The sequence below is a fragment of the Chiloscyllium plagiosum genome, chromosome 12 (genome assembly GCF_004010195.1).
Source record: "Chiloscyllium plagiosum isolate BGI_BamShark_2017 chromosome 12, ASM401019v2, whole genome shotgun sequence".
Taxonomy (NCBI): domain Eukaryota; kingdom Metazoa; phylum Chordata; class Chondrichthyes; order Orectolobiformes; family Hemiscylliidae; genus Chiloscyllium; species Chiloscyllium plagiosum.
The window spans coordinates 63,532,281-63,593,228 of NC_057721.1; the positions used below are offsets into that span (position 1 = coordinate 63,532,281).

General features: G+C 40.5%; 1 protein-coding gene across 1 annotated transcript; it reads right to left on the reverse strand.

The window, feature by feature from the left end:
- Nucleotides 1–21,591: 21,591 nt before the first annotated feature.
- On the reverse strand, nt 21,592–44,660 carry atp5po (ATP synthase peripheral stalk subunit OSCP). The gene is made up of 7 exons (XM_043701284.1): nt 44,556–44,660; nt 34,566–34,616; nt 32,238–32,348; nt 29,044–29,173; nt 27,740–27,852; nt 25,657–25,743; nt 21,592–21,841 (listed from the first exon to the last, which is right to left on the reverse strand). The coding sequence occupies exons 1-7, from the start codon at nt 44,583–44,585 to the stop codon at nt 21,728–21,730; spliced, it is 636 nt and encodes a 211-aa protein (XP_043557219.1). The 5' UTR covers nt 44,586–44,660; the 3' UTR covers nt 21,592–21,727.
- Nucleotides 44,661–60,948: the final 16,288 nt, after the last annotated feature.

The following is a 60,948-nucleotide window of genomic DNA, read 5'->3' on the forward strand; positions in this document are numbered from 1 at the left end:
GGAGAATCCAAAGGGTTTTTACAATTACATGAAGGACAAAAGGGTAACTAGGGAGAGAATAGGACCCCTCAAAGATCAACAAGGCGGCCTTTGTGTGGAGCCGCAGAAAATGGGGGAGATACTAAACAAGTATTTTGCATCAGTATTTACTGTGGAAAAGGACATGGAAGATATATTCTGCAGGGAAATAGACAGTGACGCATTGCATAGTGTCCAAATTACAGAGGAGGAAGTGCTGGATGTCTTTAAACACATAAAGGTGGGTAAATCCCCAGGACCTAATCAGGTGTATCCTCGAACTCTGTGGGAAGCTAGAGAAGTGATTGCTGGGCCTCTTGCTGAGATATTTGTATCAGTGATAGTCACAGGTGAGGTGCCGGAAGACTGGAGGTTGGCAAACATGGTGCCACTGTTTAAGAAGGGTGGTAAGGACAAGCTAGGGAACTATAGACCAGTGAGCCTGACATCGGTGGTGGGCAAGTTGTTGGACAGAATCCTGAGGGATTTGGAAAGGCAAAGACTTATTAGGGATAGTCAACATGGCTTTGTGCGCAGAAAATCATGTCTAATAAACTTGATTGAGTTTTTTGAAGAAGTAACAAAGAGGGTTAATGAGGGCAGAGCGGTAGATGTGATCTATATAGACTTCAGTAAGGCGTTCGACAAGGTTCCCAATGGGTGACTGGTTAGCAAGGTGAGATCTCACGGAATACAGGGAAAACTAGCCATTTGGATACAGAACTGGCTCAAAGATAGAAGACAGAGGGTGGTGGTAGAAGGTTGTTTTTCAGCATGGAGGCCTGTGACCAGTGGAGTGCCACAAGGATCGGTGCTGGGTCCACTACTTTTTGTCATTTACATCAAAGATTTGGATGCGAGCATAAATGGTACAGTCAGTAAGTTTGCAGATGACACCAAAATTGGAGGTGTAATGGACAGCGAAGAGGGTTACCTCAGATTACATCAGGATCTTGACCAGATGGGCCAATGGGCTGAGAAGTGGCAGATGGAGTTTAATTCAGATAAATGCGAGGTGCTGCATTTTGGGAAAGCAAATCTTAGCAGGACTTATACACTTAATGGTAAGGTCCTCGGGAGTGTTGCTGAATAAAGAGGCCATCGAGTGCAGGTTCATAGCTCCTTGAAAGTGGAGTCACAAGAAGATAGAATAGTGAAGAAGGTGTTTGGAATGCTTTCTTTTTTCAGAGTATTGAGTACTGGAGTTGGGAGGTCATGTTGCGGCTGTACAGGATATTGGTTAGGCCACTGTTGGAATATTGCGTGCAGTTCTGGTCTCCTTCCTATCGGAAAGATGTTGTGAAACTTGAAAGGGTTCAGAAAAGATTTACAAGGATGTTGCCAGGGTTGGAGGATTTGAACTATGGGGAGAGGCTGAAAAGGCTGGGGCTATTTTCCCTGGAGTGTCAGAGGCTGAGGGTTGACCTTATGAGGGGCATGGATAGGATAAATAGACAAGGTCTTTTCCCTGGGGTGGGGAAGTCCAAAACTAGAGGGCATAGGTTTAGGGTGAGAAGGAAAAGATACAAAGGAGACCTAAAAGGAAACCTTTTCATGCAGAGGGTTGTACATGTATGGAATGAGCTACCAGAGGAAGTGGTGGAGGCATGTACAATTGTAACATTTAAAAGGCATCTGGATGGGTATATGAATAGGAAGGGTTTGGAGGGATATGGGCTGGGTGCTGTCAGGTGGGACTAGATTGGGTTGAGATATCTGGTCGGCATGGACGGGTTGGACCGAATGGTCTGTTTTCGTGCTGTACATCTCTATGACTCTGTGACTCTACTTGTATGACACTGTAATCTTTTGCTATAAATTCTGTGTTTTATGGTCCTACTTCACAATCACCTGAAAAAGGAGCAGTGCTCTGAAAGTTAGCATTTCCAAATAAACCTGTTGGAATATAACCTGGTGTTGTGTGATTTCTAACTTTGTAGCAGGTAAGGTAGATGAACTTAGGGGTTGGATTAGTACCTGGGAGTATGTTGTTATTGCTATTACTGAGACTTGGCTGAGGAAACAGTATGATTGGCAGCTAAATATCCCAGGATATCAATGCTTCAGACAGGATAGAGAGGGAGGTAAAAGAGATGGAGGAGTTGCATTACTGGTCAGAGAAGATATCACAGCTGTGCTGAAGGATGGCAGTGTGGAGGACTCAAGTATTGAGGCAATGATGGGCAGAGCTCAGAAGTAGGAAGGGTGCGGTAACACAGTGGGCGGCACGGTGGCACAGTGGTTAGCACTGCTGCCTCACAGCACCGGAGACCCGGGTTCAATTCCCACCTCAGGCGACTGACTGTGTGGAGTTTGCACGTTCTCCCCGTGTCTGCGTGGGTTTCCTCCGGGTGCTCCGGTTTCCTCCCACAGTCCAAAGATGTGCAGGTCAGGTGAATTGGCCGCAGTGTTAGGTAAGGGGTAAATGTGGGGGTATGGGTGGGTTGCGCGTCGGCAGGTTGGTGTGGACTTGTTGGGCCGAAGGCCTGTTTCCACACTGTAATGTAATCTAAAAACAATGTTGGAGCTGTACTACAGGCCTTCCAACAGCAAGCGTGAGATAGAGGTACAGATATGTAAACAGATTATGGAAGATGACAGAACAATAGGGTGGTGGTGATAGGAGATTTTAATTTTAACTTAACATTGACTGGGATTCACTTAGTGTTAGAGGTCTTGATGGAGCAGAATTTGTAAAGAGCATCCAGGAGGGTTTTCTCGAGCAGTATGTAAATAGTCAGAATTGGGAAGGGACAATACTGGACCAGGTGTTGGGGAATGAACCTGGCCATGTGGTTGAAGTTTCAGTAAGGGATTACTTTGGGAATAGTGATCACAGTTCCATAAGTTTTAGAATACTCATGGACAAAGGCGAGAGTGGTCCTAAAGGAAGAGTGCTAAATTGGGGGAAGGCCAACTATACCAAAATTTGGCAGGAGCTGGGGAATGCAGATTGGGAGCAACTGTTTAATTGGGAGCAAATCCACATTTGATATGTGGGAGACTTTTAAAGAGAGGTTGATTAGAATGCAGGACAGACATGTCCCTGTGAAAATGAGGGATAGAAATGGCAAGATTATGGAACCATGGATGATATATGAAATCGTGAGACTAGCTAAGAGGAAAAAGGAAGCATATATTAAGGTCTAAGCGATTGAAGCCAGACGAAGCTTTGGAAGAATATCAGGAATGTAGGACCAATCTGAAATGAGGAATTAAGAGGGCTAAAAGGGGTCATCAAATATCTTTAGCAAACAGGGTTAGGGAAAATCTCAAAGCCTTCTAGTCATTTACAGAGGAACCTCCGAACTTGATGGGTGAGCAGTCTTTCGTTTGGATAATTGATTATTTGGATAACTGATTCAATGCCTCTCCTCTGGGACTCAAAGTTTACTGGTTTCCCATTTCCTTGCTCTGACTGCCTTGCTCCCTCTCTCCGTCTCAGGGTTTGTTTATGAGTGCACACACACTTGTGTGTAACGGACCTGCAGCATTGCTGAAGCTTCTTCGCACCGCTGCTTCACTTCAATAGGATTGACAGAGTCAGCACTTGCTATGTCTGCTCCCCGTTCAGGAGACAAGGCAGCAAAACACAGCGCAACACCATCACTTCCCACACCCTGCCCCCATCATGCCCCACCATGTGCCCCCGCTCACCCCAGTCCCCGCCTCCGCAATGGAGATGGAAGCTAGACAGAACACCAACAGCAAGACTGCTGTTGCATTTCGGCAGGGTGAGTCTCAAAATAGCACAGACTTGCAAGCAGCCACACACAGAACTGTTTGTCAAGTTCCCACTCTGTCCTGTACAGGACAATGTTGGAGAGATTATCTGGGGAAGGGGGGTTTAGGGTATACCCCTGTGTAGAACTCCAGGGAAAGTAGGGGGGGTGGGGAGGTGAGATAGAGGGCGGGAGGTCAGTCGTTTGGAGACGGTGCCTGGGCTCCCATCCATGTCCAGGACTGTTCTTGGCAGCATTTCAGTAAGCGAAATTCACTTTTAATCATTGTAAACAAAAGACGCAATCAGTGTTGGTAACATGTCTTTGATGTAATGTTTCTATCGGGACCTTGAGATCTTTTTCGATAATCCGAAATTCGGATAATTGATATTCGGATAATCGAGGTTCCTCTGTATAAGGAACAAGAGGTAACTCAAGAAAGGGTTACTCAAGGACAAAGGAGGAAAGTGTTGCGTGGAGTCAGAGAAAATGGGTGAGATTCTTAATGAGTATTTTGCATCAGTATTCACCAAAAAGAGGGACATGATGGTTGTTAAAGTTAAGTTGACATAAGGAGGTCAAGTTGACATAAGGAGAGAGGAAGTGTTGGGTATTCTAAAAGGCATTAAGGTGACAAGTCCCTAGGTCTGGATGGGATCTATTCCAGGTTACTGAGGGAAGTGAGAGGAAATAACAGGGGCCTTAACAGATATCTTTGTAGCATCCTTGAACATGGGTGAGGTCCTGGAGCACTGGAGAATTGCTAATGTTGTCCCCCGATTTAAGAAGGGTAGCAGGGATAATCCAGATAATTATAGACCAGTGAGCCTGATGTCAATGGTAGGGGAGCTGCTGCAGAAGATACTGAGGGATAGAATCTATTGGAAGAAAATAGGCTTGTCAGTAATAGGCAACATAATTTTGTGCAGGGAAGGTCATGTCTTACCAACTTAATAGAATTCTTTGAGGAAGTGACAACATTGATTGATGAGGAAAAGGACTTCAGTAAGGCATTTGATAAGGTTCCCCATGGTAGGCTGATGTAGAAGGTGAAATCGCATGGGGTCCAGGGTATACTAACTAGATGGATAAAGCATTGACTGGGCAACAAGAGACAGATAGTAGTTATGGAATGGAATTTCTCAAAATGGAGAACTGTGACCAATGGTGTTCCACAGGGATCCATGCTAGGACCACTGGTGTTTGTGATATATGTAAATGATCTGGAGGAAGGTATAGGTGGTCTGATTAGCAAGTTTGCAGGTGACACTAAGATTGGTGGAGTAGCAGATAGCGAAGGGGACTGTCAGAGAATGCAGCAGAATATAGATAGATTGGAGAGTTGGGTGGAGAAATGGCAGATGTAGTTCAATCCAAGCAAATGCAAAGTGATTCATTTTGGAAGATCCAATTCAAAAGCAAACTATACGGTAAATGGAAAAGCCCTGGGGAAAATTGATGTACAGAGAGATCTGTGTGTTCAGGGCCAATATAACGTGAAAGTGGCATATTCGATAGAGTGGTCAAGAAGGCATACAGCATACTTTCCTTCATCAGACGGGGTATTGAGTACAAGAGTTGGCAGGTCATGTTACAATTGTATAGGATTTTGGTTCAGCCACATTTGGAATACTGCATACAGTTCTGGTTACCACATTACCAAAAGGATGTGGATGCTTTGGAGAGGGTGCAGTGGAGGTTCACCAGGATGTTGCCTGGCATGGAGGGTGCTAGCTATGAAGAGAGGTTGAGTAGATTAGGATTATTATTATTAGAAAGATGGAGGTTGGGGGGGGGGGCTGATTGAGGTCTACAAAATCATGAGAGGTATAGACAGGGTGCATAGCAAGAAGTTTTTTCCCAGAGTGGGGGATTCAATTAGTAGGGGGTCACGAGTTCAAGGTGAGAGGGAAAAAGTTTAAGGGAGATATGCATGGAAAGTTCTTTACACAGAGGGTGGTAGGTGGCTGGAACACGTTGTCAGCAGAGGTGGTAGTGGCAGGCACGATTGGGTCGTTTAAGACGTGTCTAGACAGATACATGAATGGGCATGGAGGAGAGGGATACAGATCCTTAAAAAAGAGGTTTTATTGGAGGATCTGGATCAGCACAGGCTTGGAGGGGCGAAAGGGCCTATTCCTGTGCTGTAAGTTTCTTTGTTCCTTTTGTTTTTAGTTCTTTGAGCTCGCTTTGACATACAATATGTTCATAGAGTCATAGAATTGTACAGCATGGAAATAGACCCTTCATTCCAACTCATCCTTGCCAAGCAGTTGTCCTCAATTAATCTCATCCAATTTGCCAGCATTTGGCCCATTTCCCTCTAAGCCCTTTCTATCCATCCAGATGCCTTTTAAATGTTATAATTCTACCAGCCTCCAGCACTTCCTCTGGCAGCTCATTTCATACATGAACCACCTTCTGCGTGAAAAAGTTGCCCCTAAGGTCCCTTTTGTATATTTCCCCTCTCACCTTAAACCTATGCCCTCTAGTTTTGGACTCCCCCACCCCAGGAAAAATACCTTGCCTATTAACCCTACTCATGCCCCTCATGATTTTATAAACCTCTATGACATCATCCTTGAGCCTCTGACGCCCATGATTCCCTCAGAGTTCTAAGATCATAGAAATAATTACAACACAGAGGAAGGCATTCAGCTTAGCAAGCCCATGCCAGTTTGATGCAAAAACAAATCAGCTTGTTCCTCTTGATTTTGAATTTACTTAATGACTGAACTTCCATGATTCAAAGATTCATACCGTGAATAAAAACACTTCTCATAATCACGATCGTAAATGTTTGCTCATTCGTTCTGACACTTCCTGGCTATAGATTGTTTTACCTGGGAAAATATGGACCTGCTCAGGCCCCTCATAAAAAATGGATCAGTTATACAGGAACATACAGAGCATACTGGAGATCCATTTTGAAGTATACTAAATTAGTACAATTAGAATGTGTCATTTGCAGGATTACTGCTTTTCCTTCTAGGTTGTCAAACACCCAGATAATCATATTCCATAAGATATCGGAGCAGAAGTAGTCTGTTTGGCCCATTTAGTCTGCTATGCTATTCAATGAGATCATGTCTGATCTGATAATCCTCAACTCCACTTTTTCTGCCTATTCCCCCAACCCTTGATTCCATTACTGATTAAAAATCTATTCATCTCAATCTTGAATGATTCAACCTCTATAACTCTCTGATGTAAAAAATTCCACAGATTTGCTACCCTCTGAGGGAAGAAATTCCACCTCATCCATCATGAATGGGCAACCCCTTACTCTGACATTATGTTGTCTGATTACAAACACTCCCAGAAGGGAAAACAACAATTGCAATTACCCTGTCAATTTCCCCAAAGATCTTATATGTTTCAATACATTTGCCTCTCATTCTTGTAAACTCCATTGAATAAAGGTCCAACCTTCTCAGTCTCTCAAAAAAACAGAGAACCTGTTAGAGAACCTCAGCAGGTCAGGCAACATCTGTGGAGAAAGCAGTCAATGGTTCAGGTCCACTGACCCTTCTTCAGAACTGATTTTAGCCAGAAAAAAATGATACATATGCTGAAGACAGGGAATTTGCAGCGCTGAGGGAAGGAGTAAGTGATAGGTGGAGACAGAGCCTAGAGAGAGGAAGCAGCAGTAGGGCACACAAAGGAATGGATAATGGCTAACTGCAAAGAAAGAAAAGCTGCTAGTGGTGAAATTGGCTTGACTGTGATGAAAGCAATCCGTGTAGTGGGAGTAGACGAGGAGTGGACCAAGGCGTTCCTGCTGGAACAGTCCTATGGAAGCAGAGAGAAATATATGTCAGGTCATGACATCCCGCTGGAAGTGGCAAAATGACAGCTTATGATATTTGGATGCTGGGTAGAGAATGAGGACAGAGGTGAAATAAGTCTTCAGAGGCTGATATCCTGTCATCAAGTCTCCCTCTGAGTCCTTGACACTGATTCAGCTCCCTCAGAGCCGGCTCTTAGAATGAATAAATGTCTGACATTTCTGTTCTTAACTGTGAGCCAGGGTTCCCCGATTTAACCAGATTAACAGCTCTAATCAGGGAAACTCATATTCTATGAGGTCCACCTTAGTGACCTCATTACAATCACTACATTCCTCCCCCTCTGAATCTGAGGACATAGGCAGGTCCTATTTCTTGTAGGGCCTCCTGGGGTGTTTTTGCACTGGGTCAGTTTCCTCCAACTCTGTGTTGGATATGGATGCCATGTAATGCACAGGAGCTCGCCTCTTGTACCTGGAACATCTTGAGAGAAATTCACTCTCTTCTTCTGGTGGCAAAGGCATTGAGGTGACAAAATCCACCATATCTATCTCAGAATTAGAGGTCTGTTCAATGCTTGATAGAGCGGGACAACCCATGGGTTCTGAAACAGTGGGATAGGCTTTCACGAGCCGGCACAGTTCCTGCACCATTTGTGAGTTAGCAGCTTTGATCCATGTGCTTGTTCAGAACTGTCACACCTACCCAAAAACTTTGTACGTTATTCGACCTGACCCTGGGTCGACTGTGCCTCTTATCCATGCAGGACCATTCCCATAGTTCCTACACAGACTTCATCCCCTGTCTTTCTCGCTTAGCTGAGTCTTGTGTTCGGTACTGCCACGTCATCCTCTCCCCTCAGGTTCAGGTGGATCAGATTTAACCTGGTGCAGAGCCTTCTCCCCATCAGTAACTCTACTGGAGCTACTCTTGTAGTTGCATGAGGGGTGTTCTATAATCAAATAGGAACCAGGAAAGTTTGGTATCGAGTGAAGCTGTAGGCTGTTTATTCAACTTTAGGAAATACTCAAATTCCCTATGGTAAACGATGGCCTATCATCTGTGACCAACACTTCCAGGAGCCCATGTATTGCAAAAGATATTTGCAACTTTTCTATCATCGTCGCTGTCTTTGGCAAATGAACTCTATGCATGTCCAATACCTTGATTGTGTGTCCACAATGACTAAGGATGTTCAGCTCATGGAAGGGCCATCATAGTCAATGTGTAACCAAGTCTAGGGTTTGCCCAATCATTCCCACCAATGTAGGAGAGCTGCTGGCAGTAATTTCTGTCCTTGTTGGCACTTGGGACACTACCACACCAACACTATGATGTCTGCATCCAAGCTTGGCTGGCAGACATAACTTCTCACCAAGATCTTCACTTTGGAAACCCTGGATGACCCGGTGAAACTCAGTCAGTATGTGACAGTGATTTTTGCTCTGGACAATCACTCTTGTGCTCCATAATAATGTGCCATCTTCTACTGTGATCTGGTCTCTCCGAGTCCAAAAAGGTTTCAATTCTGGTTATGACGGCTCTTTTGTTACCCCCATCACCACCAGCTGTTTCAGTTTTGTCAGGACTAAGTCTTTCTGCATCCAAAGTCTGATATTGTCAGCTGTGACTGGAAGTATATCCAGAAATTTTTAAACAATAATGGACTCTTCTGGTGGTAGTACCACTAGTAGTATATCTGCCAGGGGGAGGGGCTTGGCTTTCTCAACAATATTCCAATTTGTAATTATATGCAGTTAGTATTAGAGGCCACCGCTGAATTCACTCTGAAGCTATGGGCAGTATTGCCCTGTCCTAGCAGGGGTTTGTGATCCATTATTATTATAAATTTATGTTTGTAAAGGAAGGGTTGGAACATATGTTATGAACCAGGCCAGACCCCTCAAAACATTTCAGGAAAGTAGCCTAGACCCTAACTTTGCTAGTTGTTTTAAGCAGGTATAACATGGATATTCCAGGAGGGCTGTAGTTGGTCAAACAACTTTGTTTTAAATAAAACAATTTATTTACAAGATTACCGAATGAAACAAACAAAAGAGAACAGAATACAGAATAACTTAACCTATCCAAAAACTCAACAGATTATACCAACTTAATGATGCTGTTCCAAATACTTGCCACAATACTTGTAACATTTGGTTGTGATAACCACCTGATGAAAGAGCAGCGCTCCAGTAGTTAGTGCTTCCACATAAACTTGTTGGACTATAACCTGGTATTGTGTGATTTTTAACCATATAATTGCAGCAAGACATATTTGTTCCTGTACTCAAATCCTTTTGCTATGAAGGCCAATATACAATTGCCTTCTTTACTACTTGCTGCACCTGTGTCCTTACTCTCAGTGACTGATGCACGAGGACACTCCAATCTTGTTCAACATTCCCCCCTCTCAAATTACAGCCATTCAAATATTTATCTGCCTTCCTATTTTGTCTACCAAAATGGATAACCTCACCATTCTGGATAATACTGCATCTGCATTTGCCCACTTACTCTGCTTGTCTAAATCAACTGCAACATCTCGTCATCCTCCTCACAGCTCATCCTGTTACCCAGCTTTGTGTCGTCTGCAAATTTGTAGATATTACATTTAGTTTCCTTATCTAAATCATTAACATACATTGTGAATAGCTGTGGTGCTAGTAATGATCCCTGTAGTATCCCACTAATCAAGGCCTGCCATTTAGAAAAGACCAATTTATTCCTATTCTATGTTTCCTGCCTGCTAACCAATTTTCTGTCCATCTTAATACACGGCCCTCAATACCATGCATTTTAGTTTTACATGAATATCACTTATGTGGTACATTATCAAAAGTCTTCTGAAAGTCCAAATAAGCAACACCCTGAATCCCCTGCTCAATTCTATGAGTTATATGTTTGAAGAAATCCAATGCAATTGTCAAGCATGATATCCCTTTTGTAAACATATTGTGTCTGATTCTGCCATTGTTTTCGAAGTGCTCTGCTGCAAAATTCTGAACAATGGACTCAAGCATCTTCCCTTTGACCAACATCAGACTTGCTGGTCTATAATTCCCTGTTTTCTCCTGATCTCCCTTTTTAAATAGTTATGTTACATTAGCTACCCTCCAATCTGTAGAACTGTTCTAGAATCTAAAGAATCTTGGAAGATGAGCGGTAATGAATCAACGATACCTAAGGCCACTTCCTTAAGTATTCTGGGATGTACATTGTCAGATCCTGGGATATATCAGCCTTCAATACAGACTCGAGCAATTTCCCAACTAACGATATTAGGCTAACTGGCTTTAATTCCCAGTTTTCTCTCAATCTTCTTTCTAATCAGTGGGGTTATATTACGATTGGGTGGCACAGTGACATATTGGTTAGCACTACAGCCTTATCGAGCCAAGAACCTGGCTTTAACTCCAGCCTTGTGACAGTCTGTGTGGAATTTTATATTATCCTTGTGTCTGCGTGAGTTTCCTCTAGGTGCTTGGGTTTCCTTCCACAGTCCAAGGATGTGCAGGTTAGGTGGATTGGCCATGCTAAATGGCCTCTAGTTAGTTATGGTAAATGAAGGGTTATGGGGATAGGGTAAGGTTCTTCGGAAGGTTGGTGTGGACTCAATGGGCCAAATGGCCTTTTTCCATACTGCAGGGATTCTATTTGCCACTCTTTAATCTGCTAGAACTTTCTAGAATCTATAGAACTTTGGAAGATGACAACCATCCACTATCTCGAAGACCATCTCCTTTATTCCCGTGGCATATAGATTATCAGAACTTAAAAATGTGTTGCTGGAAAAGTGCAGCAGGTCAGGCAGCATCAAAGGAGAAGGAGAATCGACGTTTTAGGCATAAGCCCTTCTTCAGGAATGAAGAAGGGCTTATGCCCGAAACGTTGATTCTCCTTCTCCTTTGATGCTGCGTGACCTGCTGCGCTTTTCCAGCAACACATTTTTAAGCTCTGATCCCCAGCATCTGCAGTCCTCACATTCTCCATATAGATTATCAGGCCTGAAGATTTATCAGCTTTCAGTCACATTAATTTTCCAGCACTATTTTTTGTACTAACACAAATTTACTTCAATTCCTCCTTCCCAAAAGATCTTTGTTTCCTTAGCAATTTTGGAATGGTTTTTGTGTTTTCTTCTGTGATAAATAAAACAAAAATAATTTTTTAATGGTTGTGCCATTTCCATGTTCTCCATTATTAATTTTCCTATTTTAGACTGTCAGGGACATACATTTGCCTTCACTATTTTTAAAAATTAAACATATTTATAGAAGTTCTTAGACTCTGCTTTTATGGTCCTTGCAGATTTACTCTCTGACTCAATTTTCCTCCTCTTAATCAGCCACTTTGTCCTCCTTAGCTGAATTCTATACTGCTTGTAGTCCACAGGCTGGCAACTTTCTATGAACTCTATTTTGGATCTAATATTATTTTAAAATTTATTATTTTAGGCAGGATTGGCTGACTTTTCCTGTTGTGATCTTTCAGCCAAATGGAATGTTAACTGCTACAGTAAATGCATTTATTCCTTAAATATCAACTATTGCCTATCCACTGTCATACCTTTTAATAAAGTTGTCCGGTCTATCACAACCAACTTACCGCTCATATTTTGTAGTTTTCTTTGTTTGGATTTAGGACTGCAGTCTTAGGTTAGACTGCTTCACTTTCTATCCCAATGAAGAATTCGATCATGTTGTGGTCACATTTTCCCAAAGAACCTCTCACAAGATTGGAAATTGACATGTTCTCATTACAAAAAGCAAAATCTAAGATAACTTGTCCCTGAACTTGTTCCTCAGCATACTGGTCTAAAAATTAAAATCTTGTACATATTCCAGGAATTCATCCACCTAGTATTGTTGGAAGTGCGGTTTCTGCACTCTGTATATAAATTAGTATCACCCTCTTCCTCTTCAAGTTCCCATTCCTTTGTCACTGTAATTACATTCTCCTCCATATACTAGTGAATGCCCCTGCAAGAATATTGATCCTGGTACAGGTCATATCTTCTCCAGAATTTGTCCCAGTGCCTCAAGAATCTAATTGCTATGTATTACATGTTTTGGAATACTGCGTTCAATTCTGGTCTCCCTACTATAGGGAAGATGTTGTGAAACTTGTGAGAGTTCAAAAAGAATTTCCAAGAACGTTGCCGGGATTGGAGGGTTTGAGTTATAGGGAGACCGAATAGGCTGGGGCTATTTTCCCTGAGTTTTCAAAGCTGAGGGTGACCTTATTAGAGGTTTGTAAAATCACGAGGTACATGCATAGGGTGAATAGCCAGGGTCTTTTCTCCAGGATAAGGGAATCCAAAACTAGAGGGCACATTTTAGGTGAGATAGGAAAGATTTAAAAGGGTCCTAAGGGGCAAATTTTTCTTGCAGATAATGGTGTGTGTATGGAATAAGCTGCCAGAGGAGGTGGTGGAGGCTGATGCAATTACAATATTTAAAAGACATCTGGATGGGTCCATAGATAGAAAAGGTTTAGTGGCATGTGGGCTAAATGCTAGCAGATAGGACTAGATTAATTTAGGCTATCTGGTTGACCTGGATGAGTTGGGCTAAAGGGTGTGTTTCCATGCTGGACATCTCTATGACTCTATCACAATAGTCACCACCTTTTCTCACAACTTTATTGGTTGACAGACTTAACATTTCCAGCAGTACCAGGAGTGAGTATTGGGTGCTGTTAAAATTGCAAAGAGGTACCTGCAAGATGATCGCCTTGTCATCTGGATCCTGGAGACTTGGACAAGGTGCGATAATGGAGCCTGATGTAGGAGGCAGTGCAGAAGAACGAGTTTTGGAGGCCAGGCAAGGTATCAGCAAGGGGAGGATATTTTGTTTCTGGTGGAGGGGCACCCCCAATGTGCAGAGGGCATCCTCTCATTAGAATATGTTAAATGTTTACTAAATCACCTTCCAAATGTGATATTTGTACCCTCAACAGCAAAACACAGCTCAAGTCTCTTTCCTATCACAAATACTTGATCACTTGATGCATCAGACGTATTAATCTTGCAACCTTTAGGTAGGGTCAAAACAAAAGATCTTTAAAGGAGAAGGAAAAGTGGAGAGATGATGTGGAGGTCAAAATCAGAAGAATGCAATGTGGGAGCAAAGTGGGTGAGTGAACACAGAGATAGGTGAGTAATGTGAGGGTTAAATTTGATTGCAGACTTTGAAAGACTCCAATATTGGGGCCAATGAATGTTCCAAGCCCACAATTGTCAGCGAGGAAACAGAATCACCTGGATGTAAGTAAGGGATGAATGAAAAATTTTGTTACCTCATGGGCTGAGGCAAGGAAGCTGCTGGTCACCGTTAAGGAAATCACAGTTGGAGTCCTTGTGATGGAGAGGATTTGTCTTCAGAATTTGAATTCTTTGAGAAATATAATGGATAAGCAGAGATTTAACAGTCAGTTTCAATCAGGCCTGAGCAAAAGTGGAATTGGTGCCAAAGGTGCAACAATTCGCAGAACTAATTCTCATTTGCTTCTGCATTCATGAACAGAAACCATAACTGTTTGATTCTCATAGCAAGGTCACAAGAACTTTTATATGCAAGAACACCAACAGATTTTAAGAGAATGTTGCATGTTCTTAAAAAATCAATTTATTTACTTGTATTTGGAAGTGCTATGTGAACAAGCACAAAGGAAGAAAAGTTCAACTCAACCTTGGAAACAGAAAAGCTTGAACCTTCATGAGATAATGTTACTTTTTTCCATGCTAATCAAAGTAACTATGTATCAAATGCTTTATTTTCTGATTGTAACATTAAAAACATTCACATGCTTTTTTGTGAAAAAAGAAACAAAATTCATAAAGCGCTTATGGAGTCATCATCATAGATTTCACTAAAAATATTAGGTTTACAATTGCTTAAGAAATGTTTTGAGCAAATTTATTTACCAGTCATGAATCAGAATATAGTGACTCTATCAAAAAAGATATCAACGCTTTGCCTTGCACTTTGAAGTGATAAGGATTATTAGCGGCTTTGACTTCGTAATTATTCCCAGTCTCAGTCATGATGGGATTTCCCCATTCCCAATATGAGTCTGAATCCAAAGGGGGTCATCCAGATGTCCAAGCAATAGTGACGCTATCAAGGAGGATAAATAGCCAAACACATTGAAGTTTATTCAAGAGTAAACCAGGAAGTAAAATATTTTGAATTTTTCACTGTTCATCAAGATTCTAAAGATTGAAAGAAATGACTGGCAAGTACCCATGGGACCAAGTTACAAGTTAAAATATAAACAAAGCTTCATATCAATTCTTTTTACACTTCAATAGGGAACTTCTTAGCTTTGAATATGTAACTGTCAATTTGTATTTTAAAATTTAATTTCAAAGTGAAAACTTTATCGTCAAAAATATATTTATTTCAATTGTGATCTCCCTTAAAAGATTGGTACCCGCCTGATATTGACATACCTTGCAGTAAGCATTAATGAGAAATCATGGAAGGAATACCAACACAAACTCAAAGAAAATAAAATGATTATCATGAATATAATATTCAAAAAATCTACAGCAACAGCGATCTTGGTTTAGTATAGCAATTAGAAGTATACATTCAAGCAGAGTTAGCATGGCTTCATGAAGGGCAAATCATGCCCAACGAGTTTATTATAAATGTTGAAGTAACAATCAGGCAGACAGAGGGGGACCAGTAAATATATATCGAATTCCAAAGGTAAAGAACAAAAAACAATCCAGAAAAGGAACATGCCCTTCAGCCCTCCAAGCCTATGCTGAGACATTTTGCCCTTGCACACTAAAACTGTCTTCACTTACAGGATCAGTATCCCTCTATTTCTTTCCTATTCATGCATTTGTCCCAGGTATTTTTTAAAATGCTGCTACTCTGTCTGCTTCCAACACCTCCTCTGGCAGCACATTCTAGATACTCACCACCTTTTGTATGAAAAACTTGCTTTACACATCTTTTTTTAAATCTTCCCCCTTCTACACCTTGAACCTGTGTTCCCAATAATTGACTCTACTTCCCCCATTGCCCCTCCGCCATCAGGAAAAAGCCTATTACTTTCCACTCTATCCATGCTATTTGCAATTGTATAAACTTCTATTAGGTTGCCCCTCAACTTCCAGCATTCCAATGAAAACAAACCCAGTCTATCCAACCTTTCTTCACAGCTAAAATCTCCCACACCAGACAACATTCCGGTAAATCTTTTCTTACCCTCTCCAAAGCATCCATAAACTTCTGGTAGTGTGATCAGAGCAGTATGCAAAGTACAGTACATAATGTGCTACTTAATAAGAGCCCATTGTTTTGGGGATAGTATGTTAGCATTGATAGGGGATTAGCAAACTAATAGGAGCCGGAGTTGGGATAAATGAGCATTTTCAGGAAGGCAATCAGAAACGTCACAAGGATTAGTGCTGGGGCCACATTCGCTGAATGAGAGAACTTTCAGATTATAGAAAAATAGTGGAAAGCCAAGCTGTGAAGATGATACAGAGGAATATTAGACAGGTTAGGTGAATGGGCAAAAACTTGGCAGCTTGATTATGATATGGGAATATGAGGTTATGTGCTTTGGCAGATAAAATACTTGGTGAAACACTGTAGCACAGAGGTATTTGAGGGTCCTTGTGCATACATCACCAAAAACTAGCAGGTTTAGAAGGTTATGGGGAAGGTAAGTAAAACTTTTGGCCTTTAATTCAAAGGAAATGGGAGTTGAAAAATAGGGAACCCTTCCTAAAAGTACACAAGGTCCTCGTTTTATCCCACCTCGGATACTGTAAACAATTTCAATCATCAAAGGGAAGATATGGTATTGGAAGCAGTCCACATAAAGCTGACTACATTGAATCCAAGTATGAAGGAATTTTCTTATGAATGATTGAGTAAATTTGTTTAGTACTTATTGCAATTTACAAAAACATATAATATTCTTAGGGGCATGAACAAAGCATGACTGGCAGTTTCTGTGGAGACAACAGATATTCTTATGGAATTTGATAGGGTAGATGCTGAGAGATTATTTCACTCTATGGGAGAGTGCAGGGCCAGAGGGCACAATCTTAGAATAAGGACTGCCCCTTTAAGACAGAAGACGGAGGAATTTCTTCTCTGAATATAGTAAATCTGTGGAATTCATTACCACAGAGAGTTGCAGAAGATGTGCTGTTAAGTATTTTCATGGCTGAGATTCACAAGATTTTTAATCAACAAGGGAATCAGGGAAAAAGGCAGAAACATGGAGTTAAGAATTAGCAGATCAGCTGTGATCTCATTGAATGGCAGAGTAGACTCAGTAGACTGAATGGTTGATTACTGCTCCTACATCTTATGACATAGCCCAATAATACAAACATTGCGATCTCCCACTCACTTAACTAGCTATTTGTACAACTGTATTGTTCTGTGTTCTATTTGCTTAAGTATTTACAAATCAGATAAATTGAAACCTGAAATAACTCCACAAAAGCTGGTATCCCAAAACCAAGTCACCTTGTATTTACACTGGTCCAGCTTCCTCAGGGCCAGCTCTCAGAGTGAACAGAACCTCTGACACTCCTGTCATTTGTTAGCTTGGGCTCCCCGATTGGGAAAGTTAACAGCCTCAATCGGGGAACTCATTCTGTCAAGTCCACCTATCTGATCTAGTTACAATCACTACAAAATCATTATGTTAATTGCAGGTCCTCAAGGGACACATACATTCACATTCATTTGGTTGTTGCATTGGTACTTGCTGCTTTGAATCTTGTGTTATGATTCCAGTCAATACTGGTCAAGATGTACCCTACAGTAAAATTTAGCTTGGTAAATCATTAGGTTAATTTCTAACCTAGGTTATTCTGGTGGTTAGTTACTAAACATAGTCATGATGTGGAGGTGCCGGTGTTGGACTAATGTGGACAAAATTAATAATCTCACAACACCAGTTTATAGTCCAACAGGTTTATTTGGAAGTATTAACTTTTGGAGCGCTGCTCCTTCATCAACTACCTGACGATTTTTGTGTGATTTTTAACCAAACATAGTGACACTACACTACCAATGTTCTTCAACAAAATAAAACTTGAAAGGGTTCAGAAAAGATTTACAAGAATGTTGCCAAGGTTGGAGGGTATGAGCTATAGGGGGAGGCTGAATAGATTGGGGCTGTTTTCCCTGGAGGGTCAGAGGCTGAGGGGTGACCTTACAGAGGTTTATAAAATCATGAGGGGTGTGAATAAGGTAAATTAGATTAGCTTAGGATATCTGATTTGCATGGATGAGTTGGACTGAAGGGTCTGTTTTTTGTGCTGTACATCTAACGTTTGTTTTACACAAAAGAACAAAAGCTGTCACTTCATCTGACATTTAACTTGCTTCCCAGCAATACCTTTTATAAACACACAATATCAGTGAAGTGTCACTCCTTAACTCTAATTCTGTACTGAATTGACACCCCCCACCCCCCTTTTGGTTTCAAAAGCCTCTTGTCTTTTTTTGTAGTTCTGATGACCAGAAACTCTATTCAATTCTGACAACTTCTACAGCTTAGAGACTCGACAAACTGCCCGGAAAACCAGACTCTGAATGGAACTCAAAACCAGTGGCCTCTTGTCGATTTTCTCTATGTCACAGAAATTCAACTTCACAAGCATTTCATCAACTCACATGTTGGGTGAGCCTCTAGGCACTTGCTTCCTTGTAAATAGTACCACTGCTTCACAGTTTCAAATGACTTGTGGACGCCTTGAACTGAAATTACACAGCTTTTTACTTCTAGTTCAACGAAAATCCCGAATGTTACCTTTCTCACACCTGTATGGCAAATTAGTAAATGTAACCAATCAGCTTAAGATATATCAGAATTTTCTTCAGCACTGAAATTATTTGGCAATTTCAATGTTTATGTTTTTCCTCTGTATTTAATGAGAAAGATTTTCCTTTCCACAATAATACTGAAGCATCTCTGGCAAAAAAAAACATTTTTATCTGCTATAATTTATTTAATTGGTATCCTTCTCCAGATTACAGCTAGCAAATGAAAGTCGGTTACTATGAGATATTCATGTCAGTGAGAGAGAGTATAAATTCCTGTGGATCAAAAATTACTTTACTACAATATTGCCTCTTCCATGCAGGCCCATGAGGGTCATTTTGTCCAGCAGTATTCCTCATAGTCATTGAGCAAGTATAAATTTCCTGCATGGGTTTTTCAGAAAGAAATCACTTAATTACTAACTTTTTCACATTGTGTTTAGCAGGCGTATATGTAAGGGGTAATACAATAGTGAATAGCAGAAATGTCTGAACATCTACCTGCAGTTAAGAGCCACATGTTTTTTAATTCCTTTTGTCCAGAGAACAAATTTGATTATAGTTGGTAATCACTAGAGACTACTTCAAGGCCACCAATTTTCAGCCAATCAAATGAGTCATATTAATATATAGTGGTCACACAGCAGGTGCAGTCAGGTAGATGGATGATTGACAGGAGAGGTAGTTAGACAGTACAGGAATCTCCTCTGGCTATCCCACTCTCAAAAAAGTATTTTGGATGCAGTTGCAGGGAGGTAGGAATAGCCTCTCATGGGAAAATAGCAGCAATAGCCAGGTCTTTGACACCATGGCTGGCCCAGCTGTAAAGCAGATATGGCAAAGTTTAAGCGAGTGATTGTGAAAAAACTTTCTAGTCAGGGGCACAGACAGATGTTTCTGCGGCCGCAAGAGAGACTTCAGGATGGCATGTTGCCTCCCTGGTGCCAAGGTCAAGGACGTCTCACAGCAGTTGCAACAAATTATCAAAGGAGAGCATGAGTAGCCGGAGATTGTTGTACACATTGGTATCAATGACATAGATAGAAAAAGGGATGAGGTTCTGCAGGGTGAATATAGCGAGTTAGGCAGGAGGCTAAAAAGCAGGACCACTGGATTACTCCTGATGCCACACTCTCGTGGGAGTAGGAATAGTAGGATAGGACAGATGATTGTGTGGCTGCAGAGCTGGTGCAGGGATTCAGATTTTTGGATCATTAGGATCTCTTCTGATGCAGAAGTGACCTGTATAAGAGGGATGGGTTGCACCTGAACTGGAGGGGGACCAAGATCCTGATGGGAGATTTTTCTAGAGCTGCTTGGGAGGGTTTAAACTCGTCTGGCATGGGGGGTAGGAACCTAAAAACAGTAGTGAGGAAAGAGAGATGGTTAAGAAGAGACCAAGAAATCAAGGCAGGCAAGAGCAATCAAATGAGGGAAAACTGATGAATTAAAATACATTTATTTCAATGCAAGAGACCCAAGAAAGGATGATGAACTCAGGCATGGATAGGAATGTGGGATTGGGATATCATAGCTATTACTGAAACATGGCTGAGAGGGGGACAGGACTCAATGGTTGGGGTATAGATGCCATAAGAACAGAAGGGGAGACAAGAGAGGAGAAGAAGTGGTGTTTCTGATTAGGAAAAACATTACATTAGTACTTAGGATATTTCTTGGGAATTGTCCAGTGAAGCTATATGGGTGGAACCGCGAAATAAGGAGTGATCACTTCGATGGGATTGTACAATAGACCCCACCCAACAACTAGCAGGAAATTGAAGAGCAGGCATATATGGACATTGTAGATAAGAATAATAGGTTTGTAATAGTAAGGGTTTTTAATTTTCCAAACATAGACCGGGACTGCCATAGTGTTAAGTGCTTGGATGGGGTGGAATTTGTTAAGCGCCTTCAAGAAAACTTTCTCAATCAATCCCTACTAGAGAAGAAACACAACATCCTCTTGGGGAATAAGGCAGGACAAGTGACTGAATTGTTAGTGGGGGGAGCAGTTTGGGACCTGTGACCATAATTCTATCAGTTTGAAAATGGTTATGGAAAACAATAGGCCTGGTCCACAGTTAAAAAGTTCTGAATTAGTGCTAGGTCAATTTTGATGATATTAGACAGGAACTTTTGAAGGTTGAATGGGGGAGGCTATTTGGAGATAAAGGGATGTCTGGCAAGTGGGAGATTTTCAAGAGTGAGATGATGAGGGTTCAGGGACAGCTCACTCCTGTTCATGGAACACCAACTAGTCACGAAACGACATGACCAGCTATCCTTAGTAGCCACACACACAGATGACAAGCAACATGAGTTTGACTGGGACAACACTACTATTATAGGACAAGCCAAACAGAGAACAGCCAGAGGAATGCCAGAGGAAACATCACAGAAGCGCTTCACAGGAGGCTCCCAAGCACTGAGGATGTTACCTAGACAGGGGACGAAACGTCTGAAACACAAATTCCCAGCTCGGCGAACAGAACCACAACAACGAGCACCCGAGCTACAAATCTTTTCACAAACTATTGTCATTTAGTTCTGGACTTGATGGCGGCCTTCTCATTCATTACTTTGGTTGTTATTCTGCACCTGGCCTTGTCAATGAATATGATGAGACTATAAAATAGCAGAAGACATTGTGGCTGGTGACTCACAAGAGCTTCAAGAAACTGCTAGATTTGCACTGCATATTTGAATTAAATTAGTCACAGGTATTAGTGTGGATATTTCAAGCCAATTCAAAAACTCTTTCATGACATGATTTATGGGCCTGATGTTAACCTCAACCTTGAAGAACCAGAAAAGAAGTAAATGAAACATCAGAGTACTAACTCGTACACAAAGCACATTGTCAAAAAGAAAAGAAAACACTTCTCCAGAAACTTTCACTTTTATTCCAGTTTTTTTTCCCCCTCCTTATTTCTCTAATTCAAGCCATCTCCTTCTGACATTGACTGTTTCTTCTTGCATTCTTAAGTGTAATTGTTACCTGACCTAACTTTTCCATGATGGTCCTGAAATCCTAAGTGACAACATTGTGTCATTATTAATTTGATTTCCAGTACTTTGTGGTGTTTAAATGTGACCTGAAAGACAAGGTTTAAAAAAAAAGTGCCTGTGATATACATCATGCTCGTATTTTTTGTGCCATTACACTCAGATCACAGAATCAAATAAATGTCATTACTTACTGTAAAATAAAAGTTCTCTACTATGTATATTAAACAGCTATAACAAGCATTTAAATGGAAGATTATTTTATTAAATCTTCTATACACTAATGAACGTAAATCTCAAGGACAGTGATCACTGTACATTTAGTTGAACAGATTTACAGTAAAATCCAAAGGAAGTTACACAGGTTTGGGTGATGCTATTATATAGCTTCATTTATTAGTCTGCTGAGCTTCTGAATCTTACTTTTTGTGGACATATCAACATACTTATCACCAATGCTGACGATCATTCCACCCAGGACTGAAGGATCAGTCTAGAATTAAAAGAAAGTGATTTTCTTGTGAAGAAGAAATAAGCATGCAATTCTGTAGTTTCAAAGTCACATTGCATGATCATAGATAATATAAAATGCAAGTATATAACTTGGTTCTATTGATAACTCACATCATTAAACAGCAAGCCATACAAATGAGAAAGATTTCAAGTCTTTGCCAAGTTTGTTAATTGCATCTGGGCAAGTAAAATGGCATTCTATTTGTTTAATATGGCGGTGAGGAAGGATGGGCGGGAGGGGGGAGAGAAAGCAGATTGATGTAAACTTGGAAGTCAGCAGAGCTTTTGATTGCTTTCTGTTAATTTCTACTGGAGGCATATTCATCTGAACAGCAAACGATCAGCAGGCACATAAATGACAGAAGTCACTGTTCTTATGGTTGAACAGATTGTGATGCCCCAAGCCAGTACTTGTGATGCTCATGAAGAGTAAGCAGAAATCACCAATAATCCTAGTAACAAAATCAATTTTGATTTATTCATCCAATAAGTTGAAGTTTGAATCAGGCTAACATTACCATTATCCTCCCACAACCACTATAGATGGAAATGTACCTTAGCAGCAGATCAACCCTCAGGAAGGACAAGGTAAAAATGGCCAAAGAAGAAAAAAAAATACAAATGCTACTTGACCATTTCTAGAATTGCTCCCTTTTGATTTTTCAATTTTATTGTGCTACTTTTTCTCCTTGCTCACTATTTCTCGTACCTCTTCTGAGAGGAAAGAAATTTATTAAACTATCAGATCTGGGTTTAAGAAAAAGACTGAAAAATAAAGCAGTGTTTGCTGTGATCTTCTTATCCAGAAATGCACAATTCCAGACACTACATCATCACACAGAATCTACCTGTGACATCATATGCAAACAGTGCACTTCTCATGCACATTAAAGCACATGTGCTTTTGAAAATGCATCTAACATGTAAACAAAAATATTCAATGTTGAAAAGTATCTGAATTGGCAGGAATGATATGATAGTAGGGAATGAAGGGCAAAGTAACCAGAAGATACTAGGATCCAATCAAAATTGATATCTATGTTAGTACTTTTAGAACATAAATTTTAAGTTTATATGCATGCCCATTCACTACACTGTGTCAAGTCTTCTCATTAAACATTTGTGCTCATATTTGTAATAGAACTTACTCAGGAAAACCTTTCACGTTGTAATTACTCTTTCCCATAATAATGCCAATATGGCATTAATGTTTTACTGCCACAAGATATCTAATAAACTTTTTTTCTTTTAAGTAATCAATCTTGTTTAGAGATAAGTGTCAGTGAGCAGAATGCTGCTTGCTAGCGCTGTTGATGAGATTTTCCATCACATCACTTCACTGACGACCAAGTGTAGACTGATGGGTTGGTAATTTGGCAAAGTCAGATTTGTCCTTGCTTTGTGTATACAGGACATACCTGGCCAATTTTCCACATTGTCGGGTAGATGCCAATGTTGTTGCTGTACTAGAAGAGCTCGACTAGGGGAGCAGCAAGCTCTAGAGCACAAGCCTACAGTATCATTGCCAGAACGATGTCAGGGCCCGTAGCCTTTGCAGCATCCAAAGCCTCCAACCATTTCCTGATATCATGCAGAATGAATCGAATGGCTAAAGATTGAAAGCTGTCATGCTGGGGACCACTGGAGGAGATCAAGCCAGATCATCCACTTGGCACTTCTAGCTGAAGATTGCTGCAAATGCTTCAGCCTCATCATTTGCACTGATGTGCTGGGCTCTTCAATCATTAAGAGGCGGGAACTGAACCCGGGTCTCTGGCGCTGTGAAGCAGCAGTGCTAACCACTGTGCCACCGTGCCGCCCACCGTGCTTCAGCCTCATCATTTGCACTGATGTGCTGGGCTCTTCAATCATTAAGGATGGGGATATTTGTGCAGCATCCTTCTCCAGTCAGTTGTTTAATTGCCTATCACCGTCAGAACTGAATTTAGCAGGACTGCAGAGCTTAGATCTCTCTGTCACTTGCTGCTTATGCTATTTAGCACACAAGCAGTCTTGTTAGGTAGATTCACCAGGTTGACATGTATTGTGGGTATACCCGGTGCTATTTCTGCACTCATCATTGAATCAGCATTGATCCCCTGGCTTGATGGTAATGGTTGAGTGGGGAATGTGCCAGGCCACGATACTAGAAATTGTATTGGAGTACGATTCTGTTGCTGTTGACGGCCCACATCACCTTATGGATGCATAGTCGAGTTGCTAGATCTGTTCGAAGTCTGTCCCATTTAGCACAGTGATACTGGCACACAACATGGAAGGTGTCACAATGTGAAAGATGGGACTTCATCTCTGCAAGGACTATGCATTTGTCATTTTTACTGATATTGTCATGGAGAGTTACACCAGCAGTTGACAGATTTGAAAGGACAGGGTCAACTTTTATTTGTTTTCTCTCCACTTGCTGCTGAGACAGTCCAGCAGTTATGTTCTTTAGGACCTGACCAGCTTCATCAGTAGTATTGCTGCCAAACTATTCTTAGTGGTGGATGTTAAAGTCCCCCACCCAGAGCACATTTCCCTTTGTCATCCTTAGTACTTCATTTGTTCAACATGAAGGAGTACTGATTCAATAACTGAGGGAAGACTGTATGTAGTAATCAGCAGGAGGTTCCCTTGCCCATGTTTAACCTAATACAATGAGACTTCATGAAGTCCACAGTCAAGATTAAGGACTCCAAAGACAACATCCTCCTGATTATATAACACTTAGCTGGTAGGACAGGAAGTATCCAGAGATGGTGGTATTGCGGTCTTGGACATAGTAAGGTATGCTTCTGAGAGTTTGACTATGTTACACTACTGTTTGACTAGAGTGTGAGACAATTCTCCCAATATTGGCACTACCCCTCAAATATTAGTAAGGAGAATTTTGCTGGGTCAATGCGAGGTGGACCATCTGGTTTCATTTCATTGAGGTGCCTTCATAGTAATGGATACAACTGAGTGGCTTACTAAGCTATTTCAGAGGGCAGTTGAGACATCAGCTGGTGTGGCTCTGGAGTCACAGAGGCCAAACCAGGTGAGGATGGCAGATTTCCTTTCCTTCACTATAGTGAACCAGATGGATTCTTCCAGCAATGGTTTCATAGACATCAGTAGATTCTTAGTTCCAAATTTAATTTATATTGGATTCAAATTTCACCAACTGCTATGGTGGGATTCTAACCCAGGACTCCAAAATGTTTGCTGAGTTTCTAAATCAATAGGAGAAAGTGAGGACTGCAGATGCTGGAGATCAGAGCTGAAAATGTGTTGCTGGAAAAGCGCAGGTCAGGCAGCATCCAAGGAACAGGAGAATCGACGTAGAAGGGCTTATGCCCGAAACGTCGATTCTCCTGTTCCTTGGATGCTGCCTGACCTGCTGCGCTTTTCCAACAACACATTTTCAGCTTCGTTTCTAGATCAATAGTCTAGCAATAATACCACTGAACCATTGCCCCCTATTATGATCATGGCTGGTCATCCAATTCAATAGTCGATTCCCTCTTTTCCCCCATACCCTTTGATCCCAGGTTTTACATCCAATTCCTTCTTGAAATCCAAGTTGCTTACTTAGATTTCCTTTAAAATGTTTATATACTATTCTCTTCACCAATTTCTGAAGAAAGATGTTTACCCTGAACTTCCTAATGAATTTATTAATGCTATCATATCACTTAGGATTCCAAACACTTCATAATCTCAACGTTGTCTATTAGGTCACCCCTTGGCTTTCTCCTCATTATTAAAACGAAACACAGCTAATTCTAGCCAATTGTTTGCACTTCATCTTACCTTTGTCTCCAATTTCAGAGTTTCACTTTTTTTCAGAAAACCACTGAGAGCAGATTTTAGCTCTGAAAGATTTGTTTCATCCAGGGGCTGCCAAAAGAAGAAAATAAAAATATCAATTTAAATTTAAATCATGTGCCTAATGCAGGAGATAAGGACTGCCATTTAAATGCATTCAGTGATCCATCTGCCCATGCCCAATTGCACTCAACGGGTTTACCATCTCTTCTATACCTTTCTGTCTGGACAAGAGTTGACTCTTGTTAGAACTTGGGTTGTAATGGTGCACTGAATCACAGATCCTGAATTACAGCTGAAAAGTCCTAGTAGGTAACTGCATTAGCAACTTCAATCAGATTTCTGGAATTTTCAATGACTCAACTGTTCAGCAAAAGAAACAGTACAATAGCTATCACTTTATCTATTGAATTAACACCATTGTGATTGCTATTTCCACTTTGACACAGAATGGTGTCAATTGGTTCAGTATTTTTGGTATTATCAATATTCAAAACACCTGCTGGATGGGATTTAAAAGTATCACTGCAATTTTACAAATGCATGTACAGCAGCTTTGGCTGTAAATGCAGACTTTCAGAGTTTTAAACATTCACTTATTCGGCTTGCAAATCCGTAAATGCTTCCGTTCTTTACATAGTTCAACTCACTTCACTATTAAAGTTCAGTAATCTTTCTGCTTTCAACGTAGCAAATGGTTGGGCATATCTGTAGGTCCCAAGAGTGTGTTTCATTTCCTGCAAATCTATTACTAATGTTGGGATCAGTGACTGTTTCTCCCCTCATTTAATTTTCAGTGTGCTCACAGAGCTAGATTGAAAACTGCTACTCTAGATCTTGCTGATCCGTACAGCACTCTAGTAAATTTGCTTTTTTCCCCCCTCAAGTTGCTCTACCTATTCCTCTTGTTCTCTACATCAATTACCTCCTCTGCTCATTGGACTAGTTACAAAAAGTGCATTTATCTTTGTCAATTCTTTTTTTTGCTCAAGCACTCCCAACTACAGGCAATTCATTGGTTCATTATAGCTGAAGGTGTAAAGAACAAAGTGTAGTCATTAACCAGCAGCACTAAGTTTTCATGTCATTATTCTCAATTCTCCTTCCTCTTATCAAGACTTCTGGCCTCTATCATATTTAATCTTAAAATTTTTCTCTATTGCTAAAGTGTTAAGTTTTTATTCTTCATGCTGAATAATGTGTTTCCCCTTCAACTATTAAGTCTTCATCATTGGCACTCACTCACTAATTAGTATGATTGACAACTATGAAATTCTGTGTTACTGGTCAAAGGTTCTGAGGGTTCTTGTGTGGCTGATGAGCCAGTTCCTTGAACTGCACCATCAACCAGACCTTTGGCAGGTGTTTTTGGGAGGTGAAATTGGTCATTGGTCTGGAGACTGCTGGCATTCCTTTCTCAGGCTCTCTTTTCTGTACCTCCCTTTGCTGACTGATATTCTTGAAGAATTGTGTCCCTTTGTCCAAGAAGTTCCTCCAAGTCAGTTTCTTCTGAGCAAAGGGCTTCCAGATGTTTGAGGCAATACTTCAGGGATCTTTGAAGCACTTCCTTGGTCCTTCTCTTGTTTAAGGCTATTAAGTCTTTGAAAAGCACTGATCTTATAATGTTAGGATATAAGAGAAAGTATCACCATTTGGTGATCTCTTTCACCTTCAACTTTTCTTTCCATTCTAACTATTTTCATCTTACACTATTTTATTCTTGCATAGGCTGAAGCTTTCTCAAAGCTGTGTAATATCTAATCATAAATTCCTGGCTTTCAACTGGCTTCACCTCCCCCTTTAGTTTCTTCAAGAAAACATCTATTTTACAATTTGTCCCTCCTTGGTGGTCAATAGAGATGAGAAAAACTGCTCAGTGAATATGAAAGATTTTTAAAAATTTCTTCATGAATTGTGAATGTCTTTTGCTGCTCATCCAAAATTAGAATCAAAAAGTTGGCAGTGAGCTACCTTCTTGAACTATTGCAGTCCACCCGGTGTAGACAATTGCAATTATAACACACCATGTATAGCACATTACAATTTTACACAAAAAAACTCATTTCACCTGAGCAGTAGTCACTGAGCAGAGTACCTCCCCACGATGTGCGCTCATGATCTTGCTAAAAGCAGAAGCAACATCAGGAGTCTGGCGCAGCCGTCCATTCTCAGCTAACAGATCTGAAAAACAAATTTATATTATCATTACTTAATGCTTAGTCTGCATTCCAGTTATTACTACTTTTTAACTAAAATGAACAAGGATAAAAGAAAAATATGCTTTTTAGTCTAGTCTAGAGGTAGTATGCTATGACAATTAACATCTTTTTTGCAATACTCAGAGGAAACTCCCAGGATGTTGCCTGGGATGGAACATTTCAGCTACGAAGATAGGCATGGGTTACTTTCTTTGGAACTGAGAAGGTTGCGGAGGGACCTGGCTGAGGTGTATAAGATTATGAGGGGCATGGACAGGGTGGATAGAAAGCAGCTGTTCACTTAGTTGAAGGGCATACGTTTTTAAAACTAAAAGGCAGTAGTATTGAGTGGATTTGAAGAATGTTTTCATTCAGAATCTGGAATGCACTACCAGGCAGTGTAGTTGAAGTGAGTAAATTTACAACAGTCTAAAAGTACTTGGACAAACACTTGAAGTGTCATAACATTCAAGGTTATGTACCTAGTTTGGAAAAATGAGACCACTGTAGATGGTAGTACACTTTTTGGCAGTTGAGACTTGTTTGGCCAGAGGGCCTCTTCTGTACTATATGATTTATCATTCTAAGAAAACCCATGAGGAGTATTGTATTTTCCAAGAGAAAATTGGATAAATATTTGAAGCAGAGGATGATGATAGATATAGGAAGGGGACATGACAATGCAATTAGTTTTTAGAGCCTGAATACAACAGCAAATCGGCCTCCTTTCATGCTAAAATAAAAAGTACTGTTTAGCCAAAAGACAAATGAGGTATCAGGATTTGTTAGGCATTTCCTTTGCATATACTAGCCAAGAATTGATAATATTCTACTTGGACTTTACTGTTTTCAGTTTATTCCTTTAGTAGCAGCTGATATTGTAGGTGTTGACATGGAGTAAATGTCTTCAGATTACATATAACTAGAGTAACCAGAAGCAAGTGTCCATTTTTTGCCTATGGGGTATTTGCCCACGAAATACTTTTGTCTTTATGAAGTAACAGTATTCATTTTGGATAGACATGCTGTTGTAAATTGTTTGACATTAAAATTCCTGAAAATTTGATCGGATTACTAAGTTGTATAGTTTATTTAAATATTCGGTTTTGCAACATATAATTAGTGAAAGTACTGTCAAGTGCAAAATTAGCTTGGAGGTAACACAATCACTTACTGATAAAGTTGAGCATGGTTGGGGACACTTTCTGTTTCGACAGGACATCATTCACAGTTTTTTGCTTGATGTTGCGCTTAATGTGAGGATTGGTGACCACTCCATAAAACTTGGGATCTTTCATTAATGACTGGAACATACACAGAGGATATGGAACTGTTAACAAGTTAAATTATAGCAGCATAAGAGGTTAATCTTTGAAAACTTATGTCTCTTTAGTTGCAATATATGATATTACTGCATCAAGTTATCAAGAACTTCAGTTTCTTTAAATGGCAGCACTAAGGTTTTAGGTAGATTTGGGTTAAAAGAGGAAGTATCTGCAAACACTTGAATAAATCCAACTACTGGCAAATATTCAAAATACAGGGTGCTTATGTTAAACGATGACAAGGAAACAGTAGGTAAAAATAATGTACATTATAGCAAAGCCACTCTTAAGGTAGGCATATTTAATACAGGTCGTTCTGTTATAGCATGCATTTCGTTAACGCTATTGACGTATTAGGGATGGTGTTTCTACAGTGCAAACTTTTAAAACATGTGTTGGCTATAATATAATTACATTGCCAACACTAAGCGCTATTTTTAAAGCATGATTTTTCTATTACGGTGTTGCGCAAGAATGCAACCATTGCATTATAGATAAACTGACTGTATTAAATGAAATGTTTGGCATCCATAATAAGATAGCAATTAGAGTCAGGCCAATTGGAGCCATGGTACACAGTCAATCGAAGGGCCAGGTCCCTCACACTTTAGCTCTCTGGGTGAAGAAATACGTACAAGGAAATAAAGCACCTTCACAAATGGACCAGCACAACAGAAGGAAACTCCTACTATGGCTTTCAAATTAGCAACTGCTCTAATTTCTGAATATTATACTATTTAAAAAAAAAAGAGTGGACATTCTATATACAAATGTGTTTGCTATGTTGCCAAGTTAATCTTTAATTCTGTCAACTGATCTAATATCTGGGACTTTCATTTGAAGGAAGCAACTATTTTGCAGGAGTCACTTGACCTACAAAAATGGATAAGTTTCTCAAGTGGCTCACTTCTGGCCGACACCACTTCTAGATCGAGCCAACATCACATAAATGCATAATAGCTCCTTCTTTGGTTCGACATTCAATTATTTTCGATTACACCTTTGTTGAAGTTCCCTGCGATAGTTTCAGTGTAAATAATGGTGTAAAAAATTGTTGCAGAGGCAGAACTGAGATCCCTAACCTCTGTTATAAAGCTGTAAAATGCAAGATAAAGAAAAACAGGGAACCCCGATCATGGTATTGATTATTTGTGAATAGATTATTGAGTTACCTCTGCTTCTGGCAGATAAAGCATAGACAGACGGTTTACCTTTGCTTCTCACTAAAATGAAATTGATGAGTTAAAGGCTTACACTGGAAAAAATGGGAGTGGTTTGACTCCATGGGTGCAAGTGCACATAGCAGATGGATCACAGTACCATATTTGCATCAATCCTAGACACTTCATTTCTAAAAACATCTGACTGAATTTACAATGGATATGTCTAGGCAGCCCCCTTGAAGAATTTCACTTTTGCCAATATGGTTGGACTATTTAGGGGAAAAAACCAAGGACAGTAAGCAACATTTATTCTGCAACAATGGTTAGAGACAAAGGAAACTTACCAATTCGTTAATACAAAAGGGTGCTCAAAAAGCATCTTGATACCCTTGACTCGAAATTCTTTGTTAATCTAGACTGTCCCCACTATGTGTCAATAATCAGCTGTCCCTTGAACAAAAGTCCTCTTTGTGAAAAGCTGTGATTATAAACTTGCCTGTTTTTACAGAGAGGAATAACATCAAGAAAGGCTGTGGAATGGAGCTCTCTCTCAAAATGCTTTTCAAGCTTCGACTTCTTTTCTGATACATGTTTTATATATCACAAATATTGATGATTTTTAAAGAACTTCAGGTGTCATTGCACTCACTCTAGAAATAATGGATTTCAGTTTAACAGAAACTGTTTCCAGAAAGCAAGTAACTTCTGTCAGTTGTTTCACTTCTTGTGGCTTCAAGATACATATGAATGGAATTATTAAACAGTAAAGCAAAGGACACCATTTGGCAGGTTGTTAGATCAACAATCCAATTTGTCCCACTTTCCTTGTATTCAAGGACTCCATTACACCTTCCAGAAATTATTTAATTCCCTTCAAAGAATACTACTGAATTTATACCCAAGCTAGCTCTGCATTCTAAATCCTAATCATAGAATCATAGAATCCCTTCAGTGTGGAAACAGTCCGTTTGGCCCAACAAGTCCACACCGACCCTCCGAAGAGTATCCCACTCAAACTGATACCCTATTACTCTACATTTACTCCTGACTAACACACCTAGCCTACGCATCCCTGAACGCTATGGGCAATTTAGCATCGCCAATTCACATAACCTGCACATCTTTGGACTGTGGGAGAAAACCAGAGCACCACGCAGACACAGGGAGAATGTTTTTCCTAGTGTTTTACTTAGAATTTGGACACTCAAGCTGGGGATGTACTAATATTTATAGATTTGTAATAACGTCCTTGTACTATGTTTTCTTAACTTGCCCCCTCATTTTCAAAGATTTATGCACAAAACCACAGGACTCTGTTCTTGTATCCCTTTTAAAGTAGTATGATTTGGCCTGCACCGTCTCACTTTGCTACACTGAATTACATCACCTGTCCTACTACTTTGCCACACTATTCACCGGTCTCAAAGTAAACATAAAAAAACATTTGGCATTGCTTTTAAAATCAGAGTTTTCAACTTACATTACTGACTTTTACTGAATCATTTGAAAAAAGGCCAATCTTCCAAGATATTTTATTGCTCCTTTGCTTTATATCTTTAAGCAGTGTTATCAGCCAAATGCTTAGAAAAGTGTCTAGCCCAAGGCTTTTGTCAATGCCCTTTCAGGCAGATGTTACTTGATGGAGGCACCTGAGGCGATTTATTAATGTGAATTTTCTTTATCATGGAAAAACGTGCTACTTCTTCTCAATGTTGCTACCTTGTCAAGCAGCAGAGATCATGAATTCTTACCACTCTATGACTATTTTATTTTACTTTATAGTTACTATTAAAACTCTAAACCTAATGTGGGAAGCTCTACAATTTTAAATGTTTCTTTCTTTTATTTAGATAAGGGGGGATAAAGAATTGCTCACTCACAACAATCTTGTTTAGTTCCTGTTCCACTTGGTCTAGTTTCTTCTGCTTGCTGGCAGCAGAGTACAAAGCTGTGGCATATCTTCCTTCGACTCCATAAACTTGAATAGGCGGCTAGGAGTAAATACACACCATGTCACAGTGCAGCAAATAATGAATGAAAAATAAATTTACACAATATACAGTGAACTTGTCTAATGAGACTTTTGTTATAGAATCTGTACGCTGTAGTAACTTAATTCATGCTAAAAAATTTGATCCAGTACAAACTGTCCGAGGTAATAGTTGTAATTCATCATCTGGATCTTGCGTAGTGGCAATCACTGAATTGCCGCTCTTGCCTACTTTTCTGCCTGTCTCATGGCTGCTCCATGTTTTTGGCCAGGTTGCTCAAGCTTGGAATGTTCAAAAATGTGGAAAGCAGCACCCATCCAATAATGCAATCAAATTGCTGTAGCATCAGACAAACACAAGTCATGATGCTTTTTACAGCAGCAGCTGGCAGTAGGCAAATTTAAATTTCTAGTGTGACTGTTGGTGAATGGATAGAATGGTAGGGCGGTGGATAGGTCAGTGTGAGTGATTGGTGGGTCAGCTGAGTAGTTATTCAGGGGTAGAATTTTTCTTTATTACATTTGTAGGATAATTATCCAGGTAAGAAGAGTGTGGTGCTGGAAAATCACAACTAGTCAGGCAGCATCCGAGGAGCAGGAGAATTGCGTTTTGAGCATAAGCTCTTCATCAGGAATTATGCTCGAAATGTCGACTCTCCTGTTCCTAGGATGCTGCCTGACCGGCTGTGCTTTTCCAGCACCACACTCTTCAGCATCTGCAGTCCTCACTTTCTCCTAATTATCCAGTTAAGGAAACTTTCAGCCCTAGTAAGGAGAATTGCCAATTGAAATCTCAAATTTCCCGGACAATTCCCATAGACATCAGTGCATCAGGACTTCTGTGGGATTCCAACACACATCCTGACTTGGATAGTGGGAACTGAATGCAGATGAAATAGGTACAAAGGCAAGTGCTGAGGATAATGCAGAGTCTGCAGAGGGATGTAGACAAGTTAATATGTGAGTATGCACAAATTTGACAGATGGAGTAAGTGAGGCTATACACTTTAGCAAGAAGAATAGAAGAGCAAAATATTACTTAAATGGAAAACAACTGCAGAAAACTGCAGGACAGATGAATTCGGGGTCTGTATGCGCAAATCACTAAAAGCTATTATAAATGGTCCTACAGGTTATAGAGAAGGCAAATAGAATATTGGCCTTAATTTCAAAGGAAACTGAGTGTAAAAATAAGGAGATCTTGCTGAAACTATACAAGACACGAGGTAGACTGACCCTACCTGTGAACAGTTTTGATTGCCTTATTTAAGGAAATGTACACTGGAATTGGAGGCAGTCCAAAGAAGTTTCATTGGGTTAAAACTTGGGTATGGAGGTATTGATAAATAAAAACATTCAACCAAAGGAGCACCAGTAACTTTGAGTCTTCAAAAAAAAAAACAATGCTTTCCATATTCGCACCAACAGAAAGACCAAATGTTTCAAATTGGCCTATAAATTACTATACATCTGTCATTTGGGTACATAAACAAAGAACTTTATCTCGAGAAATATCCATCAAATTTGACAATATCTGTGCACAAACAGTTAATATTTCAGATCAATGATCTTTCATCAAAACTGGGACATGTAATAGGTATTAAGTGACTTAGAACTTAGAATCTTGACTTAGGATTTCTACAGTGCGGAAACAGGCCATTCGGTCCAATAAATCCACACTGACCCTTCGAAAGGCATCCTACCCAGATCCATCCCCTACCCTATACCTGCATTCCCCAAGGCCAAAGAACCTAACCTACACATCTTTGAACCATGCGAGGAAACCAGAACATCTGGCAGAAACCTACTCAGACACGGGGAGAACGTGCAAACTCTACACACAGTCAGCCGAAGGTGGAATCTAATCCGGATCCCCAGAACAGTGAGACAGCAGTGCTAACCAATGTGCCACAGTACTGCCAACAATGGAATTGGGACAGGGTGTAAAATGCAAAAAAGAACAAAAGGGAAAGACTATAATGGAGTTGAAAGCAGGATTGATTAAATAACAAAAGGGTTCAAACATTAAAACTATACCTATTTAGAAATGCTACTAATTCAGCTGAGTGTTTCCAGCATTTTTAATATTATTACTGTATTAAGAGAAAGTCTTCGATTAGGAAGTCAAGAAAATTATCCCATAAAACTGCATTCGCAACTGGTATTATCAAAGTTAAAAGATAAATTCTAAAACTTTAAAATGAAGCTAATTACATACCATGACCAGTTTGCTCACTGGCTTGACCACTGTCGTGCTGAAGTAACGGACCTAAAGTTGCCAAGGAAATATATCAGTGTTAATTCACATTAAGAGACATAGATCAAAGGTTAGAATACAATGCAAGCCATTGAAGGAGATGATTTGGATAAATCACTCGGCACAAGTTCTTTTGGGGAGGGGATGGAGACAACAGGAATATTTAATATATAAAATATATTCTACATTCAGTCTTGCAGAAATAACAAAATATTTTACCGATACAGATGAGTCAGTCACTTTCAAAGCCAACGCAATAGTTCCAGGTAGCAAAATTCAATGAGAACTCAAAAATCAGGATTGGGAGTAGTAAATCATTAATCCCCTTGAACTTGCCCCAGGCCTTAATGATATCATAGCTCAACAGATTTTAACCTCAAGTCCGCATTTCCGCTAACCCCTGATAACCATTCACCCCTAACTTAACTAGGATCTACCTACCTCTGCCTGAAAAGTATTTAAGAACCCTGTTTCCACTATATTTTCAACATGAGAGTTCCAAAGACTCTCAGGCCTCAAATCTTTCTTGCCTGATCTCCGTTTTAAATAGATGATCTCTGGTTTTTAAACAGCAACTCCAAAAACTAGATTCCCTCATTCTCTTCCCATCTAACCTGCCAAGGCACCCCAGGATTTTATATGTTTCAATCAAGTTGCCTCTTACTTTTCTAAGCTTTGTCAGATAGAAGCCTAGTTTGTCCAATTTTTCCTCATAAGACAACCCACTCATTCCAAGTTTTAATTGAGCAGACCTACTCTGAACTGCCTTCAAAGCATTTATATCCTTCCTTAAATAGGATGACCAATACTGTGCACAGTATTTCAGCAATCCAGATGTGGTCTGACTAGTGCCCTGTATAACCGAACCTTAACCTTGCTACTTTTCTATTCAATTCTCCTTGTGGTAAATGATAACAGATAAATGATATTAGTTTTCCTACTAACGTGCTATACCTGTATACTAACCTTTTGCGATTAATCATAAAGGACATTCAGATCCCTCAGCAATCACTAACCATTTAGATAACATACTTTTAAAAAAATTCTTACCATAATGGGCATTTTTACACTTGCCCGTAATACTCTATTTCCCATTTTCTTGCCCACTCACTTAACCGATATTTATCTTTGTGACATTTTCTCAACTTAGTTTTCTATCTACGTTCGTGCTCTCAACAAATTCGGTAACCATACACTGTAAACCACTTTTTTGGGGTGAGGTGGTGGTGTTGGGGTTCCTTAGATTACAGTAAAGGATGTCATGTCTCAGTATCATGCTGGAAGGTGGCATCATCAGAATAGATGCAATTGAAATGGAGAAGCTGGGAGAATGGAACAGAATCCAGGTGTGACGAAGTGTGGTTACAGTAACTGTGGGAGGTGGTGGGTTTGTGATAGTTTGAGGTGTACAGTCTGACCTCACAAATGGAATGAGTGAAATCAAAGAAGGGAAGAGAACAATCAAATAATAATCAGATGAAATTGAAAGATTAGAAATTGGAAGCAAAATTGATACATTTGTCCAATTCCTGACAAAAGCAGGAAGACATCAACATATTGGAAAAAGATCTGTTGGTGGGGGCTCATGTAGGACTGAAACAAATCAAAAGTATCACCATGGGTACCTGATGGATCCCAGCAACACCTGTCTCTTCGAGAGGAATGTGGAACCTTCTTTCTTCCAATTCTGCTTGGGTCCCTAGCAACATTTTCGCAAAAACATTGATAATGTCTTCTGTGCTGCTTCCTGTTCTTGATTGGAAAAATTCATGTTTTCCATCCTTCTCTCACCAGTGCAATATCATTACAAACCACAGACTCCCTCAGTAACCTGGACTACAATTCCTCACACATTCCTGCAAGAATTCCATTCCATTAATTTTCTCTAGCTCTGTCACATCTGTTCTCATTATGCCAACCTGCACTGGTGTGCCTCAGACATGTCCAATCCAACTCCTGCATCTCTGCATTCACCATCTTCTCCCTCCTTCCCAGAATGATAGGATTTCATTGTCCTCATTTTACAACACACTGGTCTTCACATTCAAAGGATCATCCTCCACCATTTCTGCAACCACAAGATGCCACCACAAAATACACCTCCTCCTCCCTTCCACTGTCAACATTCTGCAGAGACTATTGCCTTTGTTGACACCCTGGTCCACTCCTCTATCACTCCTTACACTTCTTCATGCCCCCATGGCACCTTCCAGAAGTTGTAATGCTTGCTCTTTCACCTCCACCCTGCTCACTTTCTAAGAATCATATCAGAAGCATGTTGTGAAACTTGAAAGGGTTCAGAAAAGATTTACATGGATGTTGCTAGGGTTGGAGGATTTGAGCTACAGGGAGAGGCTGAATAGGCTGGGGTTGTTATCCTGGGGCATCGGAGGCTGAGAAGTGACCTAATTAAGGTTTATAAAATCATGAGGGGCGTGGATAGGATAAATAGTTAAGGTCTTTTTCCCTGGGGTGAGGGAGTCCAGAACTAAGGGCACAGGTTTAGGGCAAGAGGGGAAAGATTTAAAAGGGACCTGAAAGGCAACTTTTTCTCGCAGAGGGTGGTGAGTGTATGGAATGTGCTGCCAGAGGAAGTGGAGGAGGCTGGTATAATTACAACATTTAAAAGGCATCTGGATGGGTATATAAATAGAAAGGGTTTAGAGGGATATGGGCCAAGTGGGACTAGATTAGGTTGGGATATCTAGTCGGCATAGATGAATTGGATTGAAGGGTCTGTTTCCATGCAGTACATCTCTTTATACATCTAGGACTCAAGACTAAATTCTACATCTTCAGAACAGGACAGCATGATATCTGTCCTCCATTTTACTGACATAAAAAGTAGGAGTTAGAGTAGTCTGTTTGGCTCTTTGAGCCTGTTTCACCATTCAATATGGTCATAGCTGATCATCCAAATCCTGATCCCATTCTCTCTCCATATACTTTGATCCCTAAGAACTATGTCTAACTCCTTTTTTTGAAAGCATACAATGTTTCAGCCTCAACCGCTTTCTGTGGCAGAGAATTTCACAGGTTCACCAAGCTCTGCATGAAGACATTTCTCTTCATGTCAGTCCTAAATAGCTATCCTATACTCTTAAACTGCGACCCCCTGGTTCTGTAATTCCCTCTAATCCTATTAGAATTTTGTAGGTTTCTATGAGACCCTTCTAAACTCCATTGAATATACTCCAAACCAATTCATTCTCCCTTCAAACATCATTCATTGCAACCCAGGAAACAGACTGGTTAACCTTCATTGTACTCTCTGCATAGCCAGAACATTTTTTTCCTCAGATAAAGAGAACAAGCAAATGTAGGCAATTCATCCCTTTGATTCTGGATTAGTGGTGCTGGAAGAGCACAGCAGTTCAGGCAGCATCCAAGGAGCTTCGAAATCGACGTTTCGGGCAAAAGCCCTTCATCAGGAATCCTCTTCCAGCACCACTAATCCAGATTATGGTTTCCAGCATCTGCAGTCATTGTTTTTACCTCATTCATCCCTTTGAGCCTCCTCCACCATTTGATATGATCATGGCTAATCTCATTTTGGTCTCAATGCCACTTTCCTGCCTGATCCCCATAACCCTTCAACCAATTTCTAATTAAAGTCTGTCTATCTCTTTCTTAAATTTAATCAATATGCCAGCATCCACTGCACTTAGGGGGAGTGAACTCCACAGATTCATGACCCTTTGAGGGAAGGGTTAATTTCTCCTCATCTGCATTTAAAATCTGCTCCTATATTCTAAAACCAAGACCTCTTGTTCTAAGCAATCAAAATTTCACACAAAACTCCTGGTATGGTCTCAGCAAGGCCCTATATACTTTCAGCAAGACATCCCTGCTCTTATACTTGAATCTTCTATGAAGAGTAACACACCATTTGCATTCCTCATCGCATCCTACATCTACATACTTACTTGCAGCAACTGATATACAAGGACACACAAATAGTGCAAAGATCTGAGGTTCACTTACAGATCCCTGGGGAATATCGCTTGGCTTATTAACAACTGACTAGAAAAAAAGGTTTTCTATAGGTCTCCAAGATCTCAATCAACCAATTACTGACATGGCACAAGGTCACCCATAATTCTGTAAGCTCTCATGTTTATCAATAATGTTTTGTGCAAAATCTTATTAATGCCCACTGGAAATCCAAACAAACATTACACACACTCCCCAGTACACCATCTTAAAATAAATCAATTAAAGTATGACTACACAAAAGAAAAGTCCAATCAGCTACACTTGTCCGAATGCTCAGTTACTGTATCTGACAGTAGGTTCAGTAATGTTTCCACAATTGATGAAGATTATACCTGCTTCTACCACATCTTCTGGCAGCTCATTCCATATATGCACCACCATGTGTGAGAAAAGGTTGCCCTGACTAGGAGAAGGTGAGGACTGTAGATGCTGGAGATCAGAGTCAAAAAGTGTGGTATGGAAAAGCACAGATCAGGCAGCATCTAAAGGAGCAGGAGAATCAAGATTTCGGGCATAAGCCTTTCATCAGGAATAGAGCTTATGCCCGAAATGTTGATTCTTCTGCTCCTCGGATGCTGCATGATCTGCTTTTCTCTTGCCGCGCCACACTTTGACTCCGAAAAGGTTGCCCCTCGGGTCTCTTAAATCTTTCCCTTCTCACCTTAAACCTCTAATTTTGAACTCCCCTACTATGGATAAAACACCTTGGCTATTCACCTTGTCTATGCCCCCTTTTTTGGTTTGATTTATTGTACAAAAACATTTCACTGTACTTTGGTAAGTGAAATACAGCATTTAAACAGAGCAAGGCATACAATGTTACGACTGAACAGGAAGTACACAAAAACAAGATCAACATTTGAAATTAGAGAGGTCCATTCGGCAATCTAATAACAGCATGGAAGAAGCTGTTCTTGAACCTGCTGATGCATGGGTTTAAGCTTCTGTATCTTCTGCCTTGACAGAAGAGGTTGGAAGAGAGTTTTACAGGTGTGGGAGAGGTGTTTGATATTGCTGGAAACCTTTCTGTGGCATGAGAAGTGTAGATGGAGTCCAAGGATGGGAGGTTGGCTGTTGTGATAGTTTGGGCTGTGTACATAAGGTTCTGTAGTTCCTTACAGTACAGGAAAGAACACGCACCATACCAAGCAGACAGACAGAATGCTTCCTATGATTCATCTGTAAAAGTTGGTGAAGGTCCTCATTGACATGCCAAATTTCCTAAGCCCCCTGAGGAAGAGGAGACCTTGTTGAGCCTTCTTGACCATCTCATCTAAGTGGAAGGTCCAGGACGGTCATCATGGCCAAGTTAGGCTAAAGGATTTGTTTCCATACTGTAAGACTCTTTGAGGATTTTTCCCTGGCATCATGCTTTTCAATCCAAAAGGCACAATTTTCCTGAATTGTATGGAGTCCTATATTTGAAGGCTTTTGGTGCTTTTCAGGCACCCTTTGGAAATGTGCTAGTGGATGAAGTGTCGTGTTGAGACTGAGACTTGAGACTTTGTAGGTCAGGAGAATAAGGAGTGTTATAGTACTGTGTAATTCATAAAGAGATAAAAATATCTTACCCTACCTAAAATTGTGCAAGCCAAAAAAAAAATGTCTCTTCATTGAGTCAGTCAAATGTAGTCAGGATATAACCATGATAATTAATATTAGTTTTGTTGAACTAGACAAATTAGAAAAGGAAAACAAAAAGGAAAACAATCAGGATACAGTCATTCTGAAGAATGTCACTTGACCTGAAATATTAACTCTTCAGATGCTGTCAGATCTGATGGGTTTTTCAAGCATTTTCTGTTTTGTTTCGGATTTTCAGCATCCACAGTTCTTTCGGTTTCTTATTCAGGATATAGTAGCTTTGATTGCACATAAACAATCTGCTTCCCTTGTGCTAGCATGTATCCAGTCCCTGTACGTGACAATCTCCAACAAAAATTGACCTTTAAAATATATTTTGCACTAAATCTCATGAAATAGAGTCATAGAGATGTACAGCATGGAAACAGACCCTGCGGTCCAACCCGTCCATGCCGACCAGATATTCCAACCAATCTAGTCCCACCTGCCAGCACCCGGCCCATATCCCTCCAAACCCTTCCTATTCATATACCCATCCAAATGCCTCTTAAATGTTGCAATTGTATCAGCCTCCACCACATCCTCTGGCAGCTCATTCCATACACGTACCACCCTCTGTGTGAAACTGTTGCCCCTTAGGTCTCTTTTATACCTTTCCCCTCTCACCCTAAACCTATGCCCTCCAGTTCTGGACTCCCTGACCCCAGGGAAAATACTTTATCTATTTATCCTATCCAGGCCCCTCATAATTTTGTAAACCTCTATAAAGGTCACCCCTCAGCCTCCGATGCTCCAGGGAAAACAGCCCCAGCCTATTCAGCCTCTCCCTGTAGCTCAGATCCTCCAACCCTGGCAACATCCTTGAAATCTTTTCTGAACCCTTTCAAGTTTCACAACATCTTTCCGATAGGAAGGAAACCAGAATTGCACGCAATATTCCAACAGTGGCCTAACCAATGTCCTGTACAGCCGCAACATGACCTCCCAACTCCTGTACTCAATACTCTGACCAATAAATGAAAGCACACCAAACGCCTTCTTCACTATTCTATCTACCTGTGACTCCACTTTCAAGGAGCTATGAACCTGCACTCCAAGGTCTCTTTGTTCAGCAACACTCCCTAGGACCTTACCATTAAGTGTATAAGTCCTGCTAAGATTTGCTTTCCTCGCATTTGTTTGAATTAAACTCGATCTGCCACTTCTCAGCCCATTGGCCCATCTGGTCCAGATCCTGTTGTAATCTGAGGTAACCCTCTTCACTGTCCACTAGACCTCCAATTTTGGCGTCATCTGCAAACTTACTAACTGTACCTCTTATGCTCGCATCCAAATCATTTATGTAAAAGACAAAAAGTAGAGGGCCCAGCACTGATCCTTGTGGCACTCCACTGGTCACAGGCCTCCAGTCTGAACAACCACCCTCCACCACCATCCTCTGTCTACCTTTGAGTCAGTTCTGTATCCAAATGGCTAGTTCTCCCTGTATTCCATGAAATCTAACCTTGCTAATCAGTCTCCCATGGGGAACCTTGTCGAACGCCTTACTGAAGTCCATATAGATCAGTGATGTTAAACATTGAGGGCTTGACTATCATCAGTAATCAGAACATCAGTTATTCCGCTCTTCTATCCACGTACAGATCAGAATGTGGATTAAATCAGAGAAACCTTGTTCCGATGGAGCCCAATCAATATTGATAGTTTACCAGCAAATAACTTGGTGGCATCATCACCACAGGAAGCTGATAGATGATCATTGCATAGAATAACATTAGATTTTATAATCCTGAGGTACATGATTGTAAGTAATCTTAAAAAAAAACACAATGTGGAAACAGGCCCTACGGCCCAACAAGTCCACACCGACCTGCCGAAGCGTAACCCACCCAGACCTATTCTCCTACATTTACCCCTTCACCTAACACTACGGGCAATTTAGCATGGCCAATTCACCTAACCTGCACCTTTTTTGGATTGTGGAAGGAAACCGGAGCACCCGGAGGAAACCCACGCAGACACGGGGAGAATGTGCAAACTCCACACAGAGAGTCGCCTGAGGCAGGAATTGAACCCGGGTCTCTGGCGCTGTGAGGCAGCAGCACTAACCACTGTGCCACCATGCCGCCCATAAGCTCAGCTGAAACAACCGTTTTGAGTAGCATCCGATTCTAAAATCGGAGAGTCCCTATAGTGTGGAAGCAGGCCATTTGACCCTCTAGGTCCACACCAACCTTCTGGACGTCCAACCCAGATCCTCCCCAAAATAACCGTGTATTTCCCACGGCTTGTCCTCTTAAGCCTGCACATCCCTGGACACAATCGACAATTTAGCATAGCCAATCCACCTAACCTGCATGTCTTTGGGCTGTGGAGACCCGGTGAAACCGGGTATCTTGATGTATGGACAGCACGTTCTTTGAGCCTTTTTTTCCACTATGCCAAGTAAACTCAGCTGCATAATGTTACATGGAGTGAACAGATTTGGATGAGTACTTGCATCTCTGATGACGGGGAGCCTTGTGAGGGATTACCTCCTCGTTGCATTTATCAGTCTCTTGCAATTGTGTCATTTCCATGGTGGAAGATGGGGATTTTAATAATACCATTTGGTAGATAGCTGGCTGCTCCAGCACTTTTCTTGATTTGATGCAGTAGGGCCAGTTTTTTAAAAAAATCAATAGGCTGTAGTTTTATCTGCGCGAAAGTGGGTAATGCAAATGCTGGAGATTAAAGTCAAGATTAGAGTGGTGCTGGAAAACCACAGCAGGTCATGCAGCAGAGGAGCAGGAAGATCGATGTTTTGGCAATAGTCCTTCATCAGGTAGTTTTACCTGGTTGTGTTCATAACTTGTTACTTTTAGTATTTCCATGCAAGCAAATGTGCACTTCAGTTTGGTACACGGCCCAGTTCCAATGTAGATCTTGTGCTGTTCTGTCAGTTTGGTTTCAAATATGCAGTGAACTCAAACCAGTCTTCTGATTTCTTGGAATAATGGATGGGATAAGCCACAGATTCTGAATCATCCATTCTGTTGAAGATGACAAAGTTGGGAGTGTGTTGCTGGGAAAGCACAGCAGGTCAGGCAGCATTCAAGGAGCAGGAGAATTGATGTTTTGGGCATAAGCCATTCATCAGGATTGAGGCTTGTGGGCCGGGGCTGAGAGATAAATGGGGGGAGGGGAGGAGGTCTGGAGGGCAGTGCCGAGTTGGAGGCTTGGGACTGGGATAACGTGGGGGGGGGACGTGGGGGGCAAATGAGGAAGTTGTTGAGATCTACATTTATCCCATGTGGTTGCAGGGTTCAAAGGCAGAATATGAGGCCTTCTTCCTCCAGGCATAGTAACAGTTTGGCAGTGGTGGCGGCTGCCCAGGACCTGCACGTCCTTGACAGAGAGGGAGAGCAAGTTGAAGTGTTCAGCCACGGGGCAATGGGGTTGTGGGTGTGTGTGTCCAAGACGTTCTCCAAAATGATCCGCAAAAAAGAAGCGTCCGGTCTCCCCAACGTAGAGGAGACCACACCGGGTGCAAACAGATATAGTAGATGACATTGGTAGAGATACAGATAAATTTCTGAAGGATGTGGAAGGATCCCTTGGGGCCTTGGACAAAGGTGAGAGGAGTAATATGGGTACAGGTTTTGCACTTCCTGCGGTGGTAGGGAAAGGTGCCAGGAGTGGGGTGTGGGCTGATGGTGGGTGTAGACCCAACGAGGAAATGGTCTCTCTGGAATGTTGATAGGGGTAGAGCTGGAAATATATCTTTGGTGGTGGGGTCCATGTGGAGGTGGCAGAGGTGCATGAAGTGGAAGAGATGTGCTGGAGGGCATCAACCACCACCTGGGAAGGGAAGTCGTGATCATGGAAGAAGGAGGCCACCTGGGACTTTGAGGTGGAACTGGTCATCCTGGGAACAGATGTGGCTGACAACCAATCAAATTTTATAGATTTGTTCTTAATTGTTTTCTATTAGCACGCTGGTACATCAATTTCTATACAATGTAAACATAAAATTTGTTTACCTTAAGCTTAAGCTTATTAAAATTTATTTCTGCTTCTCTAAAATAGACATTGTAGTTACCAAATAAATACCCAACTGAATGAATTCTGAATTTTAAGGGTCACGTTTAAATTTGGATTTAAAAGTGGGGTGTCAAGTCCCCTACATTTAATGCGTAGCAGAAAAATCTTAACTTTATAAAAATCGAAACCATGAATGATCCTGTCAATTACGAACGTTTAAATAGGTTACCAGCATCTAGCAAGTAGGTTTACTAAATTAAATCTAGGGAGACTACAATGAAACATTAGAAGCAACAGAACATTTAACAATTTGTGCCAATGAACTGAACTAAATTCTCTCTCCATCACCTTGAGTCCAAACTGAGTCGTCACCGCCATCTTCTTCTTCCAAACGTAGGTCAACCCAAGACCTTGTCACCACCAAAAGAAGGCTCTCTGCACATGCGTGGCTGTTGCATCTAGGGATATGTAGGCGATTGCAGGGAACATTGCAGGGCCGAGCTCTGTGGGGTGAGGACTGCAACTCCCGGCGTCCACTACAGGGTAAGGCGGCGAACGACTCTCGCGAGGAAGAACCTGGTCCTTCCTCATTTCCATAGAAACGGATTTTATGTCTGGGAGGAAGTCGATAGTTCGGAAGGGGAGAATTTTCTAGAACACAGGTTTTGTAATCAGCATTAAAGGGAGGAGGTGCATTTTTTTGAAAATGGTCGGTAATTATAGTTAGGAAAAATTTGATGTGGAAGTTAATGGTTTCTGGTAAAATGTGATTTGCATTTATAGAAATATCTGACTTATGCTTTTTCGCATCGTGTAAGAAGTCTAATTCTTAGTTTCTTCAAACCGAAGTTTCCCCTCAACGTTAGTAAGGCCCCTCGACTGAATCTGAAAATTTCCTGTACTTCAGCTCTTATTTCCTCTTTCTCATTCTCCCCCGCCCGCAAAAACTCCCGCTAAAATACAAACGGAAAAACAATTTTGGTAGAGAAGAGAAAAACAGCAAATCCACAGAAAGTTTGAGCTAGATTAGAAATTACACGTTGCAAAAAAAGGGAAAGAGCGTGGTAATGACAATAGGAAAGGGAGGTAACACCTGTTCGAGACTTAACACAGAACGCAAGTCAGTTCTGCTGAAAACAAAACAAGAAAACCTGACACGAGGGAGTTGGAGAAATAAAATGGAGTATAGAGGTCATTGTCTGAACTTGTTGCACCCAATGCCAAGTCTAGAGAGTTATGTAGTACCTAAGGAGAAAATGTGATGCTAATCATCTAGCTTCTGTTGGGCTTCAGCGTGACACTGCAACAGGCTAAAGATAAATGCAAGCATGAGAGGAAGATGATGTACAAAAGTGACAAGTGACTGCGGTCATGGTTGCAGACTCAATGCAGCTGTTTTGCAAAGTGATCATTAATTGTGTGTTTGGTCTCTGGTGTACAGGTCATAACATTGTGAGCAGTGAATACGGTAGACTAGATTGAATCAAGTCCACAGTAATCAGTAATTCACGTGGAAGGGGTTGGGATCCCCTACGGCGGCACAGTGGCTCAGTAGTTAGCACTACTGCCTCGCAGCGCCAGGGACCCGGATTCAATTCCAGCCTCTGGCGACTGTCTGCTTGGAGTTTGCACATTCTCCCCGTGTCTGCGTGGGGTTCCTCCAGGTGCTCTGGTTTCCCCTCTCAGTTCAAAGATGTGCAGGTTAGGTGGATTGGCTATGATAAATTGCCCATCGTGTTAGGTGCATTAGTCAGAAGGAAATGGGAATGGGTGAGTTACTCTTTGGAGGATCGGTGTGGACTTGTTGGGTCAAAGGACCTGTTTCCACACTGTAGGGAATCTAATCTAAATCAGCCATCTTTTCAATATTATCTTCCATCATGTCTAATACTTGAAGTATGATCTCACCATCACACTTTGCAACACCTCTTACTGCATTTCAAAACATTGACAACCTCAAACTTAAAACTTGCTTTTATATAGAACCTTTCACAAACAACACTCCATAGCCAATGAAGTTACTTATCAGAAATAAGATAATATGGTAACATATTTACACAAAATTTCACAACTAACAATGAAATACCAGTGCAACACTTTGTAGTATTACAGGAAAGTGCAATCTAGCTTCCTAAATTTGATTCTCAAGTCTGGAACAGAGTTAAACGCACATACACTGCCTTTGAGCCAAGATTACTCTCAACTAAGTCTGTGAGCTCTGGATCAGTGGTGCTGGAAGAGCACAGCAATTCAGGCAGCATCCGAGGACAGGCAAAATCGACGTTTAGGGCAAAAAGAGCTGTTGTGGTGGGGTAAGTTGCATAAGTACAAAGATAGAAAGTACAATTAGTATTTTTAATGCTGTACTTTAACTTTCATATATATTAGGTTACGTTGGCTAGGGTATTGTTGAAACATGTTCAAATAATGACCGAAATTGGTGAGTGGCAAAAATAGCCTCTTCAACTACAATTGCACAAATTTGAGGAGACAATAGATTCCCGAAATACGGTTCTTATAGTAGTCCCTTTGTACATAATTAGAGGCATAGAGATGTACAGCATGGAAACAGAGCCTTTGGTCCAACTCATCCATGCCAACTTAAATTGATATAGTTTCATTTGCCAGCACTTGGCCCATATTCCTCTAAACCCTTCCTATTCACATAATCATCCAGATGCCTTTTAAATGTTGTATTTGTATCAGCCTCCAGCAGCTCATTCCATACATGTACCAATCTTTGCGTGAAACAGTTGCCCCTTAGGTCCCTTCTAAAAGTTTTCCCTCTCATCCTAAATCTATGCACCCCAGTTCTGGACTTACCCCACCCCAATTCTTACATACATTAATTACCATCACTATGATGTTACATTGTTTAATCTAAAGTACACAAAGCTTTCAGATAGAAGATTGGTTAAATATCTGTTAAATGGAGGCGGTTACTTCTGATGGAGTTGGGAGTGTCTGGTTTGTGTGCATAATTAAAAGGTGTCAGTCCTTTTGCCTTTTAAGTTAGTAAATGTTAGTAAAAATACTAGGCCTATATACTTTAAATAAGTTAGAAGTTATATCTGTACTGGATAAAAGAATAAAGGATATTAAACTGATTGCTACAGCTGGATTGTGAGATTTGTTTACTACTTGCTGGTGTGAGTTTGATTCATTCATGCGATTTCACATAAGGACTGCTTTTGACAGTTTCTTAAAGGAATTGTTGCCCAGTTAAAAGGTGCAAACTAATTGAGGAAACTGTTTGGTGTGTAATCTTTTCAGGTCTGAGAGATGGTTGGTAAGGACTGATTAGTATTATAAGGTTTTGTGGAGACTTGATGGGGATGGTATTGTTTATAATACTGACACCTATTCAGAGTGTCATTTTGATGTCGAAATATGTCTGATAAGGGTCAAAGGTGGGAAGAAGCAGTAATGGGTTTGGAAGTAATGTTTTAATTTTAGTCTTTCTTACAATAATAAAATGTGTAACAAAACCGCAGTTTTATGAACAAATGAATGAAACCATGTTATAGTAGGGAGTTATGAATGAATGAAAGAAATAGGGATGTAGTTTTTGCTTGTGTGTGGGTTAGTAAAGGAGTTATGAATGAGTAATTGTAAAGTGCTTGTGACATCATATACAATATCTCATAGTATGTAGTATATTTCTTGTTAGATTTCTGCAGCAGTTTCTTAGAGAATATACAACATTACAGCGCAGTACAGGCGCTTCGGCCCTCGATGTTATGCCGACCTGTGAAATTAATCTGATGCCCATCTAACCTACACCCTTCCGTTATTATCCATATGTATGTTCAATGCCCATTTAAATGTCCTTAACATCGGTGAGTCTACTACTGTTGCAGGCAGGCCGTTCTACTCCTGAGTGAAGAAACTACCACTGATATCTGTCCTAAATCTATCACCCTTTAATTTAAAGCTATGTCTCGTCGTGTTAGCCTTCAGCATCTGAGGAAAAAGGCTCTCACTGTCCATCCTATCTAACCTCCTGATTATCTTATACGTCTTGATTAAGTCACCTTTCAACCTTCTTCTCTCCAATGAAACAGCCTCAGTTCCCTCAATCTTTCCTCATAAGACCTTCCTTCCATACCAGGCAACATCCTAGGAAATCTGTGAACTCTTTCCAAAGCTTCCACATCCTTCCTATAATGCATTGACCATAACTGTACACAGTACTCCAGGTGTGGCCTTACCAGTGTCTTGTACAGCTAAAGCATGACCTTGTGGCTCCGAAACTCAATACCCCTACCAATAAACGCCAACATACATATGCCGTCTTAACAAAGGTATTAACCTGGGTGGCAACTTTAAGGGATTTATGCAACTGGACACCGAGATCTGTCCATTCAACTGCACTGCCAACAATTTTATCATTAACCCAGTACTCTGCATTCCTGTTACTTCTTCCAAAGTGGACTACCTCACACTTTTCTGCATTAAACTCCATTTGCCAATTCTGCATCTTATCTATGTCCTCTATAACCCACAACATCCTTTGGCATTATCCACAACTCTGCCTATCTTAGTGTCATCCAAAAATTAATTAACCCATCCTTCTACGCCCATGTCCAGATTATTTATAAAAATGATAAACAGCAGTGGTCTCAAAACAAATCTTCGTGGCACAACACTGGTAATTGAGCTCCAGGATGAACATTTTCCATCAACCACCACCCTCTGTCTTCTTTCAGCTAGCCAATTTCTGATTCAAATCGCTAAATAACCTTCAATCCCGAAACTCTGTATTTTGTGCAATAGCTCAGTGTGGAACCTTATCACACGCTTTACTGAAATCCATATACACCACATCAACCGCTTTACCTTCATCCACCTGTTTGTCACCTTTGGGGATTTGCTTCATTCAGTTTTGCATTAACTAATGAACCAGATTACTGAACATTTATTAATAGCATTTCAATATATTTTAATTCAACTTAACTTTTAAAAGGGTGAAACACAAAATGTACTAAGATTCTGGATATAAGTAAATCTGACTTCAAACTGATAGGACAGTCTGTCCACATAAACTGGACAAACGTTATGATGGGTAAAATGACAGTTGATTAACAGGAAGTGGTCAAAAACAATATATTGCAACACAGAACCAGTTTAGAGACCCAGGGGACAATAAGTACTTTCTGAAAAAAGACAGTGAAGGACAACTGAAAAGGTAAGAGACTGCATAAAACTGTATATATGAAAGAGCACAGATCCTGGAAACTGCAGTCGTTGAAGTTCAATGACCAAGAGTATGCAGAAGGAGATATAATACTGAAGGATGTTGCAGAAAGTCATGGTTAAACTTAAAAAGTACGATATGGAAACAACATTTTCCAAACAAAATATATTTTGTATAATTGAGGTCAATAGATTTTCCTTAGGTAAGGATATCTATCAAGCAATATGAAAGAACAAAGGAATATTCACTGCATTTAAGTTTGATTCTGACAAATTCAATGATTGTTTTGATAAACATCTGGTGAAAGAAAGACTGGAAGAGTTGGACTACGTAAACTGCTAGTTTGAATAACCAGCATGGACCAAATGGACTAAATGAAATCAACAGTCCTTCAATTGCTTAAGGCAGTATTAGAGCTTAAAACCCATGGCATAATTTTAAAAAATGAATGGCAGAACACAGAAAATCCAAAAACTGCAGACACCAAAGATGTGGTTTTAGCGAGTTTTGAAAAAATTTGTAACTCGGGTTGAGGTTCTGGATGTAGGTTTGCTCTCTGAGCTGGAAGATTCATTTCCAGACATTTCGTCACCCTACTAGGTAACATCTTCAGTGGGCCTCAGGCAAAGCACTGCTGATGAGTCCTGCTTTCTATTTATATGTTTGGGTTTCTTTGGGTTGGTGATGTCATTTCCTGTGGTGAAGTCACTTCCTGTTCTTTTCCTCAGGGGGTGGTAGATGGGGTCTAACTTGAGGTGCTTGTTGATAGAGTTCTGGTTGGAATGCCATGCTTCTAGGAATTCTTGTGCGTGTCTTTGTTTGCCTTGTCCTAGGATTGTGGTTTCTTCAATGTTCTCAAGACCACTAATGCCCCAATTTGTCAAAGACCTACCCTGTTGAAATCCAAACATGAATGGGAGCTCATAAAGAATAGGGAAGTAGCCGGTGCATGCTGGAGAGAATATTTTGAAGAACTTTTCACTTGAGACTCTGTTCAAATTGAATGTCCTCAATTGAAATTGAATGTCCTCATTTCCATTCCTCAGTACCAGCATGGTTGGTCTTGGAGGGTGTCATAGTCATCAGTAGATTTTTATGTCCAGATTTTTTTATTTAATTCAATTTTCCCCATCTGCCATGGCAAGATTTGAACCTGGGCTCCCAGAACATTTGTTGAGTTTCTGAATTAATAGTTTAGCGATAATATCACTAGGCCATTGCCTATAGATAGCAGACACCACAAAACACAAAACACCAGAAGCAGTGCATATTCGAGATCCTCCAAATCCAGTGGCACAAAAGTCACTCCAATCTTAGGTCCCTCTCCCAAGCTAATGTTCCCATCTCTGGTGGCATCCATCTGTGTCAAAGACACTGGTTTCCTCAGTGGTGGTCAACACTTTAAGCATCACTTAGCGTGACCCAGGAACTCCACTATAGCATGAGAGTCCCTTCTGCATTTACTATGAAGAAGACAGTGGGCTGAGAATCTACACAATATGCTGACCTCCCTTTGTCTGGACTGTCATTGTGGCCTGCTGAGCTTTAAGTTTCAGCTTGCTTCTTCCAATGCCCTTCCAATCAATCAGCTTTAGAGGTCATGGCTATCAAAGACTATTTCACAGTTCTCAGTGTCAACTTTTGCTTCATTTTCACATCTCTCTTACTTGTGGGTGTCCGGATGTCAGGAGTTGCAACACAGTGACTAATTCATTCTAGAACGCTTTTAGTATACAACTGTCATATATCTGATGAATGTGACTAAGGCAACACAGCAATCAATAGCTAAATAAATTTAGCATTGGTGACCTTGACAGCCAAGAGATTCCAAAGATATCTGAGACAGCAAAGGTGGAAACAGTAGAAACAAATTACTGTATATGCTGGAATCTGTACAGAAAACAATAAGTGCTGGAGATCAGAGCAAGTCAGGCAGCATCCACGGAGAGAGAGCAAGCTAATTTTTTGAGTATAGATAACTCTTCATCAGAGCTGAAGTGGGGTTGGTGATGGAGAAAAGATGTTAGTAGTTTACATTAAGTGACTGGAATATGCATATGGCAGAACAATGATGTGTCACCTGCCAAACTTGAAAGGACAGTAAGTGGGATGGGGGAAGGGGAGGACCAGATATGATAAGCTAAAAGAAAGAAATGGTTCATAATTTAAAGGTGTTGAACTCAATATTTTTTAAGCTGAGAACGCTGTAAAGTGCCTTGGCTAAAGATGAGATGGTGTTCCTCCAGTTTGTACTATGTTTCACTGGAACATTGCAGCATGCCGAGGATAGACGTGGGGATGTGAGCAGGACAATGTATTAAAATGACCAGCTAAAGGAAGGTCGGCATCCTGCTTCCGCACAGATCGGAGGTCTTCCGCAAAGCTGTCACAGTCTGGGTTTGGTTTCTCCAGTGTAGAGTAGGCCACATTGGGGGCAGTGAATACAATATGCAAGATTGGAGGAGCTGCAGGTGAAATTTTGCTTCACCTGAAAAGACTGTTTCAGCCCTTGGTGAGCAGGGTGGAGGTGAAGGGGCAGGGGTTGCATCTTCTGCAGTTACACAGGAAGGTGGTCTGGAGAGGGGTGGTGGTGTTGGTAGTTGTGGAATGGACTAGAGTTTCCTGCCTAGCATATGTTGTCCAGGTCCACAGTGTGCTGAGAATGTAGGCTTGGCTAGTTTGCAGTTTGTCTGCTGCTGTTCTACACACATTTATTCAGTTTGAACACAACACCTGCAGGTTTTGTGGTGCCTATGTTCATTTCAGTATCAAATGATATTGCTGTTCATTGTGGAGTCTCGGTATGTGAAATTGTCAACACCTTCCAGCGTTAAATTGTCAATGCTGATAGATAGTGGTCTGGTAATATCCTGGACCAAGAAATTTGCCATCCCAATGTTAACAATCAAACAAAACCCTTTACAGGCAAATGTCTGTACTAAGTCTTAGTACAGCATTTCCAACATAAAGCAAATCTCAGATGAGGTCTCAATGCACTTTTGTCTTGGATCTCTTATGCCAAGGCTGAGCAGCTTTCCACCAGTTCTGTCATGTAAATACAGACTGTCTTTCAATGACCTGAAGGCATATCATGTCAGCTAAGGGAAAAATATGCCAAAACATTTTGATGCTCAAACACACATCTGTTTGACCCCACTGTGGATCTCAAAGGATTCAAATTTTGCCCTGTTACAACCGATCTTACCAATCATGTTGTCATGGAAAGAAATGACCACATTGAGCAGCTTCAGTTTTATTCAGTAGCTTAAGTAGACTTCCTGTGCTCGCATGATCAAATGCCTTAACAAGATAGATGATAGTGTTGTCCTTTATTCACAGCATTTCTCTTGCAATTGCTAGATGAGAAGATCATACCAATTTGAAACTAATCTGCAATTTGTATTGACATATTCAGCCAAGAACCGCAATCTGATGAGGGTAACATGAGCAAATACTTTTCCGATGATTCTTGGCAATAGTTTCCATCATTGCAGTCACCCTTGTTCATGTAAAGCTTTGGTCTCCAATGTTTTTAAGCTCAAAATCATTTTTAAATTTAGGTGGAGCCCAATATCTATCTCAAAGAAATTACAGGGGTTCTAACATGGAATAGCAAGTTCTTGAAAGCAAAGCCTACAACCAGCTTATGCAGTTCCTCTGAACTCCTCTGTGAAACATGTTTCTCCTTCAACAAACCTTTCAATGAGCTTCATGTAAGTCATAGTCATACAGATTATGAGTCAACTTTCACTGTATTGCCTCATTGGGGTACCATGCTGGAAATAAAGCCCCATCATTCCTGGAGTTGTCATGAAGTTTAAAGTTTAATTAAAGTTGCAAAATTCCTGAAATTCCTGTTTTTAGACCCAGATTAACACCACGCACGGACCAGGTCTCTCTATTTAAAAAGAATTACTATTATTGCAAATAAATATTTGCTTAGCTGTGGCTAGAATCTATGACCTGTTCGCATATAACTGAGTTAAAACCCTAACCCTGTTATAAAATTACACTCAGGGACACACACACAGACAAATAAAAGTGGTGTTATGGGTAGAAGGAAAAACTGGCAAAGCAGTTCAATAAGGCATTGTACACAGGGTTCACTGAGAGTCAGGTCTTACTATTTGTCGACCTCTATTTCCCAGGTTCTTGCAGGAGACACTGAACAACTAATTTACAAATTGCAAAGTCTCTTTGTCGCTGCTTAAAAGTCACAGCTTACAGCAACTGTGGGAAAATAAATTGTCTTTCTTTAGGCTTTAAGTAGAGTCATAGAGATGTACAGCATGGAAACAGACCCTTTGGTCCAACCTGTCCATGCCGAACCAGATATCCCAACCTAATCTAGTCTCACCTGCCAGCACCCTGCCGATATCCCTCCAAACCCTTCCTATTCATATATCTATCCAAATGCCTCTTAAATGTTGCAATTGTACCAGCCTCCACCACTTCCTCTGGCAGCTCATTCCATACTCGTACCACCCTCTGTGTGAAAAGGTGGCCCCTTAGGTCTCTTTCCCCTCTCACCCTAAACCTATGCACTCTCGTTCTGGACTCCCCGACCCCAGGGAAAACACTTTGTCTATTTACCCTTTCCATGCCCCTTATAATTTTGTAAGCCTCTATAAGGTCACCCTTCAGCCTCTGACGACTCCAGGGAAAACAGCCCCAGCCTGTTCAACCTCTTCCTATAGCTCAAATCCTCCAACCCTGGCAATATTCTTGTAAATCTTTTCTGAACCCTTTCAAGTTTCACAACATCTTTCCGATAGGAAGGAGACCAGAATTGCATGCAATATTCCAATAGTGGCCTAACCAATGTCCTGTACAGCCGCAACATGACCTCACAACTCCTGTACTCAATACTCTGACCAATAAAGAAAAGTATACTAAATGCTTTCTTCCCTATCATATCTACCTGCACTCCAAGGTCTCTTTGTTCAGCAACACTCCCTAGGACTTTACCATTAAGTGTATAAGTCCTGCTAAGATTTGCTTTTCCAAAATGCAGCACCTCGCATTTATCTGAATTAAACTCCATCTGCCACTTCTCAGCCCATTGGACAATCTGGTCAAGATCCTGTTGTAATCTGAGATAACCCTCTTCGCTGTCCACTCTACCTCCAATTTTGGTGTCATCTGCAAACTTACTAACTGAAGTCCATATAGATCAATCTACCGCTCTGCCTCATCAATCCTCTTTGTTACTTGTTCAAAAAACTCAGTCAAGTTCGTGAGACATGCTGACTACCCCTAATCAATCTTTGCCTTTCCAAATCTATGTACATTCTGTCTCTTATGCTCGCATCCGAATCATTTATGTAAATGACGAAAAATAGAGGACTCAGCACCAATCCTTGTGGCACTCCACTGGTTACAGGCCTCCAGTCTGAAAAACAACCCTCCACCACCACCCTCTGACTTTTACCTTTGAGCCAGTTCTGTATCCAAGTGGCTAGTTCTCCCTGTATTCTGAGAGGTCTAACCTTGCTAATCAGTCTCCTGTGGGGAACCTTGTTGATCGCCTTGCTGAAGTCCATATAGATCAATCTACCGCTCTGCCTCATCAATCCTCTTTGTTACTTGTTCAAAAAACTCAGTCAAGTTCGTGAGACATGCTGACTACCCCTAATCAATCTTTGCCTTCCCAAATCTATGTACATTCTGTCTCTCAGGATTCCCTCCAACAACTTGCCCACCACCGACATCAAGTTTACTGGTCGATAGTTCCCTGGCTTGTCCTTACCACCCTTCTTAAACAGTGGCACCACATTAGCCAACCTCCAGTCTTCCGGCACCTCACCTGAGACTATCGAAGATACAAATATCTCAGCAAGAGGTCCAGCAATCACTTCTCTAGCTTCCCACAGAGTTTAAGAGTACACCTGATCAGGTCCTGGGGATTTATCCACCTTTATGCATTTCAAGACATCCAGCACTTCCTCCTGTGTAATATGGACATTTTGCAAGGTGTCACCATCTATTTCCCTACAGTTTGGTTCTCCCAAATCCTTTTCCACAGTAAATACTGATCCAAAATACTCGTTTAGTATCTCCCCCATTTTCTGCGGCTCCACACAAAGGCCACCTTGCTGATCTTTGAGGGGCCTTATTCTCTCCCTAGTTACCCTTTTGTCCTTAATGTATTTGTAAAAACCCTTTGGATTCTCCTTAATTCTATTTGCCAAAGCTATCTCATGTCCCCTTTTTGCCCTCCTGATTTCACTCTTAAATATACTCCTACTTCCTTTATACTCTTCTGAGGATTCATTCTAACTATCCTGTCTATACTTGACATAAGCTTTCTTCTTTTTCTTAATCAAACCCTCAATTTCTTTAGTCATCCAGCATTCCCTATACCTACCAGCCTTTCCTTTCACCCCATCAGGAATATACTTTCTCTGGATTCTCGTTATCCAATAGTTTTTACTTCTGAGAGAGAGAGACAACATCACTCCTTTCAGAGTCCAAAGGCTGCTGGCCGTGTTTCACTCTCTCAAGCTGTTCAACTACCTGGCAGCCAGTCGTATTGTTGTTGGCAGGCAAAAGACCTCATCAATAACTGGTCGCCATTCTACAGACTGATCAGCCACTTGTTGCCTCACTTTGAACGCATCCCCAATGCTAGTTCATCAACAGCCCCAATGAGGAAACTCCTATTCACTGAGATCCACCAGATTGATGTCATTCCAATCACAAGTGTGCCACATTTAGGAAGAGTAGGAAGCCATTCCGGGATGGAAGAATTTCTGTGTTATTAAAGAGAGATGAGCACATTAGAGAGAGGTGACCTAAATTCAGGAAACCAGGTTATAAAATCAGTTTGGATAGAGATGAGGAATGTTAAAGACAACAGGTCACTCGTGTTCAGGCCCCATAACAGTAAGCACATGTCGGTCAGCATATCAAAGAAGAAATAATGGGAGCTTGTCTAAAGGGTACAGCAATTATCATGAATGATTAATTTACATGTAGAGTGGAAAATCAGATGGGGAAAAGTAATTTAAGATGAGGAATTCATTGACTGTTTTCAGGACAGTTTCTTAGAACAACATGTTATAATAGATCTGATTTTGACCCACTAGATAGGGTTAATTCCTGACCAATCATGAAGGCATCCCTGGGAGCATTGACTATAACATGACTGAATTTTACTTATAGTTAAGAGAAAGACATGTGGGTCTAAGACTTTGAATTTAAACAAGGGCAATTATGAGAGCATGAAGCAAACCTAATCATTGAACTGGCAATTTTGGTAAAAGGATAGGGCAATAGAGTTGCAGTGAAAAACATTTAAGGTGATCGTCCAGAAAGTGCAGGATAGAAAATAAAGAAAAATTTTAAACGATAAAACCACATTTCCATGGTTAACTAAAAACGTCAAAGATGATCTTAAACACAAAGAAAAGATATATAATTGTGCAAAGATAGGTGGTATGTCAGAAGATAGGCCAAAATATTTTTTAAAAATCAACAAATTTAGTAAAAGGTTAATAAGGTAGGAAAGGTTAGAGAATGACAAAGTTCTCCAAAAACTTAAAAAGGTAGGAAACATCTCTTCAGATATTTAAGAAAGAAGACTTAACAAAGTAAGTGTTTGCCCAATAGAAAATGAGTCTTGGGAATTAGTAATGGAGGATAAAGTGATGACAGATGAATTGAATCGATGTTTGTCATTAGTCTTCTCTAGAGAAAATTAAAGTAACGATCCAGAAATAGCTGCAAATCAGGAGTTGAAAGGGAGGATCTCAAGAAAATTATAATTACCTAGGAAAGTAGTACTGAGTAAATTGTTAGAACTGCAAGTTGTCAAGGGCCCAGATCCTCATGGATTTGATCGTAGAGTCTTAAAATAAGTAGCTAGCGAGATAGTTGATGCATTAGTTTTAACTTTCCAAAACTCGTTAGATTGAGGGAACGTGGCTCCAGATTGGAAGATAGCTAATGTAGCTCCTTTATTAAAGAAAGGGAGGCAGAAAGAAGGAAATTACAGCCAAGTTAGCTTAGTATCTGTCACAGTCAAAATGTTAGAAGATTGTTATTAAACATGTTATAATAGTTAATTTCAAGTTAATCAGGCAGAGGAAACAATGTTTTGTAAAAAGGAAATCAAGTTTGACTAATTCGTTGGAGTTCTTTGAACAAGTAACTTGTGTTGTAGACAAAGGAAAACTAGTGAATTTATTGCGTATGGATTTCCAGCAGGCATTTGACAAGGTGCCGCATCAAAGGTTATTACCAAAAACGAGCTTGAGGTGTGGGATCACATTGGCATCAAATGGTTGGCTAAAAGGAAGCAGAGAGTAGGAATGAATACATCTTTTTCAGGCTGGTAGGCAATCACAAGTGGCATGCCACAAAGGTTAGTGACCGGGCCTGAATTTTTTACAATTTTATATAAATGATTTGTATGAAGGGATCAAATATATGATAGCTAAATTTACTGATAATGCAAGAGTTGTCAAGAGGATATAAAGAAACTACAAAGTGATATGGATAGGTTAAGTGAATGGGCAAATATTGGCAAATGGTATACGATGTGGTAACGCGCGAAATTGTTCATTTTTACAGAAAGAATAAAAAGTGTACTATCTGAAGAGATCTGGATGTTATAATACATGAATCACATTGTCAGTGTGCATATACAACACGTGATCAGGAAAGCTAATAGAATGTTATTTTATTTCAAGGGGAATTGAATGCAATAGGAGGGAGTTATGCTTCAGATCACTAGTGAAATGCATCTGGAGTATTGTATACAGTACTTGACACCCTACTTAGGAAAGAATTTTAATGCATTGAAAACAGTTCAGGGAATGTTTGGTTTGACTTATGAGGAAAGGCTATATAGGCTAATCCTGCATCCTCCGGAATTTTGAAGGGGTACAGGTCACTTATTTGAAACATACAAGATCTTGAGGGGGCTTGCCTGGGTGAATGTTGAAAGAATGTTAGCTCCACGGTAAAGTTTAGAACAACGGCTTACAGTTTAAAACTAAAGGGCTGCACAAGTAAACAGCAGTGAGGAAACTTTTTTAGTGGGAGGAGGTTGTGAGTGTTTTGAATTCCCTTCCTCAAAAGTCAGTGGATGTAGAATCTTTAATATTGCTAAGGCAGAGATAGATAAGGTTTCTGTGAAGATCTGTAGCTCGGGTTGTGGTTGAGGTTGTTGATTGGTTCGCTGAACTGTGGTTGATTTTTCTGCAAACATTTCATCTCCCGACTGGGTGACATCTTCAGTGCTGTGTAGACTCCAGATAAAGCGCTGTGGTTGTGATCTGCCCAGAATTTATACGGTTCTGTCTGTCAAGGTGGATGGTTCTATTTTTGGTTTTGTGCTTTAGTGGTCTGTAGATGAGGTCTTTTTCAACATGTTTGTTTATGGAACCAGTGGATGAATACCAGGCCTCCAGGAATTCCTGAGTTTGTCTTTGTTTTGCATGTCCCAGTATCGTAACATTGTTCCAGTTTAATTGGAGTCCTTCATTGTTAATATGGATTGATATGAGGGAGAACTAGTCGTGTCGTTTTGTTGCAAGTGATGTTCATGTATTCTAGTGGTGAGTTTATTTATCCAATGTGATGTTTCTCGCAGTTGCTACATTTTGTATATCGCTTTTGTTCTGCACATTGTGGGTATTCTGTCTTGGTAGCAGCTGGCAAAGTATGAATGACAATGAAGGACACCAATTCAACTGGGACAAATGTTGTAATACTGGGACATGCAAAACAAAGACAAACTCAGGAATTCCTGGAGGCCTGGTATTCATCCACTGATTCCATAAACAAACTTGTTGAAATAGACCCCATTTACAGACCACTACAACATTAAAACCAGAAATAGAACCACCCACTTTGACAGACAGAACCATATAAATTCTGGGCAGTTAACAACAACAGCGCTTCATCCTGAGACAAGACAGCATTGAAGATGTCACCCAATTGGGCAACGAAACGTTTGCAGGAAAATCAACTGGCTCAGTGAACTGACCAACAATTTCAGAGATAAATTCTTGATTACCAAAGGAATGAAAGATTATTAGAAATATGTAGGAATGTAGAGTTGAGATTAAAATCAGATCATCCATGATCTTATCGAATGGTTGAGCAGGTTGGAATGGCCTACTCTTGTTTATATGTTTACTGTTGGGAAATGTAATTTATATGCTTGACACCAGACTCCTGCAGCAATTGTTCTACCTAGAGCCAGATCTTGGCAGGACACTCACAGAGGGATAGTGGAAAACCTCAGGGATGTTCTCAAAACATCACTTCAAAGGTATCTCAAAGATGAAACTCCCTGACAACTGATGTGATCCTTAGCTTGCAACAGAGAAGGCATTTCACATATCAGGAATACACAGAGACGAATTTAGGGCTTTGGAGAGAGTGCACAAGTCTCAAACAAATCACCTGTCTGACAGTACCACCAGCCCCATTTACAGAGTGGCAGATCATGCATCAGACTCATCAACCATCTCAGAACCAATCAATCCCAGAAATGCTGAAACAAGTCATCCTCAATCCTGAGGGTTTACCTCAATAACTATTCTATAATTTCATTAAAGACAAAATGTTTGCTTTAAGTGCAACTCACATTCATGTTCACATCCTTAACCACCAGGGGGAAGTATCATCATGTATGAAAATGCATTGCTGTTTGTCTTTAAATATGGTTCGGAGATGCCGGTGTTGGACTGGGGTGTACAAAGTTAAAAATCACACAACACCAGGTTATAGTCCAATAGGTTTAATTGGAAGCACACTAGCTTTCGGAGCGACGCTCCTTCATCAGGTGATTGTGGAGGGCTCGATCGTAACACAGAATTTCTCCGAAAGCTAGTGTGCTTCCAATTAAACCTATTGGACTATAACCTGGTGTTGTGTGATTTTTAACTTTGTCTTTAAATAGAAATTGAAAAGTTTGAAAGAAGGTAGGACCGGCCTTTAAACGTCTTGTGAAAATTATGAATAAAAATATATTGGAAATCTGCTTACTGTTGTTTTTTCCTATCACAGGAAACAAAATATTTGCACAAAGTACAATAACTAAAATTCTTAGCTATTGTTTCAAACCTTTGTGTGGCAAAATCTCCTAATGTTTTTGTTGTCAAATTTTGGTTTATAATGCTGTTATGAAGCACCATGAAATATTTTGAAATTCTTTAAGGCACAATATAAAATATAAGTTATTGCTGATGTTGATTGATGAGACCTATTTTCCATCTATTAATCAGCTGGGTTTGGTCTGGATATATTGGTAGTTTGATAGGTATTATGTTTTACACCATTGGCTATCCCAAGTTTTGCATTTTCAACTGTGTAGCAAATCTGATCTGGGTCTTTTGAGATTTGTGTTTGGTATGGATAGAATAGGTATGAGAATATATGAAATTTGTTTTAACCGAGGGAAAGTTATTTGACACTATGCAAGTGCAGCTTCTGTTAAGCTAATTTAAAAAGTTGTTTTGATAGATAACTCTATGAATACTATATATTATATCATGTGCAGTGAAAGTAAGAGACAAAAAAATTGAAACT

What these genes read in the sequence shown, in the direction of transcription:
- atp5po (XM_043701284.1), bottom strand. Translation starts at nt 44,585, where the DNA reads ATGGCGGTGACGACTCAGTTTGGACTCAAG. An exon ending in CAGTGAGCAAACTGGTCATG is followed by an intron (nt 32,349 to 34,565) that starts GTATGTAATTAG and finishes ATTTACTCCTAG; the next exon opens with CCGCCTATTCAAGTTTATGG. An exon ending in AGGAACTAAACAAGATTGTT is followed by an intron (nt 29,174 to 32,237) that starts GTGAGTGAGCAA and finishes TGTATGTTCCAG; the next exon opens with TCATTAATGAAAGATCCCAA.